Raw genomic sequence first — 72,089 nt, 5'->3', positions numbered from 1 at the left:
GAATTTAGAGTCTTTCATTCAGGATCCCCAAGATGCACCAACGCTGTTTTAAGGAATTGTAATAATGTATGAAATAAATAAATAATGTGGAAAGTAATAACACACTTTAGACATGTTTTAATATATAATTGGACAAGCAAATTATCATTCTCAGTAAAAACTAGTTACACGCTGTGTGTATTCCACCCCTTGTCAGTAGGGGGTGCTGCAGCACCCTCACTAAGCGGCACCCCTGCATGTTAGCATAGCCTCACTTCCTCATCTCTGGTTTATGTTTGTTAATCAGTTAATTAAAAATAATTAAACAGGTAATTTCAATATTTGAATGGGTGTGGGGTTACTTTGTATGAAAGTTGCCATATAAATAAAGTCTGATTGATTGATTGATTGTACACATATGCATAAGTAGTATCAATCTTAGATACTAAGTCATTATGAAACACTTAAGTCATAATGATGGGAAACTATGAGATATTAAGTCATTACTTTGAGATACTAAGTCGTAAGCTGTTTTATTGCAGAGGCGAAACAACTTCTTCTTTCCTTTCACACATGTTTTCTCATTTAGAGTCAAACACACAGACACACACACAGATACACTGTCCATGCAGGTCACAAGGGTGTTCTTGGTGTTCTCTGGTTACAGGGTCGCGTGGGTGATCTCCAAACATCATAATAACAAAAAAAAAAACATGGACGTGCTCTCCTGTGCCTGATGGAAACAGCAGGGAGTCGCCCACTGGTGTTTCTCTCCTCATGTTCCATCTCCTGGCAGCAAACGGCAGCATTTGAATGATAAAAACATCCAGGTTTATGTGGTTAAATTAAAATCTGCACAAGTTTCCTCGGCCGTGTGGAAAACAAAAAACTGTCAAGCATTAAATTAAAAAAGGGAAAGTTTGATGGACTTTTTCACATTGGGAGTGCTTTTAGGGTCAGAGAGTTTGAAGTTTTTATTTGTTTGCGAACTCTGTTAGCACTTTTATGTCTTTCCATGGTAATTTTAGCAAACTTAATGCAATATTTATTAAGAATTTTGCCCGATGAAGGCTAAATACCAAAGGGGTTGCACTAAATCTCTCTTAAAATGGATGCATAAAACAAATATGCATCAAATAATCTTCAGTTTTCAAGTCTCAATTGGAGACAATTAGGAGCAAATAGAAAAGGTAGATGTGATGAAACAAGTCCAGCTTGAATTAAAGGATACAATTTAAACAGGTTTTTTTCCATCCACGGGTCACTGATGGATCTGATAAGTCGGCAGCTCAACACTGTGGACGTGAGGTGGCCGGTTTGTGACAGCTGCTTCCTTCCACCTCTGCACAAACACCACTGAAGACAAACCTCCTTTTTTTAAACATCCACAGGGAGACGCCATAATGAGGAACATCCTCTCCTGAACCTCCACACCAATATCCTGATGGACTACTGTTTCCACTCACAGTGTTGATCCTTAGAATATGAGGAGGCCTCTGGAATGTCAATTAACACCCTTTTAGTCAAAGAAAAAACCCCCAAATAAAACCAAATAAATTAATAAAATGATGCTATTTGTATGTTAATGTACAGTAGAAGCACCATATTCATGTGTTCTCATTTCTTGAATGTGTGATATTGGCCGCATGATTGTCATGAAATAAGTTGGAGGTTGATGTGATGAGATATGAGACAAAACCAATAATCGTACGTTACGATACATATAAAAAAAATGTGATCCAAATGTGATACGATACAATATGATACCGTGCCATACGTTATGATAAACGTTTTATGCAAATGTGATACAACACTTCGCAAACACGGCATAAGATGTGATACGGTTTGTGATACGTTACATTACGTTACGTTAGAATACGATGCGATAACGTACATTGCGCTACGTTATGATACATGTGATACAAATGTGATGCGATAGGTTTTAATATGATACAATTGGACACAATACAATATGTGATATGTTAAGTTACGTTACCGTACATTCCACTAAAAATATGATACAAATGTGATAGAATGTTCCAATACGATACGGAGAGATACGAAATTTTACAATACGATACAATATGATACCAAACCATACATTATGATAAAAAATTTGATAAAATACGATTTGTGATACGTTACAATATGATGCGATAACATACGTTGCAGTATGTTCCCATACATTATGGTAAAAATGTGATACGATACGTTATGCGACAATATGATACGAGGAGATACCATATGTTACAATATGATACGATACCATACCATACATTACGATAAAGATTTTATACAAATGTGATACAGTACGATACAAATAGGACATACAATGTGATATGTTGCATTACGTTACATTACAGTGCGATACGGTAACATATGTTGCAGTATGTTACGATGCATTACTAAAAATATGTGATACAAATGTAATACGATGGGATACAATACAATTATGTGATGTGTTACGTTACAATACAACATGATACGTTACAGTACCTTATGCTAAAAATGTAATACAAATGTGATGCGATGTTGCAATGATACATACATGATACATGTGATACGTTACATTGCAATATGATACAATATGATACCTTACGGTACTAAGTTCCAATACGTCATGATACAATACAATATGATGTGACATGTTATGCTACGTTATGATATGATAGCTCAGAACAGAATAAAAACAGGTCAAAAAAAGGAAAGTTAAGGCAAAACAAAAAAAAAATAGGTCATACAAGTAATAAAAAAAACAAAAAAAACAGACAACTAAATTAAGTATATACATACTATATAGTACATATACAGTACATATGGTATGACACTGTAGTCCAAATATATAACATATTGGTAATGATATTGTTGGGCTGGGCACACTTAAATAAACAAACTAATCAGTCAATCAACAATATATTATAATAATGATTTTATCATATATTGATAATAAAATTGATGCTGCTGAAGCAGTTTTCACAGTTTATCTTCGATGTGGACATAGACAATTAAGACAAAAGGAACTTAACGGGGTGGAGTGGCTCAGTGGTTAAGACCGGTACCCTGTGCACCCTGTGTGCAAAAGACTTCATGGTCGCAAATTCAACTCCACCCCTGGCAGGTTGTACTGAATTCCCTTGTAAGTCGCTTTGGATAAAAGCGTCTGCTAAATGACATGTAATGTAATGTAATGTAAAAGTCTGACGACCTTGATCATCGATAGAAAGTTTTGAAATGTTTTATTTCCACACAGGGTCGTCTCGTGTCTCCCGCAGAACACAGTTGCCCTTCTGTTGGCCTCAGACGTTTCAAGGCCTCCTCCCACATACTGCCGCTGAATCCTTTTCATTCCACAGAAACGAGTGGCTACGATAGTGAGGAAGATTAAAGAGAGTTCTGCTCAAAGCGGGGTCAGCGTTCCTGACTCTAAACTGATTAAAAACAACAAAATTATTCTGCTGATTCCCTGTGACTTAATCATGAATCTTTCAGAATAAGGTCCAACAAGGTCGAGAGCAAAGCTGAACTGTGGATTAGTTCAAAATGTCATTTTTAAATGGAGTTTGGTGTGTTTGTACTTTGGGAAACCAATACAGTCACTGGACAAAAGAATCACAGCATTTTTCTTTAATAGATTGACCAAAAACAGTCATTTAAATGCACTGTGCACAGCTGTGACTATGTCATGCAAAGGAAAGAGGTGATTTTCCAACAGCGATGACGGGACTTTTCACAAATGATTCACCATCTTTCTTCCGCAATGATATTTAGAGCAATTTAACTGTGGGAAAAAAAAGGGTGAGAACAATGGATCTTAGATTGGATGACACACAATTCTCCCATGAACTTTACAACAAAAAAGGCTACAAACCCGTGGGGTGTGATGCCATGGCAACGCAGACAACAGTATAGAGTAGAGGTCGGGATGTTATCGGCGATGAACTAAGGTCAAAATTAGTGCACTCTGTTGCAGTGTCACATTTAAAGTGTAAACACGGTAGTTTGTGACATTTTTATCCTCCGTTTTTAATCTAATGTGTTACAGTCACTGTGGTATTTACAGGATAAACAAGCACGCATAGGTATTTCCCTGTGCAAACCTGTAAAAGTAAATTTGCAAAGTCATCCAGAGGCAGTCGAGTGCTGGCAGGAGCGCCACGGCCTCATTAGATATTTAACTCTGCTGCTGCTGCTGCAGTGACACACGGTGCAGGAGGCATTTTTACTAAACTTGAAATGAATCCAAGCACCACTTGGATTTAATGGCCCAGTAACACAGTGGAACGTGGAGGCCAGAAACCGTGTCAGAGAGAGTCGTAAATGCCTTTGAGACAAAAAACAAACCAGAGATATTACAGCACATGTGGAAAATGCCAGGACCTCATAATAAAAAAATATATAAATATTTAGAAAATATATTAAAGTTTGATGAGCAGAAAAAAAACTGTTGAGCTGTTGTCCTGCATGTCCTCCAACTTTCTATTATCACTTTATTAACAAGTCCAGTAAGAACAGAGATTAGGCTTCTGTCTTATGCAGTGTTTCTAATTTTATTTTTTACATCATATTCCAATTGACTTATATTATTATACACTTTTTGTTGACTTTTGTCTGTCTGGTATAATGACATGACATAACAGCAAGTTAAATACTTAATTAAAAAAATAAATATTATAGTGTAAAAAATAACGTAATGTAACATCGCTTAAAGTACCGTTGAGGCATAACATAGCAAAGCATAACATAACGTAGCATAACATAATGTAATGGAACATAGCAAAGCGTAACATAACGAAATGTAAAGCAACGTAGCATAACATAGCAAAGCATAATGTAGCATAACAGCAAAGCATAACGTAGCTAAATATTATGTAGCATAACATAATGTAAAGCAACGTAGCATAACATATCAAAGCATAACGTAGAATAACAGCAAAGCATAACGTAGCAAAATATAATGTAGCATAACATAATGTAAAGCAACGTAGCATAACATATCAAAGCATAACGTAGCATAACAAAGTAACGTAGCAAGCGTTACTTTGCAAACGTCAAACAAAAAAAACACTGAAACTGGTGAAATGTGATCCTGGAAAAATCCTGGATTTAAAAAGTAAATGTAAAAAATAGGAAAATTCTGATATAATGTGACTTTTATGTGACATTATGTACTGTATAAAAAACACCTTAAAACCTCTGCGTCTATCTCACATAGTACTGAGCGCATGATTGGACCGTTTCCAGCCGCCGTGTCTCACTAATGCCCTCTGCTCAGTTTCCTTCCAGGGTGGAGCATCATCAAAGCAAACCGACATTATGTCGAATATAAGAAGAAAGGAAGAAAAATCAGCCTCACTAATGGCTGATTGTGTGTGAGATAAGGGGAGTGGAAGATAAAGGTCAAGTCAGCAGTGGTGGAGAGAAATCATGAGCATCATGTTTTTTTAATCTTCTCACTGGCAACAGTGTTAACAGGAAATACACAAACTTTACTATGGGGGCTTTCCACTGTTCAGAGGACACTAATGACCACAGCATAGGTGTGTGTGTGTGTGTCTGTGTGTGTGTGTCTGTGTGTGTGTCACCATGGCCAGGACTCAAAGTGCTGACTGACCAGAGAGTCTGGGAAAACAGTTTATTTTATGAGTTTGCACACATTTGTGTCTGTGTGTGTTCTTGTATGTGTATCTTTGTGAGGACCAAAAAAACCTAAAATGGTTCTCTCATCCTTAGGGTTAAGACATTAAGGTTTAAGGGTGAGGGTTACAGGTAAGGGGCCATGTGTGTCCTCATGGAGACCAAAACCTGGTCCTTGTGAGGCAGAACCTCATTTCTGAGGAACTAGTCAACTTCAGGTTAGACTAGTTAAGTAGTTGTGGTTACGGTTAATGATAATGCTTTGTTCAGGCTGTCCAAAATAATGGAAGGCCTAAGAAGAATAGCTGTGTGTGTACTTATACATCCTTGTGAGGACCAAAAAACTTGTGAGGACATTTTGATTGGTTCTTTCATACTTGAATGGGGTTTTTGAGGGTTAAAACTTGGTTTAAGGGTAAGGGGTTGGGGTAAGGGGCTATAAGTGTCCTCACTACAAACATATGTGTGTTGTTTTTTTTACCTCTTTAGGACCTTTTGCTGGCATCCACACTGACCTTGTCAGGACCAGTAGTCCTCATGGAGACCAACACCTGGTCCTTCTGAGAAACTGAGCAACTTCAGGTTAGGTTAGACATTAACTAGTTATGGTTAGTTAAGGTTAAGGATAATACTTTGTTTTGGCTGTCCAAATTAATGGAAGGCCTAAGAACAATAGTTGTGGTTGTGAACTTGTACATACATCCTTGTGAGGACCAAAAAAACCTGTTTTGTCACACTTCAAAATGGCTGATTATGGGTTAAGACCTGGTTTTAGGGTTTGGATTAGGCGGCATTTAGTAATGATTGTTAAGGTTAGGGGGGAGAGGCTAGGAAGTGCATTGTGTCTATGAGTGTCCTCACTAAGAGTGCTGTACAAGAATGTGTGTGTGTACTTGTATTTATGTCTTTGTGAGGTCCAAAATCATACAAACCCATTTTAGGGTAATATGGGTAATTGGGTTTAGGTTAGGGTTAAGGGCTAGGCACTTAGTTATGATAGTTAAGGTTAGGATAAGTGGCAAGGGAGTGTATTATGTCTGTGATGTGTCCTTACTAAGATATAAAAACAAGTTTGTGTGTGTGTGTGTATATATTTCTCATGTTGTGGGGACCTAAATCACATTTTGGGGACGTTATTAGGTCATTAGTCATTAGTCATTATTAGGTTAATGTTGTGGTTAGGCCAGTAGTAATTATGGTTAAGGTTAGAAAAGTCTCCAGGAAAGGAATGTAGGACAAGGTAATGTCCTCTGAGGTCATGTGTGTGTGTGTGTACGTACAGTGGACTTGCATGTGTAGCTCTTTCTTCTCCGCCCAGCTGAAATCATCACTGTGTGTAAAAGTGAAGCAACAATTTTGGCGTCCGCCCCCTGAGAAAAATTATTACCATTATTATTACCATTATTCTGATGATTATTGTCCTCTCAGTCCTGGTCCATCGTGTGAAGCGTTAACGCGTTTCCCGGGACGACGACCAGCGAACCATTGAGACGTCATTTTGTCTCTTCAGTTCTGGGACCACAGAGGAACAGATCTGATCAAACGAACGTCATGAGAACATGCTGAAGCTGTATGTAGAGGTAGAATCTGCCAAAAACAAACGACTATTATTTTTTATTCTTTGTGTCTTTAACATGAAGACAAAGAATAGAAAGAGAGCAGATATGACAACTGAACAATGACACGGACATGAAGGAATGTCTTCGGCCGTTAACTGAGTGATCAAATATGATGCTAACGTGGTTTTGTTTGAAAAACAGCAGGGAGCTGGAGACATTTAAATTTGATGTAACGGAGCTATAAAGTAAAAGTCACGCATTCAAAAGGAGGAGGAGGGGACAGGGGTTTGGACCTTACAGTCAGTATGTTGCAGCAAGCCACCAGGGGGCGATACAGATGGTGTAGAGAGGCGTCACTTGCGTACATGTACATTTTTGGAATATTTCTAGTATCTTGATATTTTTAACTCTTTAATAGTTCAAATACTTGCACATTCCTATTATATTTTGCATACTTTTTATTCTAGGACCTTTTTGTACTCTGACCTAATCTTCTGCTGTAAAAAAAAAAAGGAGAGATTTCACCCAATTTGCGATCAATAAAGTCAAATCTAATCTAATCTATCTTCAGCTGTGCTACCAGGGGTTTGTAAAGATGGCAGAAAAGCAGGAAAAACTAAATTCTCAGACCCAACCACAAACCCCTGGCTCACTCGAGGCGGGATTAACACAAGGACGACAGAGAAGGGCAGCTCATGGCTGAGTAGTCACCGGTTCAAATCCCAGGACAGTTTCAGGACTGGGATGCCCCTGAGCAAAGGTGCAGTTAAGTGCTGCTTCCTACTACTACTGCTCGGACATGATAGATAGATGTCCAATTACATTTTGATCCATGTCCATTGGTGGAAGTGGACCCTTTCCAGACTCACACTCCATCTCAAATGAGAGTAAGATGTAGTCTGCAGTCAGCCAAGCAAAACGTGTAGGAATCACAGTGCTGGTGGTCTGTTCCACAGATCATGCAACATCCAAACGTATAATCCTCCAAACCACCAATGGATCCCTGAAATGATCAGGACTCGTCCACCGGGGACCATGAATGACTGTGTGCACAAGTCAGATTTTAGTCATTAAGGCAAATGTATTGCCTTAATCAGCTGTCTTAATGTCATGTAAACAAATCAAGCTAGCCTTAGTCAGACTAACATGCCTTGATGATGTGATACATAGTCCGATTACTCTAGCATTTATACATACATTTGTACACTGGAGTTGGACGTCAGATAAATCGCTTTTCTCCACCGCATGTCTCTGGCACCGATCGTCTGTCAGTCAGACTAAGGCCGTAGCACGATCAAACTGTAACAATATAAAGCTATAGGGGGAGGAAAGTGCTAATTCAGGCTCTTGAGACACGACATGACGCAGCAGCAGCAGCAGCAGCAGCAGCAGCAGCTCTTTATTGAAGTCCGTGCCTGTGAATCCAATTATTAATCCAGGCTCTGGCGTCCTGCTGAGTCAGCACTTTGAACGTGTTTTAGTAGCCGTGCAAAGGGGACATCAACTCCTCAGCACTTTTAATGTCAGCGCACACGTGCCGAGCATGAACATCACGTGCTGGAAAAATTCTGCTGAGTGTGAAGCGCGGGGATAAAAAAAAATAAACGTCTTTTTATTTACGGGATTACGGGAGTAAACCGAGACACGCTCGGGATTTACTGAGAACCTCCGCAGTCACAGCAAGACCTCACAACATGCTTTCCCCCTCTTTGAATGATCTGTTTGAAGTGTAAAACATTGTCACTTTATAGATTCTTCTGTCTGTTTCAGAAGCTGTCAGGAACTGGGTGGGGGCTGGATCTATTTTCTGTTTAATCTGTAACCCAGAGACGCGGATTATTTATAAAAATGAGTCAGATTGGCGCATAGATGCACCTGGAATTTGGTCTAAAATAACCCCTCTTCAGATTGGACATGCACATTCTCACTCACTCTCTCTCTCTCTCTGTCTCTCTGCGTGTTGCTCGCCAACAATAGGCCATTTGAAAAGAATCAATCTCTCAGGCTGCGACGGCGAACAAGGCCAATTCAAGCGGGCAGTTTAAATGGAAGCAGACAAAGAGCTCGGGTGGCAGAGAGGGAGTTCATTCCTGGGTGGCGTTCGATGCTCCTGCGAACACTTAGCGCTGCGTTTGGCTGGCACCGACACGGCGCACTAAAACACTTCCAGATAGAGCTGAAGTGAAAACAGAAACTCATCATCATGTGCAAACATACCGGGGGAAAGAACAAGAAACTCAAGAGGTCACAACACGATGGAACTGAATACAACGAGCACACATGCAAGCTAACACATGTTCACACTGACAACGATGCCAAAATCAAGTGTAAAACCCCAATAAAACGAATTAATAATGTATAGGAATCGTCTTGAATGATATAACCCATATTCAGCTGATGAATACTTCATCTTTATCTTTAATTTGAACATAAACAATGAAGATTTATTCATTCTAAATATGAGAATGAACCAGTTATTAGGTTTTATCGCAATTCTGGCACAATCCAGTGCAATATTTCAGGAAAGAAAACCACACAAAAATGAGTATGTGTTTGAAAATGGGGTTAAGTGTTAAGTGTTAAGTCTCTTGTTGTGTCTTATTTAAATGCCTTTCGTTATGTCTATTTAAATGTCAAGTCCTTCGTTCGTTATTTTTGCTATTTTATTGTGTACCTCAAGCCGGGAGTCTCTGCAAAAATTTCATTATGTCCTCATAATGACAATAAAACTTCTTGATTCTTGATTCTTGATTTGGCGTTGGTTTGGAGTAAAAGGAGTCACATGACATGGAAGCCATTGAAAAAAGATATAAGATGCTTTAAATCTAGTACCTGCACTTCTTGGGTAGTAATATGGAGTCAGTGAATTCATTTATATTAAAAAAAAAATCACTAAAATTGAACAACAAGTGGGGACACGTAGAATAAATTCACTATATAGTCATTACTTATATATAAAACATACAGCATTTGTAACCCTGTAATTTCCATTTATTTATGTATTTATTCGATTTATTTTGCACATAGGGGTTTTAATTGTCCCCAAAAGTATAAAGGGTTCTATGAGATGTAGCAGTGCCAGTGTTGCACCAGTAGAGGGGGCCATATTCAAAGAGAACAGTACATGAACAGTATTTCTTTAAAGGAGATGAAGTACTGAAGACAGAATTGGCTTGGCTTTGTAAATAAAGTAAGTCCAATAAACGGTGCGAATGTGATTAAAAACAAAGAAAACTTTACTGTGTAAATACCGCCTTCAACACGAACTATCTGAGTCAAACATTTACTTTATTCTCAAGGGTGATTAACGACAAAACGACGCGTTCAGTTTGCAACAGCAATATCGGCAGATTCCCCACCTCCTGCACGTGTGCTCGTAAGATTCCCACGTTTAAAAAAAAAAACTAAAAGAAGAAAGGGATAAAAGGAGGATATGTGGATGGGAAGCACTTGTACTGATGAGTCAGAATCATTATCTGAGGGAAGGGGAGGAAGACAGGGGGAGAGGAAATTGGGACGATGAGTCATAGAGGAAGAATAAGCCAAGAGTTTAGACCTAAGCACGGGAAACATGTCACAGACTCACAGACTGATGCAGGTAACAGGTGACGGACTGATTTCCTGTCATTACATTTTAGAACTTGATCCTGAATCTGACTTCTTTCCTCCAGAGAGACTGGACACGAGAGAGAGAGGGGGAGAGAGAGGGAGAGAGAGTTTCAAGGCAAACATCTGTGCTGCAGCAGATGTTTGCGCTTAAATAAGACAACCGACTCCCATTGAGAGCGCACTTAAGACTTAAGCTGGCAGGCAAAATGTGACTGTAAACCTGCTGAACTGAGAACATGCCGTAAAAAAAAAAAAAAGTTGTTCATGTGTCTAAATGTGACACTGCACCTCCCTCTGCTGGCTGTAAACCCCTGTCCCTGCACTGTGCAGTCAAACTGTACACACTAACAACACTCTATATGTGTGTGTGTGTGTGTGTAAGGATAAAGTTTTACAGCTGTGTGCGACCACTGCGGCCAAAACTCCACATGGATGAAGGTGAAAATGGAGGAGCTCGGGCTAATTTTAGCTTAAAGTCCATATAAAGTGATAAAAATATCTCTTCTCTATAGAAAATATGAATCTGAATGATGAGGTTTATTATCAGCAGTCCCTGCTCTAAAACACTGGGGGGGGGGCGTGTCCATGGGAGGAGCCTAAAGGCCATTTTATACTCTATACGCAAACAACGGCGATGGAGACAGAAAAACCTTTCGTCCATAATTTGTGTTTATTTCGCCGCACATTGCAGGAGAGCTTACGATGGACGGGTACGGAACAGAGCAATACCACAGGAAACTGTGGGGGCAGTATAGAGTCAATAGTGACAATCAGTGAAGAAATTATTATTTTATATTTAAAACATGCTGCCAGAACTTGCTGGCTTATTCCTGCAGTCAGAAAACTGGCCCCATATGGGAAGCGGCACGGTCAATTCGAGGAACTTTCTGGCGAATGCCCGTTGTCAAAAGTTTCAGCATATATTCAGTAAATATCGTAAACGTCAATCTCCAAAACCAACGGTTTAATTTTTTTTAACAACAGTCTATTTTGGTACAATAAAATAAAATAATATAAAACAACCTCTTCAATTGTTGACGCCTGCCACTTGGTACGCGGCACTGCCCTCCAGAGGAAGTATTGCGTAACAGTATAAAAACACACATGTACAGGTTTATATACTTTAGTGGGGTCTGCTCTTCTACGCCAACTCATTTCCTCAAATTTAAGAACGGTAATAAATGGTTTATGTGTTTTCAGGACAAAGACATCCGAGGTAAACTGCTACGGCTCCCGTGTGTCATCGAGTTTGTATTAGGACACGCCTTTAAAACAGTATCCTGAAAACAGAAGTCAAAACTGCTTTCACAGTCTTTACTTCACAGTTTCACATGTTCTCAGACACTATTTTTCGAAACATAAACAACGTGTGAAGAGGAGGAGCATCTCACCACTAAACTGAAGATAAGGTCAGATAAGAGAAGAGAAGATAAGGTGCACAAACAGCTGAAAGATACTTTGTGAATTTAATCCAAACCCGAACAACACATTCCAAAAGAATCATAAATGCTCATTAAAAAAGCGCTTTTCAAACCCCCTTGAGTTCACCCATGCAACTACATGTGCAAGGCATTTATCTACAGCTAAAGGACAATAAGCGTTCCTTCAAGGGCAAGAGTGGAGGACAGCTGGATTCTAAAGATGAATGAAGGTGGAGGACATGTAGGTGGAAGAGGAGGACAACAGTGGAGGACGTCGTCCTTGACAAAGCCGTCTTTTTATCCCTGCTGAGGAGATCAGGACATCAGGTTTCTCCAAAGTCTCTAACAAATCTAACCAATCAATCATCTCCTCTTGGTTAACCATGACCTGTTAACGACAGAGAATCATCACAAACTCCAAACCAGAACAAAAGGATCTCTGAGAATTAGCTTCTACAGATTTAAACAAATGTCTTTCTGGTTGGTTTTGTCTCTTTTTAGATGGTCTTTTCATCCTTCTGTTGCGTCTTTGTTGTCATTTGATTGACTTTGTGAACAGAAACGCCCCGAATTTTTCGTTCCGTGCCACGTTTCACAAAGAGTCAAAAAGTGAACGCCTGCAAACATACGTGTCAAAAAGATGGTGGTCCTTAACAAAAGGGGACTCGCACAGCAACTGAGCCAATAGTGGTTGCTACGAGCAACAGGCAAAACAGACGAGTGTAGGCTCTACTTAATGTGAGACTGCGTAACTCATAAAATAAAAACTTTAATTTTTCATATATTATGTAAAAAATATGCACCAAAGTTTTGTGACTTCAGCTTCACCTACTCAGATTTTTTAATTCAAATTACATTATATTCTAGTTTTAACCAGTTTTATACTGTGGATGTTCATCTGCCCTTTTTTTATCATGTTTATATTGTCTTTACTAGACCATTTTTTAACTGATCTGCTCTTAATTTTCATATTCTCATTCACCCCGGCTGCCATTAGCCTCATAGACGTCTCTCTGAAATCCTAAATTGCTATTTGTTGTTGTATTTATTTTGTGTTTTTTTTTACAATTTTACTGCTGCTTGTGAACCAAATACTAATACAATACAAATATTGAACCTTCATCATGGGTAGTAACACTGTTATATATTGAATAACGTGCGGTGCACAATCAGGTTTGTTGGTTTTTATATCTATAATTGAAAATGTAACAATAATACATTTAAATTAGCATAATATTGATTTAACCAAACATTTTTTGCCATGAATAAAGAATAATGTGTAAGGCATAGCGTAATGGGCCATGTACAGAGTGCAATTCCAACTCCGTCCATGTGGTGGTGCTACAAATCTGTGCAATCACAGGCGAATGAGAGAGAGAATGTGTGAAAACTGATGCATCTAAATGAGTTCTATTCTGACAAACGTTCAAATATGTTATCTTAAAATGAATTGCAATTGCTTTTAGATATTTGCACACAAATGACATCACCTTATATTTAACAAGCGCTTATACCTCGTTAATAAGAAGGAGCTTAGTGACTGCTCTAAGTCTGTGTGTGTGTGTGTGTGTGTGTGTTGTAACACTGCCCTGTAAGGCATTAACCGGGTAACCTGGTGTTGTACTAAGAGGGCACCACAGTTCACCCCCCCCCCCCCCCCAACCCCACCCCAATCTCTTTGCTGCGCCGCCATTGGTCGAGCCGTGTGTTTGTGCCCTTGTATGATTAGCCATTTTATGCTCATGCTTATAGCCTCTGTGTGTCTTAGTGCAGTGGGCATAAGGTGGACCCAGATTAGAGCTAAGCAGTTTGAGAAGGCGGACTTCTCGACTGGAGGTAAACATCTGTGAGAGGCAGAGGCTGCTTCTGCTGCGGTCTCGGCAAATAATTAATCTCATTGGTCGAGTTAAACGTTGGGGGGGGGGGGGACGCCCGGTGAGCGCAGCAAGGGTTATTGGGGTGTACGCAAAAAGAGTTAAGTAGTTAAATATGCTGGCTTGTATTTTTATGTAACTTGTTTAGCTATTTTATAGTTTGTAAAAAATAACTATACTTAATTAGTTATTTGCACTATTCAGTTGGAAATATTCAACCCAATCATGTCATTTGAATTATGGTGTTACATTACTAGCACTACTCGGCTCACTAATGGGAAAGCAAAAAACAAGTTGTCATGAGTCATGCTACAACTGTATAATGGAAAAGTGCCATTAGTGTGTAAAGCAAATACTGTGCTAACTGTGAGTTAGCTTCCTGGGATAAACTCATTAAAACGTACATTAAAATGTACATACAGTTGTAAATGATTGTTTGAGAAAGCTATCGGTGTAAAGTTGTTTTCTCAAAAAAAAGTTGTAAGTGTAAACGTTAGCTGCTAAATTTAGCACGCTAACTCATGTAAAGACAACATGCTAAAGTTAGAAGCTAATGTTGCCGGTCTACGACTCCTTCTACATCTACTTATAAGCTAAAGTGACAGATTCTTATTTTTGGTCAATTCAACGTACTTCCTAAACTTACAAAGACATTTCACAATAAAATGTTGGCAAATTTCAATTAATTCACAGAAGAAGACAAAATCCTCCATATCTGAGTTGCTCTTCCTCCACCTCTTTTCTTCCCAACCCTGAGAGGGAATAAAATGTAAAATCAAAATGTAATGTGCCTCCTGTTGACAGAGAGTGCTGTGTTTTGATTCAATTGTGCGCAGAAAATGAAGAAAGGCATTCATGGGTGAATATATTGCCGATTAGCAGACGTTTCTTTTCCTCTGTGGGCCTCAAGCGTCAGAAAGCGGCTCTATAAAACCTATGCCTTTATCCGCCACTGCCATGCAGCAACGCAGTCGTTGATCCTCAACATTTGTATTTTGAGCCAACGTTGTCTCCTCAAAAAACTACATTCCAAAACGTCCCACACAGCTCTTTGGTTAGATCAGGAAGAAAAAAATGACGTAACTTGAATTTACACGTCTACAGACGACGTGCATAACATCGGCATGATCTAGTATTTTAACCACTTGTGGTGTTGCATTTGGCAGGGAAGGGGGAAATGAGAGCGATGATAACGATTTCCTGGCCATGAACGTGGTCACGTTTAAAAGTTAAAAAACAGCTGGTGAGGGTTAGGAAAGAGACTTTGGTTTCCCGCTCGATAAAACTGCAAAGTCCTTGTAACACCGCAAACAATCCGCGACAACATTTGGTTTGCTGTTTGACAGACGTGTCATTTTTGTTACACGCCAACAAACAAAAAACCCTTCCTCCTGTCGGGGAGACATTTCAAAACCAAACAGCCAACAAAAAAACCTGGGGGAAATCATTCTACTGTGTGTACCTGAGGAAATGCATCTTGTGTGAGAACACAGGGTTTGTTGCCATAACAGCTTCAACACTTCTTGGAGGACTTTCCTCAAGATTTTGAGGTGTTTTTAAATGGGAATTTGATGTTGGAGAAGGCCCAGCTTGCAATCTCTGTTCAGGTTCATCCCAAAGGTCCAAAGTCTTCCACACCAAACTCAAAGTCAAACCATGTCTTTATAGTCCTTGCTTTGTGCACTGGGACACAGTCATGTTGGAATAAAAAAAGGGCCGTCGCTGGAAGTGTTAAAGGTGACATCGAATGCTTGTATCACACATATATGTTAGTTATGGAGGTCTACTTACATATATTAACTTGTTTTCATGGTCAAAAACCTCCCAGTCGCTGGAAATGAGTCGATCAAAATATCTCCTCACTGACGCTCTCGTCAGCCGCGCTGTTTCAGACCAAAATCACACCCCCAGAACGTGGACTGTGTTGTGATTGGCCAGCCAACGAGAGCTTTCCCACTTGGCCAGGTACCTGGAAGTGACGTAATTGGTAGGCCAGCTCTCAGATACACAGCTCCCCCTCTGGCACGGTGGATGCTCTGCATCTCAGCAGCTACAACAAGAGTAGTTATTCTTCTTCTGCGGTTGAATGTACGCAACCGGATGTGCCCGGACTAGTGCCCGCACCAGGAGGCGCTACGGTGGTGAGGATTTCTGATGACGACATCAAATTACGGAAGTGCCGATCCGCTTCGCAGAGCCCAGGAAAACAATAAAACCCTATTTTCTCAGCAGTGGCTGAACTGTTTGTTCTGAAACTTTAGGGTTTCATAAACGAGGTAATGACGCTGATACACACACACACAAACGCAGCGTTAATTGGAGCTTCCGGTCTATGTCGCCTTTAAGATTGTCCTACATTGGGGATAAGGGTGCTAACAGGTGTGTTTAATATGCTGCGTTCCATTTATATATAGGAACTCTGAACCGGGAATTACGTCAACCCTGAGTTCGCCTCGTTCCAGTTGAAAAGGGGCAAGGAAAACATGGATGCAAATGTGCCTTGGACTCGCCATTACCATTCAATTACAATGCTCTACATCCGGTCCATTCAAATGGCGGCCCATAGCCAACTTCATGGTGGCCCAGCCTGAGATTCCACCAGAAATTACTGAAGAAATAACTGCAGCACAGAAACACTTATCCCTCAAAGATTCAATTCAACACAATTTTATTTGTATAGCGCCAAATCATAACATACATTATCTCAAGGCACTGTACATAGACAACATCAAGGAGAGCAGAGAACCCCAACAGTTCACACAATGAGCAAGCACTAGGCATCAATGGAGAGAAAAAAAAACTCCCTCTTAACAGGAAGAAATCTCTGACAGAACCAGGCTCAGAGGTGTGCAGTCATCTGCCTCGACCGGTATGGGTGAAAGGAAAATGGGGGACAGAGGAGAGGTGAGGGACAGAAAGGGGGGAGAGAAAGGACAAGAGGGAGATGAGGTAGAGACAGAAGAGAGAGTGAGACCAGGAGCAGATACACAACAACTGTATCAAGTTACAAGTTTATACAGTCAATGATATCGACTTTTAATTATAGCTCAATAATAATGGTGATGATATGTATGATATGGGTAGCCTTGAAAACTGGATCTTGATTCCTACATCAATTCCCATAGTAGTCTGAGGCACTTTGAGATGTTTTGTGGGTCGTATATGACGTATAATTCATATTATTTTGAAGAGAAACAAATGCTGTTGCCAAGATTGTAACTCTGTACCGTTAGCGTGCTAAATTTAGCTGCTAAAGTTTACACAACTTGTTACCAATAGTGCAATAGTGTGTCCTAGCTAACACATAAGCTATTATGTGGAAAACCTCGCACCCAGTATGTTTACAGAGTATTTATTTAGAGAGTCAGGTGGTAACAAGCTGTGTAAACTATAGCAGCTAAATTTAGCACGCTAACTCAGAATGCTAAAGTTGGAAGCTAACATTGTCTACGACTGTCTCCATCCGCTTACAAACAAATGTATATGTTTGTATTTTTTGGTAAAGTATACTGTCTCTGCCAAAAACAACAAGCTATTCCTTACAGAACAGTTTGTTCTATCGGTGTTATTTTACGTGATGATTTCCTCATTTGAAATGATGATTTTTGAAAATCAGTAGCGAGGGACTGACTGATTTTTGTGCAGTGCAGGAAATGCTGTATTGCAACATCGCGTCACACCGACTGCGAGGCTCAAACTATTGAGACGTTGAACAAAGATGGGGCTCTGATGGAGACTCGACTGGAGAGGCTCTACAGCAGTGAATAGGAAGTTGGATGAATAGGATTTGAAAGGTGGTGGTAGTGGGGGGGGGGGCAAATTGAACGGGGGATTAGGGGTGTGTGTTTGTGTGTGTGTGGGTACGTGCTACACCAGCTGGCTGAGTCCTCATTCTTAAGTGAGGAGGCGTGTGTGTGAGTGTGTGTTTGTACTTGTGTACTTGTGAGGCATCCATTGGTACCGAGACACAACGATGAACTGTATTTAAGCCCACTTTGTATGATCTTCTCAAAACACACAGAGTCTGTGTGTATATGTGTGTGTTCCTGGATTTAGGACCTTTTCTGGCATAAACACTGGCCTTGTCATGGACCAGTAGTTTTCAAGGAGACCAAAACCTGGTCCTAATGGCGCAGAACGTTATGTCTGAAGAACTGGTTAAGTTTAGGGCTTAAGATTTAAATTGGGGTTAGGTTCAGGTTAGGGTTAGGCATTAACTGTTTATGGATAAGGATAACACTTTGATTGGGCTGCCCAAATGAATGGATGTCAACATATTTTATGATTGCTTCATTGGTATATTGTAATTGTACTGCAGTGTTTGTATCAGGACCACAACTTATACGTACTTTATTCATCATTTTGTCAGCAGTCTATATTTATAGAGCACTTTTCTTGTCTTTGATGACCTCTTATTAAATGCATTTGTCGTCTGGTCCATAAAATGTCAGAAAAACAAAGATTCAACTCTAAAATAAGTAAAATGGGAGCTCCATTTGGACTCTTCTGTTGTGTGAGACTCAGAGGTTGAGTTGGGAATAATAACATTCTAATATAACAACAAAAAGTCACCATAACTTGTGAATTCTGAGCTTTTTTGGGAAATTCCTTGAAAGATGGACACGCAAAACATGACCCCATTTAAAGTCAGCTCACCATTATCTTCACCAACTGATTTAGCTGCTAAGCGTTTTACGCATTCAACTCCATATGTTCATTGTAATCTATCAGGGATTGTCCAACTGGCAAACATAATACTAAGTTACTCTAAGCCATTATAAGTTATTCATACGCTCCGACCACCCGCTTTGAGTCAGAATATGCAGGAACAGTCAACTGCAAGCATCAATTTAAAATGCAGAGAATGTAAATGGTTATGTATTCTCGGGGCTGCAGTCAAACTAATGCAAACGAATCAACAAGCCAATTATAATTATCCTCAGGCGGCATGTAAAGACTCAGCTTGTCATTGATTGGCCATTGACAGGCAGGATTCGCCCTTGTGGGAAATTGCTTTAGAAAAATTCCTCTTCTGCCTCCTTGCATTGATTTTCCGGGGACAATGGTAAAGTCGATTGCAAATCTAAGGTTTTACCACCACTGATTTCAAAACCAAGGCTGCGGCTCATAATGAGGCGTCTCATTCTAACCTTGCAGAGGCGAGATGAAAACTCACAAGGACAGTTTTTGTTGTGGAATATTGGTCGAAAAAACCATTGGCTGAGGATCAACTGAGGCTTTTATCCCCACCCTCCGAAAAAATTGCAAGGGAAAAACGTGTAATGACTCAAATAAATATGCTTTTGCCTATAAAAGCGGTCAGATAGAGACGTAATTAATGTGGTTACTGTAGCAGAATTTATCAAATCGTCACACACTGTTTTCGTGATGCAGCGGCGAACATGAGTGAGTCACTCATTTGCAGCAGTTTATGATTAATGATAAAAGTGGCTATTTTATGAATGGGATTTGGTTGAGTGGGGGTGAATGGAAGTCTACGCAGACACCACGAACAAACACACACATCTATATACCAATGGTAAGTCTTTATCCATATTATGTTAAGTGAGTGAGCACGGCTGACTGAGCCAACCACCAGGGGGCAGGGATATCAGCTACCCATGATGCAACATTACCACACGCACACTCCTAATGCGTACACACACACAACCCCCCACCCCATCAACACTTTGAATTCCCCGTGCGATGGGCTTAAGAGGACGTCTGTTGCCGACTAATGAAGAGGAGGGAGGCAGCGAGGCAGGTGCTGCTGCCGGGGGAACAGTGGGCCACTTGTGGCTCCTTTGACTGTCTCTGCACCTCCACCACCCTCACCCCCATCCCCTCCTCCACATTAACCTCATCTCACACGTATTATTCACAATTAAGTCAAGCTACGGTTCAACGATGACACTATTTAACTGGACAACTTCCCAGTAGACAAGGACTAGTGGTCAACCAACCAGCCTCTGCGACGCTAGTGCTATGCCCTATTTCGGCTTGTTAGCATTAGGTTTCCATTTTTGTGTCTTTCTGTCTATTAACGTCAAAATATTTGATTCGGAGTTTCCTTTGACAACACGTGTACAATAGAGACAAGACACCCAGTCAAGCGCACCCGTGCCTATGTGTATATTTACATAAAACACAAATGTGGTTGCTTCTTAAATCAGACTTTGTACAGATATTGGTGGAAAATACTCAAGAAAACAAAGTATACACAGTCATTGTACCTTCGTAGCATACCTGCATCAATACTATCATCATAGCCGCTTGTATTTTAGCCGACTCCCCACAGCTATCACCTGTTAGCTTGCACAATAGTGTGTCCTAGCTAACAAACACATAAGCTAGTGTGTACAATTTGCAGCCACTATGTTTAGAGAGTATTTGCAGTGGTAACAAGTTGTGTAAACGTTAGCGGCTAAATTTATCCCGCTAACTAGTGTTACGACAGAATGCTATATAACAATAAGTTAGAAGGTAACATTGGCGTTTTATGACTCCCTCCATCTGCTTATAAGCAAAAGCTAGCTTTAGCTAGGTTGCACTATAGTGTGTCCTAGCTAACAAACAAATAAGCAGTCATGTGGTAACGAGTCCCCTTTTTTTTTAAATTATATAACATAAAATGAATCATTACATTAGAAGACGAAAAAATGCATTTTGTAAAGACTGAAGATGTGATCTATAAACACACACTCCCAGGATGTTTATATAATGAGGTGTGTATTATTCCTACACCAATTTACCAAGGGTCTGTCTGTGTGTCTTTCTTTGTATTTTGATTTAATTGTGTGCAGAAAATGAGGCAGGGCATTGAAGGGTAAATATATTGCCAATAAGCCACTTTTTTTTTCCCTCTGGTTTCCTCATGCGTCCACCAGAAAGTGGCTTTATAAAAACTACGACTTGATCATGGATTTGCTTGATACGCTATGCTGCCAGAAATGTGTGGACCTGTACATTTGTGTTTAGGTTACATTCCAAGACTTGACGTAACTTGTTCATTTTTAAGTGTTTTCAACTGAGGCGTTGTTCGTTTGGATTCATGTGTCTGGATGTCGTGCTCATGACTCCCAACACTGTGACCAACCTCGCCAGAGCAGGTACCAGTTACCAGGTACAACCACTAATGAGAAAAATGGTCTAAAAACATTTAGACCATTAGTTGGCTCATTTTCCTGTGCTTTGTCTCACTATGGATGATCAGCTCCAAAAAAAAAACCCAGCACAAACCTCAGAATCCAACTAGGAAATAAGTTGGCCCATAAATAAATAAATGTATGAATAAATACCAAACACATTGCCTATTTAGTGTTTAATTTTTTGACCTTGAAGTTGAAACAGCACATCTGCTGCGCTGGAGGTAATGAATACACTGGGAATGACTCACATGTACACTATGTACGACGCCGTCCCGCCAACACGTACGCAGCTCGTTACCGAGTATCACCCCGAGGCTCATGAAAGAGACAAGACATGGGCCGTTAAAAATGTTATGGATCCTTTTTTTTTCTTCTTTTTGGTCTCGTCTCTGTGCCCGAGGGCCACAACAACAGTGGCTACACTGTGACGATTCCCTCCCAGTCTCATTCACACCAACACGCGCCTCCTACAGGAACAGAGAGGATGAATAGAAGTAAACAAGAGCGGATATGAGTCATCTAATCACAGTCATATTCCACCTGGTGTTAAAATAAGAGCTGTTATTGTGGTAGGTATGCAGAATTCCATAGTGGATATATACGACCTTCATATACCTCTGTACAAACACACCTGAATGATTGAATGTAACGGGGGTTACAGACAAGACTGCTTAAGAAAATACAGAAACGAGATGAATTTAACAGAGAATCATAAAATTAAAGTTGATTGTGTAACAGATTTGGCTTACAGATCTGCTTCTGTGCAAATAATTCTATGGATAAGAAACAACGGCAAAGACAATGCAAGTAAGCCTCTTTTCAAACCTTCTCAATTTCGACGCTGCTGCGCTCTGTAATGTTTTTAATTTCGGCGCCCATGCTCACAGATTAAATGCCTATTTTTGAGTTTTTACCACCATTTGTTGTTATTGATATTCACAACAAATCACTCATTTCACTACAGTGACAAGTGTCAGCTTAGCTGAATACAAAAAAAATAATACATACACACATATATACACACACATACATATATATGTATATATATACATATACATATATATACATATATACATACACACACACACACATATATATACACATATATAGATACACACACACATAGATACACACACACACATATATATATATATATATATATACACACACACACACACACACACACACACACACATATATATATATAGATAGATATATACATACACACACACACACACACACGGAGCTTTAACAACACAAGTGGCAGCTCTGTGTACCACAACAAAAAACAAAAAGGAACTTACTAAAAACCCCTAACTAATCACCAAAAAACCCCAATAGTGCTGAACTGGAAAAAACAGGAAAAATATTACCAAATCTGTTAATACAGCACATATCAATGGAACCACTCCTAAACTCCATACTTGTGCTGGTGAGTTAATGCAACAAAACTAACATATGCACAATTTTAAGTTAAAAAATTAAAATTAACTTTTTATAAGTTTTGTACGGTTTTATATATATATATATATATATATCGTGTAGAAGTCAGTTTAAGTGTGCGATTGTTTTTAAAAGTCCTAATTTCTGAAAAAAAACATGTTTTCTACAGGTGTAAATGTGTCCGATAAAACTAAAACATACAAAAAAAAGCGGATTAGATAAACTCACTTTGTGACGTGTGTGTATATTATTTCAGTGGCTGTTGATGTTTAACCAGCTGCTGTGTTGTGGAGCGTTTTCCTTGTGTCGGCTGCAGCTGTGACGTGGCCAGGTTTTGGAAAAATGGAGGCGCGACAGGAAGCAGCGGTGCTAAATACAGGAAGTGATAATGAGGCCGTACCAAGTGGCCGCCAAATGGAGGCGAGGTTTGGATTGGATTTAGATTTTTTGGGTTAATTCCATTTAAAGACAAACTCATCTTAAAAGCTTTGTTTTCTTTTGGTTTTTAATAAATATTGTTGTTTTAATTTGTGTTTAATTGGTTCAATCTGGCGGTTTGATTTGTGTGACACTTAACGGCCAAAACACCGCCCACTTAAAGGTCCAGTGTGTTAAATTTAGGATGGTTTATTGACACAAATTGAAGATATCAGCCATAAGTATTTTTTTTATTAGTGTATAATCGATTAAAAATGTAAAATTAAAGTCTGGTTTTCTTAGAATGTGCCATTTATATGTTCTTTAGGGCAGGGGAGGGCCTTGCTTTACAGAGGCTGCCATTTTGTTTCTACAGATTCTTCATCCACTTTTGAATAAGATAGAAAAAGAAAAGAACGACATCTTTACGGCCACTCTAGATCGCCGTCGTTAATTATGACTCACGTCGTATACGACATCAGCACTTTATGATTGACGCCGCTGCACTAATTAAAGTTTCATCAGTCGCCCAGGATTTAAGAGTTCAATTCCACCTCGCGGTGAGCGGCGTCGGCTGTATTCTCTCACACACGCGGCCGACACTTCAGATGACGCACACCGAGGGCGTAACGTGAAGGTCGTTCACCACTGAAGGTAAAAATGGCGGCAGCCACTCACACACACTCACACCAATCCAGTAAAGAAAACGCAACCGCAATCTATTCCTCATTCTCTCCTCATTGTTGACACGCTGTCATTGCAGCGGCCTCGCTGCCTAGCAACAAAAACCCCGACCAGGCGTCAAGGCAGAAAGCTCCCCCCCCCCCCGCATAACCCCCCCTCTCTCTCCGTCCCTGGAGGGATGATTGAAAGGTCATTTTACTCCTCGATATGTCTGACAGTGTACATATTGTCCTTTCTGGAAAACTCTGAAGTGTGTGTTTTAGTGAGGGGAGTGGGTCACACACACACACACACACACACACACTTTCACAGTGGGTATAAAACTCTCAGTGATGAGTGGGTCGAGCAGCAGGAGGTGAAATAGGGTTCTTTATTTTTTTGCTGCTACACTATCTCCATCACAGGCTGAGTGTGACCCCCATCGCACGGCGCCATTGTTGTTCCTCCGTGAGGTGAAGGGCCCCGCAGAGTGAAATTAAAGGATCAGTGTGCTTCTTTCTCCTCTCTTTCATTTGTTACAAGCTCTATTCTACAACCCCACTGACCCCCCCAGTCGTCATGTTTCACATCACTTAAGGGGGAGACATGTTACTCGTCCACCTCGTATGAAGAAGCTGCTCTGGGAAACACGGTTGCATGCTGTTGTCGGTCTTTTGAGATAGAGCGGAAAGCTCCCAGTGGAATAAATCTTGATCATTTTAGTACAGTTTGGAGTGTAATTCCATGCAGAGGGGGCAGAGAACCTGAAAGCTTTTATTTCTCCCCATTTTTAGTTCAAACGCAGGGACAAAATGTCATTCCAATGTTAATTCAAAGTCAATATCAGTATAATTTCTAACAACAATTTCTGCTGCTGCTTACACACATATATATATACACATACATATATATATACACATACATATATACACATACATATATACATATATACACACATACATACATATATACATACATACATACATACACACATATATACACATACATACATACATATATATACATATATAGACATATATACATACATACACACATATATACACATACATACATACATATATATACATATATAGACATATATACATACATACATACACATACATATACATATATACATACATACATATATACATACATACATATATATACACATACATACATACATACATACACACATACATACATATATATATATACACACACACACACACACATATATATATAAATACATACACACATATATATATAAATACATACACACATACATACATATATATATATATATACACACACACACACACACATATACATACACACACGTATATATACATATATAATATATAATGTAACATATATATATATATATATATATATATATATATATATATATATATATATATATATATATATATATGTTACATTGTAGTTCTATAAACATCAGAACTGTCCTGTCCCTCTTGTCCTTGCTGTCCCCCACCCGTCTCCCCATGTTTTCCTTCCACCCCAACCTGTCTAGGCAGACGGCCACACATCTCACAAGTCCAGGCGGACATTTTGAGGCTTAGGTGTTAAAGGGTTAAACATGCACTTCCTCCCACTTCTTTTTGACCATGCAAGTTGATGTATTTTGTGTTAAATCGACCTGTTTTTATGCAGTAACAAGTGGAAACACATTTCAAAGTATCGCACAAAGTATATCATGATAAACAACTAAGACAATGTGATGTGGTTTTGTGGAGCGAAAAAAAACAGAGACAGACACAGAGACGGGGGAGGAAAGGTCCTTTGTGGACGAGTTCTGGACAAAATGTGGTCCAGAAATGACGAACTCAGGAGGAGGAAGATTAGGAAGAAACAGACGGCAAGGAAGCGGAACGTTCCGGCGACGTGTGGAGAGAAGTACAGGCTTTATAAGCAGTGGGGGATGATGATGATGATGATGTGTTGCAGGTGTGCAACCAAGAGATCTCCATACTCAGCAGGAGACAACGCAGCAGGAAAGCAAACAAAAATACACGTACAGGACAGAATTATCCCTGTAAACTTCCACTAAAGAGACTAAAAATAACGGTAGTTTAAAGCTGGACAAAAATAAGGATTCAAAAAAGTCGCAAAGTGTTAAAAATGTGGTTTTAAATCGTGAAATCTCGGGCGCGGCTTCTCTTACTTTATTAACGCAAACAGTCCAGTATCAAATCACTTCATTCGTCATTTTAATCGCAATTTAACGACGTAAACGCGGAGCTGGTTTAGCTACGGTCCTGCTCTCTGCCTCCCCCTTCCTCCATCAGTGGTACTGCAGCCTCAGAGCTACTTTTTTGGTCCTTTATTCTTCTCTACTCCATTTTAAAGGATTTTTAAATCAAGAGTCAAAAGCTTTTCTGTGTGTTCTTACGTCGACTCATGAGTGAAACCGCTATATTTCTAATTTATGAACCGCGTGAAGAGCAGAAAAAAACTCTTTAAATAAATTGAAAAAAGGGTTATGGTTATGGGGAGGGTTTTTTTTTTAATGTCACACGCATGTGGAAATTAAGAGGCTGGGAAATAGAAAAACTAAATGGGACGCATGAAATCATGCATGATTTGCTCTGCTCATTAACTGAACCACGTCCTCTGTCCGTCCGTCACTGTCGTCAGGGGCAACAGATTCAGAGGAGCGGTGGACAAATGAACCTCAAACACACTTAAAAACCAAAAAATGTCATATCCGTGCAGGAAATGATGTGTATTTTCCTTGCCTGGTTTTGTTTTATGACCTTTTATTATGTGTAAATTACTATTATTATTATTGTTGTTGTTATTATTATGAGTGTCGACTGTCATCCTTCTGCTTTAATTATTAAAAGAGAGCAGAAGAAAACAAAGCCTGTGAAGTCAGTCGCTGCCTCTTCTCCCTGACTAAGTGATTTTTATTTTTCCACACAGCAGCAGCAGCAGCAGAGAAGTTATGAGTCACCTTACGTCAGATTATTGTTATCGCAGCAGTCGCCACGTCTGGTGCTGGATTCTGATACGGCTGGATGTAAAAAAAAAAAAGTAAGTGGAGCCTTTCGGACACAAAATGGAGGACGTGAAGCCTTAACTTAGACAGTATGATGAACAAAATGAAACCATTTGTGATTGTTTTGTTTCTTCAAAGCTATTTTTTGTTTATTCTGTTCACTAAAAATTGCAATTATTGGCATCATCAAGAAAGACGAGACAAACATGTTCAATCTTTTCCAGTTTTAAGGCATAAAGGTCTCGATTAGGTCAGTATATTTTCTTCCCTGTGTGCAACTTTGTTTGACAATAAATAATCTTATGGAGGACTTTTATTTTGAAAAAGAAATCAGTAAATATTCCTTTACTATGCGCATCTTGTTTTACTTACAGTTACGTTAAAGTTAATCCCATCAAAATAATTTTAGAACCATTAAGATGAAGATGCCCAATATTTAAAAAAAGGGCTTAAAATTTCTCATTTGCCTCAAATTTTTGACGTAAAACGTAAACGTATTGTTATTAATAATAATAATAATAAAGTTTAAAAAACACACCAATAAAATAGCAATAAAACAAACATCAGGCTGAGGTGAATATAGACAGGATATTAAACTATAAATATTAACATTCAATGACATGTTGGCCACATCATTTTCAGATTTATTTCTCTGTTTTTGATATGAATAGATTTATGTTTTTGATAATTTTACATTGTTCCATATCAAAACAACTGCGCTTTTACTTTGAAATGTTGACACCGCTGACCTCGACTGTGGAGTGCTCTGCCCGTTTCTCCTCGCCGTCTACGCACTGTCGTCACTTTTAAAAAGCAGTTAAAAACGTTTCTTTTTACTCAGGCTTTTAGTTCTTATAGTTTTATTGTGTTATTTCCTGGTTTTTTCATGTATTTTACTTGTATCGTGTGATTCCACGTCTGTGAAAGTTGCTACAAAATAAACTTGAGCGTCCTCTCCTCCCTCCCTCCCTCCGTCTCTCTCCGTCTCTCATTAGAATTCTCCACAGTCTCCGTCAGCAGTAACATTTGCATCGCGGCGAGTGTCAGCACATCAGCGACGACACGGATTCCTCTGTTCTCACGTTCAACTGTTTTAACGCGTCATAAAGCTTCGGCGGCGTCTTGTCGTTTCCCACGTTCACTCGCCGTCAAATGCTGAAGTCTGAGGACGTGACAGCAGCTACTGCTACTGACAAAACCATGACTCTGCTGACAAGTTCTTCGTGAGGCCCACGTACTGTTTCTTTGGGGGACATTTTGTCCGGGTCCCCACAACTTTTAAGGGCTCTTTGGCCCTTAACTCGTCCCGCAACTTTGAGAAAAAAAACACACACACACACATCCTATATCAAAAAGTGTGGTTTGGGCGGGAATGGTATGCTATGACTTTTCTGAGCGATTCGAGTAACCATAGCGACAAAAATTGCAAAAAACTTGAATGGGACACAGTCGAAAAAATGATCACAACCCAGCCCACTTTGGAGCCTCACGGTGTCGTCATACTTTAACGTAGAGACGTGGTTGTAATTTTAAACGAGTCACAAGACTTCGGATTTTTAAATCAAAAATGTGATACATATTAGGGTTTTTAAACAGTCACAGTTTAAGTTTTGTACGTTTTTGGGACGTTTTCAGATTTTAGTGGCACACTAGCTGAGGTCCATTAAAATGATGACAAAAATCTCGACACAAACTCTTCTCCTGCCCACAATTTACAACCTACACAGATCATTTTTACATAAAAACGTTGCTAGGGTTGTCGTCTAAACTTGAGTGATGTTTTCATTTTTATGACGTGTACTTTTTTTTAAAAAATCACCTAAAAGTACAAACAGTTCTGGTCAAATCTCCCATTGTTAAAACTCAGCTTTGGAGTTTTTAAATAAAAAAAAAAAGGTAATTTTAAAACTGTCATTTCTCAGTCAATTCACACCCGTTTTTCACAAATGTAAACGTGGGAGCTCCTGAAAGCCTCCTGACACTCACAAACCAAACATTTCATTTGTATCATCAACCGTTATTGAAATACGACAACTTTAAAACACGCTGCTTTCTCCGTTTTTTGAGTCCACGGCTCTCACTAGATTGCTGTCGTCATGGATTAGTGTTCTCGCGGGGCTCCTTTTCAGTTCAGGGCCCCACCTGCTTTATCACCGCCCCTGACACTTTCATGTCCCCCGCGTTTCCATCCCTGACGACGAGGAAACTGCACAGTCACAAAACATTCCAGGCCGCGGTCGTAAAGAAAAAAAAAAGTTTGACAGTTTGACATTTAGGGGGCTCGGCGCCTTCGTTAGAGTGAGACGAGGAGATTAATATTCATTTAATCTCCGTGTTTCCAGAGCACGGAGAGCTTTAAGGACTGACGACAGCCAAAGGGGGGAGATGAAAAGATGCTTCACAGCTTAATGCAGTGAAGCTGATTTAAAAAAAAGACGCTGTAATTGTTTCCTTATCCGACTCCAGATGAGATGAATACATTTACAATAATGTAAACGCAGATCCTTAGACGGTTGTGGGAGGAGGTGGAGCCTAATCCAAGCAGACAGGTGCCAAAATTACAGCTAATCTAGAGTCTTCAATTGTGCCACTGTATTAGGTACACTCCGCCAAAGATAAATCAGTTTAAAGAACAAATAAAGCACTTAGAACTTGACTTATACCTCCATTGACGCTCAGATTTGACTTCAAAAATAATGACCTTATTTGGTTCTTGTCTGTTTTAATGAGATATGAAAAATAATAAAGTCTGACCTTTTCAAAATAGCTTTATTTATGTTTTTAATCATGCTAAATCTACAGTAGTAGTAGGTGAGCATTATAAATCTAGTTGGATAATTATGGACTAAAACGCTTAAAGCAAGTAAAAACTGCCCGATAAGAAGAAATACCTCATCAGACAAAACTGTAAATTGCCTTGATTTTCTTTTTTTTTCCTGCAGTGACTCAGACTCGAGGTTTAGTATCTGGAACATGAATATTTATATTCTAAAATGATAAAAGACAAAGTTTATACAGCTAAAACTAAATAAAACTAAAACTTTTACTGTTAATTTCACTTTCTGTCACGTTTGTTTCACAGTAAATCAGTCAAACTGTAAAATACCTTAGATTTGCCAACGACGTCTACTCCGGGATACTTTTGCGTCCGCGGTTTCTTTTCATCCGACTTCTTCTTAAACACACTATTCTTCTTGTGTTTGGAGTTTGAACACATGCTCCACTTCTTCTTCTTCTTCTTTTTCTCAGTTTCGTTGTATTCCCGTGGCAGCCTCACAGCGCCACATACAGGCCTGGCGTATAATAAACAGTATTTTTATTTTAGGGAAAACCTTTTAAGAAAAAAAAAGGACAAAGATTGCACAGGGAAATGACATATTTGCAATAAGCAGCCACAGAACAGGTATACCTAATAAAGTGAATGTACACACATCTATCCATCTATATATATATTTTTTTTACATATGTATATACATATATATATATATATATATATGTGTATATACATATATACATTAAACCACAAATCCTACAGGACTTCAGCCACTTCAGTGTCACAAGTCCACAGAGAAATGCAGGGTCCCCACGTCTTTGGTTGACACCAAATTCAAGGACTTTCAAGGACTAAATCCCTCGAATTCAAGGACAGAATGTGCTGACACAGGTTAAGATGTGTGGCGTCCACTTATGCTTCCCAACCTCAGTTGAAAATGTCTTCATTCTTTTCTTTGTTACGTGTCCACCAGCGACACTTCCTGGGTCCTGTTAGTATAACTGTTAGCAAAGATGGCGGACACTACATTCTGGGAATGAGGTCCCGTTTAAAAAGTGCAGAATTAGCGTTGCAGTTTCGAGGTTGGAACCAAGGGTCACTGATGGCACGAAACCAAAACAAAGAATCAAGACATTTCTCGACTCAGGGAAAACTGAAGTCCACGTTTGTCCCGCGTAGCCCTCGTCTACGCGGGCATGAAACAGTAGGTGGCGTCGTAACAAACCATGGAAACATTTGCCTAAATATCAACATCACTTCTTTCTTGCACAGAATTCAAGCACTTTCGATGTCTATTAAGGGCAATTTTCACAAACTTTCAAGGATTACGAGGACCGAAATGACTTCGATGACAAAGTAAATCCAGATTCCGCTCTCCGTCTTTCCCCCCCCCCCGCTGACTTGTTAATAAGCGTGCGTGACAATTCCTGTGGAGTGGAGTCACTTTACACAGAACCAGACACTCAGTCACCACTCGCACCTGTTGTCCCAGACGCACACACACACACACAGAGAAAAGTGTGAGCAGTGTGAACAGGCCCGAACCCTTTCGTCCAATCACGGCGCTGTTCCCGCGACATCCGATCCAGTGGTTTCCAACAGCTGCACTGCTGTTTTTTCCAGCAGACGCACACACACACACACACACGCACACACACACTGAGTGAAGACACACAGTTTGGGAGGAGACAATATTTGCGTGAACGCAGCCTGAGAAGAAGAAGAAGATGAGACGTGCGCTTCGTTCAATCAGGATGAAAATCCTTCTTCTTCTTCTTCTTGTGCAGCAGACGCCGGTGATTTCTCACCCAAGAGAAACTGATGAGAAAAACTGTTTTATTTCACCAAAAAAAAAACAAAAAAAACAAAAGAACGGCTCACTGTAGTAATGAGAAGGCGAGTAACGGCGGGGGCCACACCTCCCACACCTCCCCCTGTGGCAGATTATTATGAGGTGGGCTGCTGAGTGATGTCTCCTCTGCAACATAAATAATCAGAAAAAACTATAGAGTAATTTGGCCACTGATGAGAAAGTGATGTGTGTGCGACAGAGCTGCTGCTGCTGCTGCTGCTGTTGTTTTAGGGGAGTATGTGTTGTTTTCTTTCTCTGGAAATAAAAGCTGTGGTGAGGTGTGTGAGCTGCAGAGTGGAGACGTTACTGTGTTTCCTTGTAAATGAGCTTTAGAGTTTGACAGGTTTGAACAGGGGAAAGCACAGGTGTTAACAATGGCTCCGTATGGCTAAACCGCACTTTTTCTTTCTTGTTTTTTCCGCATAACTCGATTGTTGCGGCACCGAAGGAACAACAAAAGGAAGCAGGTTGAACTCGATTTATGCCTCGATTCGGAAAAACGGACGCTCAAACTTCACTTAAAAACGATGACCTCGATTTGGTTCTCGTCTATAATCTGTATAATAATCTATTAATCCAGGTGATCATACTTTTGTTGGCTAATTATGGACTAAAACGCTTAAAGTTAAATATTAAAAAAAAAAAATATTGCGTTGATTGAGGACATTTCATCTTAGATTTCAGAGGTTTAGTATCTTGTATATGACACTGTTTGGGAATATTTACATTCTAAAATCATAAAGACAATAATTTACAGCAGATTCACCCAGCGTGTTGAACTGGAAGGTTGTAGGTTCAATTCCTGGTTCTGCTGTAGTCTGTGTCCTTGAGCAAGACACTTAACCCCACGCTGAAGTGTGTGAAAGCAGCTCATCAAGACGAGAAAAGCTCTATATAAAATACAGACTATTAGCAACTCTTCTTCTGATTTCATCTGGCAGTACCGGGTAACAAAGAGAGTTAGAGGAAATGTAGCGGAGTAAACTTTGCTAGAAATAGAAATTAAGTACAAACACGTGAATTTCGCACGGCCCTCATATGGTGGATAAAGCGGTAAAACAAAAACATTAAGTCAGACTCCGTTAGTTTGTTCTGCATTCAAAAATAAGGTCTATATACATCTATAGATTTGAACAGCGTGGCGTTAAAACTGGTAATTTGACTTTTTAACACACAAACACACACACATGAAGACACCAGAGTCCACAACAGTTCACATTTAATGCCCTGGGCTTTATTTGTCTTATTTTTAGTGAGAGTTCTGTCACATTATTATTATTATTTTTTTTTTAGTCTTTTCAGCCTCCAGGTGGGACAAGTAAACCTCAAGGATACATCCTGCCATTGGACTGGGCATTCAGATTCAAAGACAAAGACGAGAAGCACTACTAAGTAATGCTGCCTTTGTGCCTAACTCTTCACAGAAGAGAGAACAGTAAATTCCCCAAAGGAAGGCACCCAATACTTGTGGTTTTTGGCCTTGCAGCCGTCTGGAGATTCTTTTTTCAAAGAAAAGAAAAACAAAAACAAAACAAAAAAAAAAAACAGAAAAAAGGGAGGGGGGGATATGAGAGAGAAGAGTTGTTTTCCTCACAACCGCTCTGTCCCCTATTTAGCATTTTTTTGTCATTTTAAAAAAGTGGAATGATGAAACACGTACAGCGACAGCCGCCCATTCACCTCCCTTATATCACCTATGCATGACCAAGTAACAAATCGACAAACGAATGAAGTCTTTCAATAAACGGGAGTAAAAAAAAAAAATAAGAAGCATACAATCGAGTTTTACCACAAGAAAAAAAATGAAAATAAAATTACAAAAATAATTTTTGTTTTACAAAAATGTCCGTGGGGGATAAAACAAATAGAAAAAAAAAGGGGGAGGGGGGTCGGCTTGCATGAAAATTAAGGACGAACCCCCACCTTTTTAAAAACAAAATACAAAAGCAGCATTGGAGATATTTATTTAAAAAAACAAACAAATGAACAAAAACACGACAAAAAACAAAAATAAAATAGTGCTTTAAATTAGAAGCAGCAAAGGCTTCTGGGAAGAGACTTCATCCCTGTTTTGTTACTTGTGTTTGGGACTGTACTGATGATGAAAGCTCCCAGGAAGAAGAGGAGGCTCCTTTCTCTTCAAAAAGGAACCTCATTCACGCCATCTTCATCCTCCTCCTCCTCCTGGTCTGTATGTATGTCACTATTGATTTCAACATGATTGACAGAAGAAGAAGAAGCAGCACACGGACCCAAAAATAAACGTATGTGTGTGTGTGTGTGTGTGGAGGGAGGGAGGGACCTGCTTTGTGTTCACAATATACAAAAATACCCAGGAGTCTGTAGCTACCTAACATTTACTACAGCACATGAACCAACAAAAGGTACAGTGTACAAATAAAAAAAATAAACAAAACGGAAAAAAACAAACCAAAAAGAAAAAATGAAACAAAAAAAAAACTGTAAACACAGCACAATAAATAGATTAAAAACAGCAGGCTCCGCACCATGCACATGATGTGATAAAACTCTTCTCTATACAACTCCCACGTCTCTCTCTCTCTCTCTCTCTCACACTCGCCACAAGTTACTTGGCTTACTCTTTTTCTTTTTTTTTCCTCCTTTCCTTTAAGTTTGACTCCCAAGTGCAAAACATCACAAATGGACAGTTTCTGTATTCAAGTAATATATATACAGGGGGGGATATTACAAATATGTAGTTACTGTACAGATACTAATTTTTGCCATATTCATAATTTACACATGTCATTCTTTTTCCGTTTTTTTTCTTCCTTTTCTTTTTTTTTTTTACTTTGATAACAGTAACAAAAAAAAAACGTTTTGTTTCTTTTTAAAAAGGATGAGAGATGAGAATTGCAAGCGAGCGGTCGGTCGGTCGGTCGGTCGGGGCCGCTTGTCATTCTGCGTCAGTCGAGAGTCCTGCCGTCCCTTTTTTTTTTTTGCATTCCCGATGCTACGATGCACAGCACCTAAAGAGCGGACTCTTCGCCGCACCGCTACTACGTCACCTCCATGGCCACTGTGTTGTCTGCTATACTGTTCAGTGCTGGCTTGTCTTCGTCGTGATTATCCCTGCGGAGAGAAAGAGAGAGAGAGAGAGAGAGAAGGTCAGGGGTGTTCCGTCTTTAGCTTCTAATGCCGACGGAAAACAATGGGTGTATGTTCCATACTAGATATAGACCGATTAATCAGGCCAGTTAACCCTTCTGTTACCATGCGTACTTCTCATTACTGTAACTCCTAGACCTTTTGCGATATCTAGAAAAATTCATCGACTATGGACGGGCGATGTTGTCCAGGGTGTAACCCCGCCTTTTGCCCCATGTCAGCGCGCCCCGTGACCCTCATATGGAGGATAAAGTGCAAGAAGATGGGATGGATGGATACCGGAAAGTAGAGAAATAAGATCATTGCGCCAATATACTTGTCATTATTGTAGCCTCTCAGTACTTCTGCGGAAAGACTGTCCAATCACAGACAACTATAATTCAATTAACTAAAACTGCCAGACATTGGAAGTGAGAGTTATCTTGGAAAAAGGGACAGAAGACACTATTTTTTTGACATGAAATCTAAATAAATCCAGACGGCCAGATAGAAACTTGATTAAGAACTTTTTTTTGATGAGTTTACACATTACTTTTTATTGAAAAGACATAAAATGTAGATTGCAGATATCGACTATTAAGGTCTTTGCACACCTTAACGTGACGTGAATACACGGGGCGAAAGTGCTGAGAATTCGGATGCGAATGAAAATGAAATTACGACGCACGCACACGTCAAGGTCTAACAAACGAGTTATGGTAAATGAGAAGTACGTACACCAAATAACAGAAGGTAACAGAAGGGTTAAGCAATTGTGTTGTTTTATTTATTACTCACTATTTTCATTTAAACTGTTATATTTTACCAGATGGAGGAATAAAGAAAATCAGCAAAGTACATAATCTACATCTATTATCGGCCGTCATTTCTAAAAAATCTGCATCGGCCATCTAACTTTTGGCCCTTTATTCCACAACAGTATTCAAAAGGAAATCTTGTCAAATGACATTTTATGTGAAAATGAACCATAACCACCAGAATATTCACCTTTTAGAAGGTGGAAAAATCCAAAAACTTGCTTGAATTATTAAGAAAACACTGAAACAGATGAATGTGGCACATGGCACTTTGTCCCACCACTTTTGTTTTTTAAAATATTTCATGTCATAAAACACACACACGAGATTCTCCACCTTGTTTGTTTTGCTCTGTTGCAGCCCTGCAGAGCACGTGGGTGTGAGCGCGTGCAGAGCTATTTGCAGCTCTGTTCACCTCACTGTGTGGCTGTGTGCGCTCCACCGTGCTCCTGTGCGTGCGTGAGCGCTTTGACAATTAAGTTATCGCCGTGCAGTGCACGCATAGAGACAAGAGAGCCGGGCAGTTTTTAAAGCCGCAGCTGTGTAAAGTAAGTAAATAAATAAATATGAAAATGACTGAGCTTTTCAGGATGAAAGTGTCTGTCTATGTTGCTGATCTAATGAGACTCTGCTAAAATATCAAGTGTAATTACCTTGAGCCCATGTCCATGGGCGACGCTCCGGAGACTTTGGGCATCTGCAGGTTGGTGGCGGCGGACAGCTTTAAGGCAGAGGACGGCACGCTGCCGAGGGTCCGGGGGATGTGGCGTCCGGCCAGGCTGGCGGCCGACGGCACGCTCAGACAGATGTTGTTCCCGATGAGGACCTGAGTGGTGGCGGGGGTGGCGCTGGGGGCGCTGCATCCCAGGAGGCCCAGCGCCGCCGCTGCGTGGGCGCTGGGGGTGGAGTTGAGCGAGGTGGGGGCAGCGTTGGCGGGCGAGGGCGTGGCCGAGTTGGCGGAGGGCTGGAGGAACGTCGCGGAGGTGGTAGTGTGTGTCGACTGGTTGGTCTGGTGAAGGGTCGCTGTCGTTCCGGAGAGATGCAGGCCTTTGTACACACCTGTGGGAACGCAGCAACGTTACGCGCAAAGACAAACATTACCGAAAACTACTAAGCTATTAACTACACACGTTTGTACTGACGCATTTGCCACCGAGTCATAACCAGCTGTCTGACAAACACATTGTAATAAATACTCTGCTCCCATAAAGCAGAAATAAACATGACTGATGTTGCTGCTTTTTAATTACCTTTTTACAACCTGAGCAAAGTGGAGCATTAGTGAAATTTTGTTGGTTTTTATGTGGTCGCATTTTGTGAGAAACGCCTCAATGATCAAATCTAAAGACTGCTACAACAGGTCATGTCTTCCTTAAGCTTATGATTTGCTCATAAACCCAAAAAGACGAGACGTCAAATCTCTTCCTTACACCACTGGTGACGATGTTGTAATTTAGTGCGCTCAGATTTCTGACCGCCTTAGTTTACACTACAAAATTTGGTTTCCTGTTCGACTGCAATCTCAGAAATCCGTTTGAGTTCAAATTATCAATAGCTTTGGATAAGTTGTCCAGCAGAGGGTGCTGTGAGTGCAGCTTGGCCTGCAGTTTGCTTATCAGAAGCAGCGGTGAAAATGGAGGACGTATATGGTCTTAAAACTACATCCTGAGTGGACGATCGCGGAAGTGAAAACAAATAAAAGCTACATGTATACGTATTTCTGACTCTACACCATAGATGGCAAAAAAAAATCTGGAGACTCTGCTTTTAACATAACGTAAATTTGTTTAAGCATACCTTTTGGTTTAAGTGACACCTCTACTTTGCAAGCAGGAAAGCTGTCGGTTGTGGGGCTTTGACATTTTCCCCAAAACGTAACCGTTATTATAGGTAATATTAGTCTTGCCACACCTCCTGTGTTTGCGTACGACTCAACTGTGTAAAATAAATCAATGACATAAATACGCGACGCTCACCTGCACCTGCCAGAACCCCATTGACTCCACTGGCCAGCACCACCTCCTCTTTGGACTTGAAGGTGAGCAGCTGGTCCGTGGTGACGAGGGCTGAAGCAGCAAACTGGGCGCTGGCCTGGTCCAGGGTTTTGGACACAAGTGTCTGGGTGAGAACGAGAACGAGATCATTCATGTGGGTGTGTTTTTTTTTTTGCCAAAGACATGTCGAAAAAAAAAAAAATTGTATGAACCCGCTGAGCTCAGCAGCTTCTGTTGGCAAACAGGAACCATCAGTGGTATTGATGCCGCTCGTGGGAATGAGGATGACTCCCCGTTTCCTGAGGATGGATGAACTGACCTTCAACTCTACACTATTTCCATATCTAGGGGGAACTCGGGCCTGTGTGTGTGTGCGCGCCTCTATCAGAGACTGGAGCAACAGAGAGCGGCTGGTAAGGTCGGGGGAATGTAGGTGGATACAAATCACACTCTTGACCTGAGTTGACGTCTGAGAGATTACCTTCTCGTTCCACTTCCCACACTTTAACTCCCTGACGACCGATACCAGAGGATGAAAGGGAGTATTTTCTTGATTTAAGCTGTATAACGTGTGTTTATTTACAGTTCTTAATTATTTTTTCAGTCATAAGGATTTTGCTTCACCTTTTATATGAGGATGTTGTTTTTGTTTAATCAGTTTCATGTCCTTAGATGTATTTGTATTCTGTATTATAAAATATACATGCCCCTAACCAGAGGCCCCATGGGGGGGAAAAAAAGAAGCAACAATCCTCCAAGAGATGTGGCACTAATATTTTATATTTAACAGTTTAAGTCTAACCTCTCATTGCTGCTCATTCACACAGTTTACGCTGAATGCTTATGAGCAGCAATGCTACGTTTCTTTGCCTTTATTCATATTATAGGGGTTCAAATTTACAATGTTTTATTTTTATATTGTTTTTAACAGTTCATGCTAGTCTGTGAAACATTCATAATATAGTCAAAAATCTGCTCATAGTTACTCATTTAAATAGCTGTTAGGTTGCATCTGAATACGTAAAGTCGAAAATACAATATGTGATATTTAACAGGATTAACTTTTACAGTTTGAGGAAAAAGGTGTATTATGACTATAGGATAATTGGGGAAAGAACTACCAAAAAAAAAACACAACGGCAACAGAGTGTAAGCTCATGCTTTGTTTGTGGTCACTGACCTGTGGGTTGGTTGGTTTTGTTGTTGCAGGTTTGTTGGCTTGTTGCTGCGGCGGCGGCGGCGGCGGCTGCTGCTGCTGCTGCTGATGATGTTGCTGCTGCTGCTGCTGCTGCTGTTGGCTCTGCTCCAGCTGCTGCTTCTGCATGAGGGCCAGCTGCTCCTGGTGCTGCTGGTACTGCTCTGCTGTGAACACTGTGGACAGGAAGGAGACGATACACTGATCAGGGACACACACAGACTTATGTTTACAAAAAGAAACTGTAATACTGAAGCTGCAGCAGCAGTCGGGGGGGAACCAAGTATTCTCAAACAAGGTGACCTATACCCTTTATATATATTTTTGGAAAACTGGGGAGCATTAATCATTTAGAACTTAAAAGTAATTATGGAAATACCATTCACAATCAAAATAGTCCATGAAAGATTCCCAGGAGACATTATTACTGTAGGAATGTTGCTGCAGGGATTACAGTAAAGACAAAGAACATCCAACTAGTGAGTTCAGTTTCAGGTCAAAAGTTACAAAGAGGTTCGTGAATGTATGGAAGGGGATTAGGGCCACATGTCACAAAATAAAAGCCACAATTCTGAGATTCAAGTCAGAAAAGGAGCTCTCATTTTGAGTTTTTCCTTAGAATTCTAACTTCTTTTCTTAGAGCTCCGAGACCTGAGACAGAATTCTAAGTAAAAAATCTCCACACAAACACATTGCAGTTTCATTATTGCTTAAACCTTTGTCAGCAAAAACCACACAAAAAAACAGAAATGATAGTGAAACTTTCTAGTTTTACACAACCAACCAGATATTAATTTAACTGCCAAACAAGATAAAGAAACACGTCCAAAACAGGGCCTAAGAATAAGAGATTTACGGCATGAACTTTTGTAAGTGGTCTAGCTGTTTCAGTAATTGCTGCAGCTCTTCAAACTTGAGTTGCAAACCTTTTGCAGATGATGGTGCAATAGCTCGAAAGAAGTTCCAATCAATGTGTCAATTGTAGAGGATTAAAAAACGCCCATGTTCAGAGAGGTGACACACAAATATGTAGTCCCATTCATTATTCATGGAAAATGTAATAATCGGCTCTTAATCTGAGACGTTTTTACAAACTTTTCACCTTTTCTTCCAAATGAAGAATAAAATACGCCGATCCACACACACTCATTTCAAAACCTGCAACCCTTACAAAAACCACTACTCAAAAATGCTCTTCAAGACTTGTCACAATCTTACAATCACACTGGTTAGAAATCAGTCACACATAACTTTTACTGAAAGTAACCTTTACTGAAATTAACCTTTCAGTAAAAGACCACATTTACAGCAACACAAACAAAAACCAACACATTTTATTCTAATTTTAAAACATGCAAAGCGTAACAAATGAGGTTTGTATTCATTTATAATCCTCAGATATGCAATAAATGACACCTACATAAAATTATATCTACTTGTTTTGTTCTTATCGTACACCAATCCTCTGCTCTCTGCTGCATCCACCAGTCCAGTCTCACCTCAGTGCACCTCACACATATTTATCCAACAGCATTTTCTAATCAACTCTCCCCTCAGTCAGGGAATTTAACCGTGATAATATGGAACACGGATCTGAAAGCAGAGAGTCCACATGGTTTGTAGCAGAAGCATAAAAACCCCCAGACTACTGCATGAGGAATCTACCTTTGAGGCATCGCATCAAAACGTCTTCAAAAGATGAAGCAAACTTCAACCAAACACCACCGACTGAACTGCTGGCTTTAAACCAAACGTCTGCCTTTTCCTTCGTCATCACTTAAGATTCTCACTCTCACAAAACAAACATTAGCTCTACCCATCGTTTTCTGCATGGACAGATTTTTCCATTGCTTCCCTTCCCATGAAATACTAAAAAAATAATAGTATTTCTGTACGGAGAGATGAATAGCTGAAGTCTGGTAACTTATTTTCTTCATGTAAATAAAAGAAATAGTAGAAAAAAAACAGTCTTTCCCAAACCTCGCTTGTACACATGTCAAAATGTCTTTGTTATGTGGAGCAAAGAAACTAGAAGATGATTTAGGAAGCTGAAAAACTGAGACCTTGCTTTGATGAATCTATTAGTAAATAAATCCACTTAATTAATCACTGCAGCCCTAAAAAGAATCTTTCAAGTTCCCTGCCTGCAAACATGTGGCGTCTATATAAACTATAAGACTGCACACCTTTAAAATGTTGTTATATTGTATTAACCTTGTTTAGGGCTGAGCAATATACCAAAAAATTAAGATTCCAGATGCTGCAAAACGTCTTCAAGCTCGTCTACATCTTGAAATATTAATTTTATAATTTCAATTACATTATAATTAACTGCATGAGCAAAAACCAGACAATCCACTCTTTACTCGTACAACTTATATGTACACTGATTCTGTAAAATTCTATTAAATATACCATAATACGGGGCGGCTCTTTCATGGCCAGTATGGACCGCATTACCAGGTCATGGGCAACCAGTGTAACATAATACAAAACACAAGAGGATCTAAATGTTGTAAAAAAAAAAGTGTAAACGGTGTCAATAAAAATAATAAAGCACTCTTGAAGACAAACCTAGAGCAGCCTCTGTCAATAAGAACAATCAATAAAATAACAGACCACACTCCACACTCAGTTCCACGAGGATAGGATGTTGTGTCATCTGCCAACAACAGTTGTTAAATGAACTGAGGGGAAAATTGTAAATCTGACTGTTACTCGTGAGTTCAGCTCTCTCTTTAATTACAGCAGAGAGCACAAAGCATGATTGGGCTTCGCTAAATTTACTCTCGGTAATGTCTGCCAGCATCCCTAACCTTGTAGAATGACAGCTGTATTAAATGAGCTCCTTGTGGTTCCATGAAAAATGCAATAAAGTGAACTGTTCTAGACCAATAAAAATATTTTGTACAATAGAAAACACTGAACAGCATTAAACGGGAAACAGCAAACTCACCGTTGACTGGGACAGGAGCCGAGCCAGTGCGGTTCTGGGAGCTGGATCCTCCAGACAAGGTCCTGGTTAGTCCTGACAATGTCCGGCTACAATCCCTAAATCCTCTGCGAGACAAATCCCCCCCACCCAAGGGGTGATGGGATAGCGTCCGTGGTCTGAAGTGCCTCCAGCGGCAAGCTTTGATTTTCAAAAGAATCTGGCTGAGGTCAATGGGTGCCGGCGAGGATGACGACAGGGGCGATGGCATGGTGGGAAGTTGGGAGGAGCTGGCTGGGTCCGAGGTATTGGTTTCTGAGGTACTGGCGTTTGAGTTGCGGAGTGGAGAGCTTGGAAGTGGTGAGGCGAGTGCTTCTGGTTCCGGGTCAGAGTCCAGGCTCTGACAGATGTTCTCAAGATCTGTATGCGCTCTGTCCAACAAGGCCCTGGAAAACGAAAAACACATTCAGTTCTGATACAACAACACACTGGCTCTTATCAGTGCATTACAACATCAACATCCTTTGGCCATGACTGGACTGTTGCACAAGCGCGGACTTTCCCTAAACACAAGTCATATGTCATCATCCACTGGGTCAGCACCTAATATGGCATGATACGACGAAAACATGCAAATCCATCGTGACTACAGAGCACACTTAAATTCATTATGATTCCTCTAAAAAAACAGAAAAAATTGCATTAGTTTTTGACTCACTTCGAGGGTCAGGGGCTAGTAAAGGTTGTGTGAACGCCTGAGTCACAACTTAAGTGTGACCAGTGACCTTTTTACTGGTACAAATGAGTATTATACAGCTTCATGGTTTTACTACAGGAAAAAAAACAAGCTCACACACAAAGATTTATGTTTTCAGAGACAAAACCACTGACCCAGTCTGTCTCCTTGACGACACCTGGCAGAGGAAAAGACGCTGACCGTCTCCTCTTTGTCCCAATAAAGCTACAAGACAAGCTGTTCAAAATGAGAAGCTTGGGTTTTGTTTTGTCTATGCGGCTTTAATGGCAGGCGGATCCCAAAATCAAATAGCCATGTTGATCATTTTTAGCTGCCAGTCTGATAATTTATCATTGACGATGCCTGCCAAATGATTTCTGGTCACCTGCCAAAGAGCCGGTATGTAAACAACCTCAGTCGCAACTGCCAACACTTGGATCAATTTCTCCTGTTCTGTATTGTTTTTGGCAGCATTCCTAACACACATTTAATTTCATACTCCTTCTTTTTCATTCGTCCCCCCCCTCCCGCCCCCCCACATGAATTATGGGATTTGGCATAACATGACCATTATATATGCAAATAGCACCTCAGCGAGATGTTCAAATCGTACCATTTATACTGTGCACAAATTATTATGGTCTTAGCTTCATTTTAAACATGGTCTTTTGATCAAGCGAAACGTTTATGACCAGGAGAGAGAGAAAAAAAAATCACTTTATTTTCATTTGTGTACATGCAGAAGACATCAAACATCACTCATCAAACCGCAGTATGAAAAAAGTCAGACTTGAACTCACCTGCCCCCTCTGCCTACGCGGCGTCGTGCCAAACCGATACAGCGCCGCGGCGCGTTGAGCGACGTCAGACAGTAACGGAAGCGAGGATCGCCAAGGCCACCTTCTAACGGGCTTACCCAGGGCCAGCTGCCACTCTGGTCTGGACGAGACTGGACAAGCACAGAGAGGACATTCAGAAAGAGAAGAGCAAGGCAAGAGGACGTCGTGTATTAAAGTTCAGATCAAATAATAATGAAAAGACGGAGTCTTCATTATTGAATTGCAATGTCCAGAGTGTTGAAGATTATCAGCGACAGTAGCCAGACTGGACAGCCTGCTGTGGGCACTATAAATAGAAGCACAGGAGTCACAGGAGGGCACTCACAGCATAGTACTGACAGCCAGCCTTCCTCCTGAACGCATAGCAGCCATCTGGGTCATTCTCCTCTTCTGCCTCCGAGGAACCTGAATGAATCTGTACAAGCAAAACAACTTCCATGAATGAGGAGCTTTAGACTGCAGATGTGGCCTAGTGTGACCCTTAATATTGCTGAATTACAGTCAACAGAGGCTGGATGATGATAGCTTTCTTCCATTTGAAAAAAATATATATACACATATATATATATACACACGCACACACACATATACACATATATGTATATATGTAATATATATATATATATATATATATATATATATATATATATATATATATATATATACATATACATACACACATGTATATGTGTATATATATATACACACATGTATATGTGTATATATATATACACATATATATATATATATATACATACATATATACATACATACATACATATATATACGCACACACACACACACATATATACACACACACACATATATATATACATACATTTATATACTGAATCATTGACATTTTAACATAACAGTGTCCTGTTACCTGTGAGAATGGTTCTTCGTCTGAGCTGGGGAAATCGTACTGGTTGAGGTCCTTGGGATTGAACACCGAGGGCCCTGAATGTTGAGGTGCTGACAGAGGAGGGATCTTGGGTTTCTTTTCGTATTTCCTTTTGGTTCGTACTGCCTCCGTCTTCTCCGGCTGTGAAGATGGGAAGGGAATGGTGATGAAAATATATACGACAGCCTAAGCTCTTTTTTTTTTTTTTTTTTACAGATGAAAAGGCAATTCTGTTGGCGGCAGTCTGGTGTTGGTGGGAGCAGAGGATGTGTGTAAAAACAACAGTGAGTAAAAGCGCCATTGATATGCAGATGGCAGCACGTGCCAGATGCCTCTTCCCAGCCAGATGGCTCCTCATTCCCTCCTTCCACAACCCACATCACGCCCGCCGTTGACCCCAACTTCCCCTACGGGACGACCCCTCCCCTGCCTGAACAGACTCCAAACTACCCTGGGATTAGTCCGATTTCTATTGAGTTCTTAGATGTAGGGGACAAAGCAAACAGAGTGGCAGGGACTGCTGTGTCGAATCAATGGGAGAAAATGAGGGTTAGGGTGATGGTGGAGGAGGAGGAGGAGGCAGAGTTAAACCAAAACTGAAAACAAAAGGAAGAAGTCACCCAGCTGGTGGAGGAAAATGTCCGAGGTGGTGGGGGGAGAAGTTGCCTCCTGGCAGAGCAGGGGGAGGTGTCAATGAGCTAATGAAGTTATAATGACAGGAGGTGACACCGAGTTCACTCTAGTGCTGTTTAATGAAGTGTCGAGGCATATAAAAATTCAGCTGTAAATGTTTCGCAATGTGACGGAGGCAGGACATCAGCTTGCAGAAATGAACAAATGTGTTAGTGTATCTTTTTTTTTTTACTTAGGAGGATATTGTGCAGAAAGTTGAACTTTCATGCGAAAAACTTGAGACATTTTAGTGATGCAAACCTTTTTAAAGGCAGAGAGCATGTTTGGGTCAATGTGAAGTTAAGCGAATCGCATTATTCAGCTCTTGCTTTCAGCCACCGTCAGTGTGTGAATGGACTCGGGTGAAGGACGGACACAAGGTCCACAACACCTCTCGTACTTGTTTAGACGTGTTCCAGTGCCCACACTCGTCATGACGTAGAAAGGATGGGTGAGGCCTTACCTTTTTGTAGTCCTTCATGTCCAAATGGTCCTGATGTCTGTACTGGTTGCTGTTGGACAGGGGAATGATGGGAATTGTGTAGACGGGCTTCACGAGAGCCCGCTGCGCCAGTGCCTCTGCCATCACCTCGCTGCCCAAGTCTGGCATGGCATTCCTGACAAGACACAGACCACATTTATCAACGTAAAGAAGCCACAGTATTTGAAACGAGAAATTTACATGCTCCTATGGACGGGAGCGGCCACAGGTGTGTATGATAAATAGGGATTTTAAGAAAAACACGTTTCACGTGGCATTATAATGGAAATGTTTGCCACAACCATGCAAGTCTACTACCATACGATTTTCTAAGCAGCCATGTTTCCTTGTTGAGTGTAAATGCTATTCCAAAACAAAACAAACTCTTGGGAGGGAGTTGATTGTTCGTATTTTGCTCAGAATCAAATGTTTTATGGTCACGATTTATCTTCAAGGCTTAAAACTCACTTTTTTTTTCCTCTAAAACATCAAAACAGAAAATGATTTCCAGGAGCAGAGCTGTTCTAAAAGTGGGTGTTCTGTGTAACACTCCATTGTAATTAAGACTTGAATATTCAGAAACATGATTGCACAGCTGTGAAATGCAAATGTAGTGGCAATATATACGGGCCAAAACACACAACTACGAGACGACACAACCACGCAGTCCACCTGGGGCACTCTACTCTGACATAATATCTTGCAGTGGGCAGGAGAAGCCATCTCCTGAGAACAGAAGGGTCCAATCTGGGAGTGAACACTGGCAGTGATGCGCGGGCAGAAACCGGGTCAGGATAACAAGAGGAAATTGAAATGTCACTACAAATCAAAAGCACTTCAAGGAGAAGGGTCCAATTTATGCTCACACTGACAGCTACTTTCAGAGGAAATTCATTCCAGTCGGATGTCATGTTTAGATGGATCGTTGAGGCACCAGTGAGGAGAGAAAAAAACAATCCAAAGTGGAACTCGATAGAGAGAAAAGAGAAATACACAACACAAGACAAACATAGTCTAGTGTACTGCCTGACAGGGGACAAACTCAAAACAGCCACAGGAGTCAATAAGCCAATTTGCTCCAAGCACTTCTGGATTTAGAGGGTGAATTTTAATTGATAATGTATGCAAAAATATATGTAACCGTGCCCCCAATTAACACGAGCAGCGAAGCCTGACCTCACAGAAGATGTGGGCAAACTCTTTTACACCATCAATCCTTAAGTCTCCTAATGATCCCTACTAGGGATTTCAACTTAATGAGTAAACAAAAACCTTATCAAACACGGAGGTGAACCACACCGTCCATCTAAAACACATCATGTGGTAAAGGTCCGACACTGTGACCATTTCAGCCTGAAGACTACTGGAAAGAAAACGAGGGAACCGCTGCAAAACAAACAAATCTTTCCATGGATGTCATCCAGTCAGACAAATAAGAGCTATGTTGCCCAACAATGTAGTCGATGCAGCGCAGACAACCTCTTACCTCTTCTCCACAATCTCCAGTGTGAGGTGCAGCAGTTCCCTTTTGCTCTTCTCCCGCCTCTTGATCATCTCCAGGATGGTGACAGCTCGGCTCAGGTCCCGACGTAGCTTTAGCATCTTCTCATATGACGCCTCGTCGTTCTTTCGGTTCTGAAAATGAAACGGTGATGATTAAGGAGTGTGAAATATCTAATAAGAGACAACATAAATGTAGCTTATAAGAGCACAACATCTAATGAGCTGTTATCCAAGTCCCAGACGCCTCACCTTCCTGGTCTGCATCTTCTCCGTTCGTCGACGGAAGGCCACATAGGGGTCGCTGGTGCTAGAGCCATCCCTCTTCTCCTGCTTCACATTGGGGATGAGAGAGCCGCCCTTGCACGTTTTCCTTTTGCGGCTCCAGTAGTCAAACACCTCCTTGATGAGCTCGTCGTCCTCTTTCAGCAGTAGTTTGGCTTCCTGCAGACTTACGAGCTGCAGAGAAATGTAGAGAAGGGACCCGGTTAGTGCATTAAATAAATGGGAGGAACAAGGAGTTTTAAAGCTTTTTCAAAACTGCCAACAGCAGCGCGGAAAATCATAAACTCATACCTGATAAGTTTTCTAGCTGAATGAATTTAAGAAGGTTTACTTTATGGTGCAGAATTGTTCCATAAGTATTCAAGAAACCAATTGCAAAAACTGACGACGCACCCCTCAAATGACTGAAATACAGAATCAAGCAGTCCGATACCTTGGGCTTCTTTGTTCTGTCTATAAACCAGTCACGTGTTTGTGGAAATGCCATGCAAACTTCATTAGTCTCCAACACAGGGCGACAAATACCTGCTGTCCACTGCCTTTCTCCAGTCGGTCGATCATCTCTTCAAACTGCAGGGCGGTGATTTCCATTTTCTTCCTCAGCTTATTCACAAACGTGTCATCCTCTGAATCCAAGTCATAGTCTGGCTGCTCTGTGTCCAAACTGAAAGCTGTGAGACGAAGAAGAGCACATTACTTTCGGAAAAAGAAATAGCCATGAACAAAGAATGTCCTGACTGAACTAAATAATAGAGCAGGCGGAAATGTGCAGGAACTTATGATTTAGGACCCTTTAATCAGGACATGGAACCTTATCGTTCATGGACAACCTCGAGACTTTAAAAAAGGTGTTGGACCAAGAAGAAGATTTGTCATTTTAGAGTTATAAATACCATAGTATGGTTTTATAACGCCAAGTCATTTGTATTCAGCAGTAGTACACGTCAAGCAGGGTCAATAAACACAAACCATTATGCTCGCGTTTTTAACTTCAGATGACTGCTGCCAATTGTTGTTAAAAAAAAATATTAAAACCACAATTTATCATAACAAACGGTGCTTGTGTTTGATTCTGTGCTTTTACTGACTCAATAAAGCAGTGCTTAAGGACAAACGCCAGTACCCAGGGCTGGGAACGTTGCCAGCCACTTACTCATAAACATCACATGCAGCTGTTTTTTTCTTTTTCAGAATCTCCAGCAACTCCAGAGGACAGCATATTAGTGTGGTAAACTTAGGACAGAGGTTATCTGTTGTAATCCATCAGGCTTCCGTGACCCCCGGATGAGAATAAAAAGCTAGGTTCACTGCACTGTCAGAGCACAGCTGTAATCAGCAACATTAGCCTGTCAAAAGATGAAGTATTTGGAGGGCATGCAGCATTCCATGCAACTCCTCCACATTTTAACTGTCCGGTAACAAAAATGAAGCCGTTATTCTCTGGCTACAGTGGTGCCATAGGCTTCCTTGACGCTAATGCAAGCATGGCAGCGTCAAAGCCAAACAAACTGATTCTCTTTGTCTGTGACTTTTAATTTCTTTCTTCAGTTTTAGAGACAACAGTTCATCATTAAACCTGAACAAATTCTCCCTATTCAGTTTTAAAACAAACTCAAGGCTGCAACAGCAAATGTTCCCAAAGCTCGAAAATTATGACGTTCTCAAATGCTCCAACATTTATCGATTTCTTTGTTACATGGAGCACAGAAACCAGAATATATTCACATTCGAGAGAGCTTGCAATTATTTAAAAAAGCAACACTCAAACCAATCAAATCAATTGTCAAAATAGCAGACAATTATTTCGGTAATCAATTAATCTTTTCCGTCCTAAAACAGAGCACACTGCAGAGATGACAATCTTCTCTTCCATCAATACCGATCCTCTAATTTGTTTTTGAGCGCGACTGATTTATCGATACAAGCCTTTCACAGAAATATCGGATTCGGTGTTTATGTTTGCCGATATGGAAACGTATTTCACAGAATAAAAAACGCTGAAACACTTTGGTTGTTTAGCAATGGCGCAAATATTTAGTTTTAGAGGTTTACATATAGGCACTTATCAGAGATATCACATCTCAACAACGATGTGACTCAGTCTTAACAGATACACACACACGTGTTCACAAGCAAACCTGCAACAGTGTTGAGTTAAATATGGAAATGTAAGCTTGATTAGGAGCCACCCGAGCCTTATTATTAAACAATCTTCTGTAAACAAAGCCAGCTGTTCCTTTTAAAAGCACAAACTCATAAATCTGGAGCATCCAAAACAGCAACAACTCCACCACGTGCTCGCCAACCACAAACACAGCAAAGAGGATAATCCTGCAGTAGCGAGAGGCCTGCTACTCACGCTGTATGTGAATAAGCTGCTTTGGCATCTTGAACTCCCCGGGGTAGAGGGCCTCGTAGCGCGTGATGTTGCACTCTGCCTCGGGGACGGGGATAACCATGTTGTCCCGCTTCTCGCCGTACACCTGCTGTGCCGAGATGGCCCGCTGGAGATGGTGCTCCTGGAAGACGGAAAGAAAACAGACATTCAATACAGAAATCCTCTTAATATGATTATATACAATCCCCAAAAATAGTGAATATTAGGAGATATAAACATATACATAACTTCATCACGCACTGACAAGTAAGTACACTGGTGAGTAATGAGGGGAAAAAACCCAAGAGTAATTTCATTGTTGGAAAAAAGCTGCTGTTTCACCACAGGTTTAATCGATTGTCAAGTTTCCAGACAAGCAAGAACAACAGTCTCTTTCAGACTCGACTAAGAATCAAAAACCAAACGGATATTAAAAATAAAAGGGCATAAAAGTCAAAATAGGTTAATTACTGAATACTGACGTCAGTACACTTGAGCCATAACACAATTATAGGAAAACAACATCTCACTTAACAAGAAATCGCCAAAGCAGGACTCTTTGTCTCACAGGACTTTCGGTATCACTTGTTTGCATGACATGCTGCAAACACTATGTGCTGGAAATGGTTATGAAAGATTTAAAAACATTAAAAACCGAAATAGTGAGCAGATGGAAACATTTTCCCCCCGTTTCTTTTTAATCTCTGTGAAAGTCCTAAACCATGTAAGGGGAATTAATAACGCAGTGATTAAAATGAGTCCAAAAACAAAGCATTGCAGAAGAGCACAGTTCTACCAGTGTCTTGCCAGACGCATCATACCATAATGTTACACATATACATGTATGTGCATGTTTTTCTATATAAATATACACACACACACACACTACCAGAGTTCGCCATGCTGTAATCTTAAGAGAAATTACACTTCACTCTCACACCTATGACTCATTGTTTTCAGTTGCAGCAGCAGCTCTGCTCGAGTTAGTCAGAAAGACAATCCGTCACCCAGGGATGTTGAAAATAATCGCTTTTAAGACGCGCTGCGACGCAGACACGGGCGATTCTGCATCGACGGCACATAATCGATGCGGCCCCACCCCCCCTTGGATGGTGCGAGCAGTCGGTCAGATATGTGTGATGAAGCGTGGCTGTGCTGCGAGAAAATCATTTCACATATACATATGCATATACACATATGCATATACTGTACATACATACATACATATGCATATATACACATACATACATATATACACATACATATGCATATATACATACACATCAGGGGTCGCGTTAACCGAATATTTTCCGTCATTGACCGTTTTTTTAAAAACAGTGACGGAAAAATCTGAGAGCCATCCGTCATTTTGACAGATTGCAATTCACACCCCTAAAAACTATGTTGATAAAAGAGGTGAAAAAAGAGGGATAGATGAAGGATAAACTCAGCCCTTGGCCTCAGCGGAGCGAGGAAGCGGCAGTAAGGAGGTTAGGCGAGTTCAGTGGGAGCGGGAGTTCTCCTGGCTGAGGAGGGCGAATAGAAAAATGTTGTGCGACAAAATAAAGATTCCCATCGGAGAATCTGAGCATAATTTCTGACCTGGACACCGTACTCAATGCATCTCGCTATCCTTGTAGTGCTGACAGCGTGTTAAAGAGCTATGGACAGGAGGCTTTGGAGTGCGTCTGTGACCGGTGCAGCTGATCCACTGGTGCAGAAGGAGCGCATGTTGCGGGATTTCCTACCACGCGCAAAGCAGACGCGCAAGCAGGCACGCGATTTAAGTCCATGTGGACCAGGAGGAAGGTGTGAGACTGTGCGTTTAGGCCACAGGTTAACTGTTCATATTCCACTGCAATATGAACAATGCAATTGAATATGTCATTATTATCATTTAAAGTGACCTGTAAAAATTGATTATGACGGGATTTTTATGACCCTGTCAGTCAAAATGACAGACAACGAAGAAGTCTAGCGCAACCTCTGATACACATACATACATATATATGTATATATATATATATATATATACATACATATATACACATATACATAGATACACACATATATACACATATACATACATATATACACATACATACATATATACACATATACATATATACACACACATATATATACACACACACACATATATATATACACACACACACACACACACAGCTCCTCAACAAATTCAAGGTAGCACTATGGTGAAATGGATATATGCAACCAGCTACAAGAGCTAACATGGCAGACTTGCTACCGACACAGAGAGAATGGCTAATTATTGAGCTAACATCAGCTAGTTTCAAACACCAGAGAGGTGTGTAAGTGTGTGGACTCCTGTGTTTACTTTAGATACTCTCACATCATTGTGTGTGTGTGTGTTAGTTAAGTAAACAGATGACTCGTCACTTTCCCCGTGTGTGATTGTATGTGAACGGTTGACATCATCTCTCCCGCTCTCTCTTTCGTTAAGTGTATGCATGCATTTAGAGCTGAAACAATTACTCGATCAATGATCGATTACTAAATTAATCTTCAATTATTTTGACAATTGATTTGAGGCTTTTTTCATGCTTAAATCAAGATTTCTGATAGTTTTAGCTTCTTAAATGTGAACATTTTCTTCCTTTATTTATTTGGTAAATTTAACATTACATAATGTAATGAATTGTATATGAAATACTACTACTGCTACCGTAATGACACTTCAGTGCAATATTATAAACCCGTAATTTTTTGCCGAAGGACATCGCACAATGTCCACACATCACACTGCTTGTTGAGTTTTTCAGCTGCTAGAGGCTGCAGCACAATTGCAGTATAAGTTTTGTTTTAACGCACGGAACAATTGACCTGATCATCGTGAACGAACTGACGCCATCGTTGATGAAATACCTGCAAGTTTCTCCAGCAACAGAGTTCAACTTTCACAATCTTGGCTGTCAAGAAGTTTGACTCTTGAACTCTAAAAAACAGTGTGTAATGGGCAACAGGTCTTATCCGTCTTCTATGATGCATACTGCTTATGTATGCGTGAAAAGTGAATACGGATGGGCCCAAACAAAAGAGCGTTAGTGTTAAATAGCTAAAAATTATTCATATGTTCACTCTGCAATACAGTCTTAAGAGAACTATTATAAATGTTTGATGCAACAGATGGCCAAGTCAGTCAAATTGACTGAGACCAATCTCTAACAAGTATTTTAACAGGGCTCCTACTCACTTTGCACGTTTTTATCACAACAACTTTCTTGGGTGGATATGGGTCACTGTTTAATGGCCTACCATTAGTGGCTGGCAGTTATGACTGTATCTGTTTACAGCTAATTTCCGTCTACCCTGAAAAAAGATTCCGTTTTGGGCACATCAGCATTTGTGTGGGAGTTTTAAGTGGTTGGGGCTTTAAGTATAATCCAAAGACATGAGGAGCACTGCATGGAGTAACAAGAGAACTAATTCAGAGCTGTGAGCTGGCATGAAAGGACGCAGCGTGTGTCCAAAGCTGAACCATCTGCCCCTAGTAAGCATATCAACAAGCCCAGTGTCGTTCTTTCTGTATAACCACTACACAAACAGAGCAGCTTATTGTTTCAACAGAGGCTATTGTGAATTTAACCTTGAGGATCCCAAGTGAAAGTGCTCATCTGAGAGCATTCAGGCAACATCCATCACGCACTGAAGCCCAGCCTGCCTGTTTGCAGCTCTTAATGAGTGTGGGACGTAAATATACACACACCACAAACAGCCATCTATTCACAAATTACTGGTAATTTGTCAGGAACTTAAGCTTGCATTTCGCTCCAAAAACAAATGTTCACACGTGCAGATCACACATTTGTATGTGTGTGGACTGCCCAGCCAGACTTTTTCACGGCCCACAAATACTTACAATTACATGCCGTGAGCCAGTTTCGTGTGATCATACATTTAACTCGTCCATGCTTTTGTTCCCATTCCCCAAATAATGCCACACAAAAGATTTACTGGAATTTGTGCAGCTCTCTTAGAAGCGTGAATACGGGATAAATCTATTTTATTTTGAGCACACCTTCACCTTTAATCAATGAACACTAGCAGGGAGGAAAATTAAAGCTTTAGAGTAATGATTTTGCCACCAACTAATAAGTTGTTTTGGGCACTAGAGGAGAGTATTTTTAAAAAATCTCCCCTTTCCAATTTGGGTAAAAATATTTTTTTCCTGCACGTGGAGCTGATATGTTGAGGGTCTACTCTGCTATTGTGTGCAAAGAAAATTCTGTCGTCATTAAAACAAAGCTAAGTATTGGGATTATGCAGATTAGGTAGCTATGTGCGTTTGGAAAAAGGCAACATAAACACATATATATAACCTGAAAAAGTTATGCGATGGTATTACGTACTGTGGCTCAACTGTAATCATAAAACTGAAGCCTGGAAAAAAAACATTTTGGGGGAAGTTTTGAATCAATTTAGAATCTTTGAGGAGAGGAATTGGGAATTTTACATAAATCCATTTTTTGACACCTGTAATGCGCATGAGTGCCCCACATAACTGTAAAATTAATCTCCAAGACTAAGAATGAGCAGACGAGCATCGATTCACCCTGACTCAGACATGCAGACGATTTAAAGAAACCACAGCAACTAGATGAAAGTTGCTTGAACTGATACAGCATTCACTATTACTCAGTGACAACCATCCTTCATGCTTGTGTAGACAACGCTCTTAACAAACTGAAGCTGGTCCAAATATGGACAGACTACCTTCCAGACAAAGAGATATTTGCTGATGTGACCTCCTGTAAAACCCATGAGCCAATAGTTAACAGATGTAGTGCAGGGTCTGTAATGCTGATGAATCTGGGCTGGCGGAGCCTATGAACCTGCATAAAGAGAGAGAATGTGTTTGTGTGTGTAAGGAACCAATTAAGCCTGGGCCTGGGCCAGGCCTGCCTTCACACACTTCTGCAGAGGATATAAGCTTGGCAGATTGCAGCAGGCATCCCTGAGCCGCCTCTGACCCACAGATATGCTGATCTTTCGCAGCTGCGATCCTCACAACACCAGTTCACAGCCTGGGATTTCCTCTGCTGAGGAATTGTGGGATAAAGGGCTTTTGTGAATGCATGTGGGAACTGGTGACGTAGGTTATTCTAGGACTTGTTGCTTTAATCAAAATTTAATGTGGACCAGGTAGTGCTATATGTTTCTTTCTGGGAAAAAAAAGCTTGGCTTCTTTTTTTAGTTTGTTCTTGGAGAGAGAAACAAATCTGATTCAAGAAAACACACTCACATATGCACAGATCCATGACTAATCTTGATAAAGTAGGTCCCAAAAACACAACTCAAGCTGATTTTCAAATTCAGAATTAGAAAATGTCCTGAGACTTAGAGAATAGCAGTGGTGCTTTGTCATGGCCACAGATGCAGAAAAATGACGATCTGTTTTTCCCCTGAATCACAAGCTCCTTCCATTAAATGTTCCAAAGGGAAAAAAATTAGTTGACTCAAATAAAAGTTGTCATGGCAACATAGAGTGGCCTTCAGCAGGTGTTTGCAGTGCATGCAACTGAAGGAAGGCAAGGAAGTGTTGAGGATGGCTTTCTGCAGAGTGATTCAAGGCAAGCTTGGTAATTCTTGAGACACTACAATACATATGATCAAGACCAGTCTGAAAAACCCTAAAACATCAATTTCCCTAATTAATCAGTTGACCTATACACACTAAACCTGCTCCTCCTGACCGTGTACATGTTAATTACTCCCTGGTGAGACGGTAGGACAAAATGTTCCGGCTAGTTGCCATCCTAACAGTTAACCGGAAATACTGAGTTTTAAAAACGTGGCATCAACCAGGTGATGCCTGTTGAAGAAAGAGTCACAGAGAAAAACAGCAGAATTGTGCTATGCCGTGCACCAAAGTATGCCAACACAGATAAGTGAATAAAGCAATTAACTTCAAATAATGATGGCACACAAAATTAGCTTTTAGAATTACTTTCCATCAGGGTCGACACAATGAATTTTAATTCCAAAAACACTTAATGAATTCAACCCATTGGCAAATCCTATACCCTGTCACCAGCAACAATACATTTTTTTTTTTTGTTTTTTTTTAAAAGAGTATCTTTATTGTCAAAACACGTCTTGCTCTTTCAATCAATATCATTCTCTAGCCAGCTTGTGGTCATTCAGTGAGACACAGCAGTGCTCCACTGCTGCCGGACAGGATGTGGGTCAGGGAGCTAAGCCATGCACAGCCTTGTAGTAAAACTGTCCTCTTTATCTCTCCTGTCACTCTGTTATGTAATGCTGCTGTGAGCATGTGTACAGTAGGTGGGGGAGGGCCTGGCAGGAGAGAGGGGAGGAGGAGGGGTGGGTGCAGTATTTTCTGCTGACTTTGCGGCCCCCCTGTCTGCGCTTCCCTTGTGTTTGTCTGCCGAGGCAAGTCTGCTGCTGATGAGGTGATGAGGAATTCACCGGCGTGGGCCAGGAAATGTAATAAACACTACATAATAGACAAGGCATCAGTGCATCGTCTAAAACCAGAAACAATAACCTGCGGTCGACGGGCAATGACAACAAAAAATGTCATTAATAATCAAAGAGACATTAAAACAAGTCACGTAAAGCTGCGACAGAGTTAGAAATGTTATTTCATAGTGTGATCTGCAGATTAAGTAATACAGAGGCCATTTATCATATTAAGGCAATGTCTACACTGTAGTACTATTAAAATAACTCAATCTTCCAAAAGACATAAAGAAACCATCTTGCTGAAAATCAAATTAATACAACGCAGTAATCAAAATCACACAGGATGTGACCACTTTATTTTATTCTATACTTTATTCTGCATGTTATACACAATAACCATGTAATATATAAACTAATGATTATGTTCATACTCAATCTGTCGATTGATTGGGTGATTAATTGTTTGGCCCTAATTATGTCAGAGGATGTTAAGTGTTCCTCAAACCTTGAAAAGATGATGTTCTCAAACGTCTTGTTTCGTTCACAGACCCAAATATTCAATTTTAATGATAACTTTGATGAGCAAAGAAAGCAGAATATTCACATGTATATAATACAATAAAACCTATAGACCAATTGTCTAAATAGTTGAAAAATTGAGTAATCGGTTAATCGTTGCTTCTTGACATATACATGTAGGAGATGTAAAATCACAACAGCTGACCTGACCAAAAACCCATAATTAGATAGTATCCTGAATCCAAAGCTTCAGAATTAAACTAAATTGTAACCAATAAGGGGTTAAAATGTCTCTTGGCATCAAAACTAAAATTGTATAGATATTGCTAATGAAATTCAGTAAGATTTCTACTGTTTACAAATCACACACACTGAGTTACGTGTGTATTGATGGGCACATTTAACATAATTATCAATGCATTTTAATGACTATATTAATTTTTCATCAATGATGGCAGTTAACATAATTTTCCATAAGGGAGACGATGCCTAAACGTGAAATAAATCCGCCTCTGAACTCACACGATCCATACCACGCACATCGAAACACACAGTGAACTTCCCATGCATCTCTGTGCAGCCATGCAGACCACTGTTATGATTAAATGGAGGACAGAGTCTGTCAGACATCAAATAGGAACCACGAAGAGCAGCCAGAGCGCGGCACACATGGCAGAGCTGGAGCTGTCAACAAGCAACACCTAACTGTCAAACCGGGCGGGAGGCTCAGTGTCTCCCCCTGGCATTCGCTCGCGGAAAGTACACCACGTCCGCGGCCTATTCCCGCTTGCCTTTACCAGAAAGTCAACAAAATGGTGGAACACAGAAAAGTCACGTGACTCCTTTGTGTTTTCCAGCGCAATTTCGTGTAAAACGAAGCGACACAACAAACCTCGCGAATCAAACACAGATATAGGACACCCTTACAAAGGCACCCGCGGTGAGACGGGCTCCGAATATCTAATATTCACCGAGAGCCGTCGTGTGCGCGAAAGAGCAGACATGGCGGCCATTTTGCACAAGCTTGCGCAGGCAACATAGCGGCGCCCCTCGACATGAAAACACTCCAAAATGATCCAACAGCGGCCGGGCAAAAATAAAAAAACATACCGATTCCTCCTCTTTCTCCATCCCCGTTGGCATCTGCGGCACTCCCCGGTTGATTGAAGCATATTCGTGCAGGTCAGGCAAATCCTCGCAGCGGAAGACGGGTAGTGGCTTGCTAGCATCCAGCGCCCGCGCCCGAAACGACAGTTTACTCATTTTTATATGAAAAGATGCAGCATGTATCTATGCGATCTGCTTGAAATTAAAGCAAATCTGCCTCGAGTTCTCATGGATGAATCGGTGACGGTCTCTGGGAGTCAACCGGTCGATTGAGGGCAGGCTTAGGTCCGTAGCAGCGCGAACAGAGCCGGGCAGGCCCGGGTCTCGGTCGCTCTCGGTCGGTCTCGTTTACCCTAGGCTCCGCTGTTCCTCCCCGGTTCAATACGCCATGGCCAACATGGCGGACATTACAAACTCATGCAGCTCTCAGCTCTCTCCGAGCGGCCCAACCCCCTCGATCACACAAACAGCCATTCCCACGCAGTTTCGCACGCGTGCGCGCTCGCGAGACCCTTGGGGTACGAGGGAGGGAGGGAGGAAGCGAGATGATGCTGGATGCTGATGAAGAGACGTTAACTTCAAAGACTCGGGATGTTCTCGTCCTGTAATACGCCAGGCTGGCGCTGACGTACTGGGACATATTTATTCCCACCCTCTATGTAAACAAACTAAGAAATAAAGATGAGACATTTACCGCTTCACCCTACCAATTAAAAGGAAGTGTATTCCCGGGAACAAAACATCACCACCACTCACAGGCAGAACATGCAAGTTAGTTATATTTTAACCTTAAAGCAAGGTCACACAAAACTTCTTTTTGTGCATTCGGATAAATGTGCAGCAAGAATATGGCACGTATCTAAATGCAAATTGCATTATTTTGCAAATATCGCCACCCTGTGGTGCAAACACCAACGTTACACACACCTATACAACCATAACTTTGTTTACCTGCATGTCAAACACATTAATTATAGAGAAATCTTCAAAGATTACAGCCACTAATTCATTTCTTTTCATCCACATACAATGAGAATACAGAGAATGATAGTATACATAAACACAATCAGTACAGTTGAAGGTTAATGCAGTTAGAACTGAAGTAAAAGCCTTATTTAGTATAGAAATTTGATGAAATATTGTTTGTTTACACCCAATGCAGTAATATTCTTAAAGTAAGTGAGAGAAAAAGATAACAATAATAATATAAATCCAGCTGGAGTGACAATTCTGACACTTTACATTTAACAAGAAAAGGGGCAAGTTGTTTATTTTTGTTAATTTCCTTTTTGAGAGTTGTAAAATTAACTATGCTATGGAGTTATAATGGTAGTGACCTTAGATAACGTTTTGACCACTACAGTGGTAGTTTAGATCCATTACAGACATAAATCAAGATACACTGTTTCATTCCTTGACATCTTACATTCTTACCAATGTTGCATCATCATCTTCTTCTTGTTCAAGGCTTCTTCTTCCGTAGCCAAAAATTATAATATCACAGATGTACAACACTCTTTTACCACCTGTGACATGATGAGACATGAAAATGTGGCTTTTTTTGTACCCACAATGATGTATCAGGGTGGACTAACACACACTGGTGCTTGCTTTACACTCCTTTCTGACATGCTAAAGGCAAAAGGGGGCAACCAAACTCAACAGATTGCCAACTCCTAATATTTATACTTTATTGATTGTATGAAACCTTGGCTCATACTTAAATTTACTTTAAAAATGCAGTTCAGTAGCCTTGATAACAACACTGGTCCTTCCAGATACTGAGCTGTGTACACCAACAGCAAGTTAGTTTTAATATCACAGCCCCATACTCATTGCTTTGGAAAGAGGTATATAGAATCAAAATTCCAACAAACAAGCTGTTAATTGCATAAATGTCCGGGGTTTGCTTGAAAGGTCTCAAACTAAGCAGCTGACTTACTAAGTATGTGCAGGGCTGCCTTTTTGTTTTCATATTAAATGCAAATAACTTCTGGCTGTCACACAAAAAAACCAACATACACAAAGAAACAGGCACGTATTGAACGGGTACTGCACTAGTGTTTCGAATTTCAGTAAAAAGGAACAAATAAGCCCACGTGAAAGCATCAGCATCAGGAAAATCTCTTCATGATTCACAGTGAATAAGTGGGTGAAAGTTGTACCTCCTGCATGCTTGGTCCAAGCGTCATCCCTTGTCTAAAAGTTTACGAAAATGTTCCTACTTTTTTGAACAGGTCTGTGACCAAAACAACTTCCTGTCTTCTTCGTTTGAGAAAAGCAAACTCCAAAAAATGTACCTTCAAGTCTTAGCCTCTGATACACATACAGTACATACAGGGTTTAATACAATTGTTGGGATTCCCTTACAGCATAATTGTGGGTTAAGTTTGGCCTCATGCATCACAACCCTAACCCTCAGGTACTTGCTCTTTGTATTTATTTAAGCATTTGTAAATAATTCACATTTTATTGAAGTAAACAAGGAAATGCAAATAACCTGTTGGAGCGTGTGAAGATTCCAGTAGGCATGAGTGAATGATCCAAATGTGGTCAGCTGAAATCATCACCCATTTGGGAGCAATAGGCTCAAAGCTGAGGACCATAATGGAGGTCTGTAATGGAGTGGTAACAGAGACAAAATAATACAACCCAACCAAAATAAGTACATGGTTAATATGAATTTGGGCATAACCTATAGAAAACACAAAACACCACAAATTTTGTTGCTACATGGCAAACCATTTAAACATTTTAACAATTGCTTGACAGGACATTCACTCTGATTCAAACTACTCTTGCCACTCATGTGTAGTCACAATTCAAGTTATCTTGAATTATCCTCAACTGAAGATATCTACATTAAAATATATTGGATTAAGTTTCAGATAAATCAGAATGAAGTTGAACTTGTGACTAATAAAAGGCTAATGACATTGTAGATCATCTTTAACCAAATTACAGATGTCTACAATTCAGTGACATGTATCAGCAACTGAATCCTAGACATCTATAATGACAAACCCCATACACATGAATGGTAAAAAGTAGTTTGAATATTATTAGTAAACTGAATAACATGTTTATCTGTAACTGTAATTTTGACTAGTAATTATGACGTCACATATGTCTACAATTGCAATTCATACTATTCGCAACGAATTTAGTCAAAATGACGTCACAGCTCATCTGTCATGGTAATTCCAGACCAAGTCAAACTTGACGATTTAATATTAGAAACGGCTCGCCATACGCGATATATGGCAGCATGTACACACAGGTTTTACACAAATGTGGGACGATAAGCAAGCGTAGCCGAGAAACCGATTACGGAGCAGCTTTTTCAGGCGGGGGTTATGATTCGGCTTCGAGCCCCAAAGATCACACAGCTGTTTGCTCGAGTTATCGCCGACGCTAGCTGACAGACGGCTAACGCTGGGCTAGCTTTCACACTGACCCTGCGCCATTTGACACTTTTCATTTGGACTCGCAACTAACTTATCCGCAATCAAAATGCACCATTTTCGATTCCAAACACATCACACGGAGGTGGGGGACTAAGCTTGAGCCGGAGTTGGAACTTACCTTCTGCTGGCAAAGCCACGGGGCTGGATGATGATGATGATGGTGGTAGTTCTTCTGCTGGTTGTCATGCTAGCGCTATGCTACTGCTAGTTAGCTTCCCCCTTAGGACGCCTCAGATAAAAAAAAACGACTTTATTTATTTATGTATGTATTAATATTATTATTATTTGTTCAAGGAGCGGTTGACACACACAACGAGAGGTCGCTGGAGACGCAAGCGGCTGCAGGTAAAGTGATATCCAGTCGTTGAAGGAAAAGTTAGTTAGTTCGCTTCGACCAAAAAAGAAAAAAAAGAAAAACACAGACTTAAAGTGACCAGCACCGAGACACTTTGCAGGTGGCTTGTGATTGGACGACGGCTTCCACCAATCACGTGTTGAGATCCCGAGGACGACAAGCTCATTGGTTTGTCCCGCCCACCACACCAACAGTGTTACAACTACCACAACTTACAACAACAATAATAATACTGAAATGATCAATATAATGTATACTATAATGTGTTCTACATAATATGATGTATAAAGAAAACTACAATCTGTTTAAAAAAAAAAAACTTAAACACTGTTTAAGTTGTTGATGTAATTTCTATTTAATTTTATTTGTGTTTATTTGATCTGTTTTTGTTTTTTTTACTGTTTGTTGCTGTTATGCACGATTTAGTATGACTTTTAATTTATTCCAGTTGTTTTTAGATGGATGTTTTTTCTTTATTCTGTACTTCACCTTGGTCCACTGTGGTTGTTTTAAAGTGTTTTACAAATAAAGTTGGATTGGATTAGTTTGGATCTAATCAAAGACATGTGTTCTTATTCAAATCTCCCTTACCCCGCCCTCACAAATACTTCATTATCAATAGGGTGAAGGAAGTGTTCTTTAAAATGAATCACACATATCTAAATCCTGACAAACATCCTGAAAGTGTGCAGTATTGCAGTACAGTATTGTTCACTTAATTATAAATCTATTGATTTTATTGGCAACATGTTTTACATATAAATGCAAATAACCTAAATTTCTTTGAAATTGAACACTATATACAAACCATATCCAGATCTAACAATCAAAAGGCATTTAAAGACAGTTCTTCTCTTATTTTATGATTTTAAGAGTTTGTACACACTATATGTTCCACACTACCTTTGGTCTCTATATGTTATACATACATATTCAATTAAAATAAAGATGTGTTCTTATAACATTAAAGATCGGTTTGGAGACACTGGGTCACATGACATGTTAGCTAATGAAAGAAAAACTGCAAAGTTTTGATATAAATATTAAAATTTATTTGGGTGTGTTTTTATTTAATTATGTACTGTATGAAAATGAATTGATCCAAAATTAGCAATCAGAAAACGTGCAGTACACAAGAGCATTAACAAAAAAATCTAATGACAGTTTTTCTCCAAATGTACTAAAAGTGAACCTTTATTAAATATTTATATTAAGGAAAGTGGTTTAAAAATGGTTTTGGCTCCTTCTGATTGTTTACTGTTCAACAATATCTTTAAATATCAAGTCTCTGTCATCATTTAGCTCATCTTTGTCAAAAGACAATTGTTTTAAGTGATAATGTCGCTATTGTGTTTCCTTTTTATAAATAAATCTTTCGTCTGTGTCTATAAAGGATGTAACTGTTGTTCTCCACATTACAGGTCTTTTGTCTGTTTTTTTTACAATCATTTTAGGTTATTTATCATTATTATCGTTATTATTATTTATTCTATCAGCAGTAGTAGTTGAGTAGTATTTAAAGTCAAATCAGGTCAAGTCAATTGTATTTAAATAGCCCAACATCACAAACACAGACAGCCATTCATAGATGATTTTTTTTTTAAGCCACACGCTGATCAACAAGTGCTACAGAGATTTTCTTTTTCTCCAAAATGACGGCAGTGTTGCATTATGTAACCGACCGAGTCCCCCCCTCCCCTCCCCAGACACTGCTCCTCACTTATCTAACACCTCGCATGAGTCGTGTCACAGCACAGCACAGCACAGCCTCCACTCTGACACTGTGATCCCCTCCCCTCCCTCCATCCCTCCCTCCCCCCTGCATCCCACATCTCTCTGCACAGGTGGAAAAGCGCACGCACTCATTTTCTCTGATGTTTCCAACACCAACAGAAACCACCAGCGCCGCCAAGCATCCACTGCCTGCCTCAGTCACTCTGGGAGCACACAGACGATTAATATCGCTTTGCTTCTCTCCCAGCAAGGTCATCAGCAGCCATCTGTAGGCAGTGGGGGGAAAAAAAACGAAAAAACCCTAATCTCCATTTCCTTTTTCTTTCTCCATTCTTACACGATTCAGCCCAGTGCACTGGCAAAGTGTCTGGCACATACATGAGTTGTTTTCCCCTTTTTGCACAATATCAAGCCCGCACGGCTCAGTCTGACTCACGTGTGTGTCTGAGTATAACGTACGTAAGCGTCAGGAGTCTGGGTTCCATGGAGTGGCGTCAAAAATAGCAACTTCCATGACTGTTGTGAATTGCAAAAAGGAATGTGAAGTTGCCTCAACACTTTCCACCGCTCTCCTCTAGAGGGCAGTGGAGATCCACGTAAAGGCCCCCGTCACGGGGCTCACCTGACAGTCGCTCGCCTTCTGAGACACCAGGACGACTCTGAACACTGCAGAACAGAACACTGTCAGCATCTAACTACTACAGAACTACACTAACATGTCATCGGCGTTCATGTGCTGGTTTAGTGATGTGGGAGCGAACATGGGCAGCTCATGTGAGGCGTGTGTGGTGCTTCAAGGGAACAAACCCACCCCCCCCCCAAACAAGTTGGACCAGCTGCTGAAGATGAAGGATGTCGTTCCATCGCGCTGCACTACATGGATCACAAGTCAAACATAAAGCTGCCGTGACAGCTGTTTGAATTCTGGGTTGACCGTCGCTGTTGTGGCGGCGACACCGGCAACAGAGTGGAAAACAGGGCCCGTTATTCTGCACACATTCGACGGCCAGTTTATCTGGTACACCCTGTCCGTCACATGGCAGCAACTGAGTACACGTCAGGTATGGGTCGAGACGACCTGCTGTCATTGTTCTGTCTTCGTGAACGGGAGCGATATTTGTATCCTTTGTCTCTTTCACCGTCTTTTTGTCGCGTCAGCGTTTGATCTGCAGCAAAATGCAGGTTTTTGGGTTTTTTGAGTGAGAAAATCTCATCATGTAGACAACGATAATGTCATAATCTCACCTCTCTCCTGCTCTGACATTCACTGTTGCTTGTCTTCGCGGTCGCTTTTGTCTTCCTCTTTTTGTGTTTGGAGGTTGTTTCGCTCTATTATTTGCTTTATGATAACGTCAACGCTCTTTCTTCAGTTGGCCTGGCCTTTCTTCGTGTTGCCTCTGTTTCTGGGATTGATACTTACTCCACTGAAGCTTCGTCTGGAGAAAAGGTTGCACACACGCACATGCGCAACGTGTTCTTCTCTGAGCTTTTGTGTCATTTCCACAGGAGCGCTACAGCACCTCTTACAGGCCTGGCATATGTACTACAGCGTTTTAGAGGCATTTCCTGAAAACGATGCCGTGTTTGTGGAAAGGTTTCTCCAAAAAAGAGAATTTACACTTTGTGCCATTCTACATAAATAAAGTCTGACTGATTGATTAACTTGACAAGTGTGAAGCCATCAGTGATCCAGCATTTATAATCTAGGCATAAATAGAATGTCTCACACCATAATTTGGCTTTCACTGTCTTTTTTACCTGCTGCCTCTGCGCCGTGTTTAGAGTGCACTCTTGTTTTACCCGGTGAGTTGTCAGCATGCCTCTGCTCCTCCGTCACTGAGACAAACTCCTACATTTTGACTGTACAGCCTCTGACTGACAGCCACTGAGGGAAGGATTTGTTTGAACAGGACGCTGCCCGCGGTCATGGATGCTGGTGAGTATCGTTTCCATAGCAGCGAGAGAGCCACACCCATCACCACACTGCCGAGCACTGCAGTGATCAGGATCACGTTGGGACCCGATGGGCGCTCTTGGGAGACGGCGGAAGTCGTAGCTCTTCATCAGCAGCACACTGCCAAGATTGATTCCAAAATGTGTTGTTGGTGCATGTGGCGCCATGTGGATCACAATACACAGACCACTTAAAGTTATATTAGAGCGCGGCGCATGATGAACTGCGTTGTCAATTCGTGTGGGTGCAGAGGGGCTCGTATGCAAAGCGGAGAACGTTCCAAGAGGTTTTTAAACATCGTCGACACGTCTCTGAAAGCCGCCTCTCATTTTAATGCAGGATTATCGTACGATGAAGATCAATTTTTAACACCTTGAGCTGCTTCAACTGCAATGAGTCACTCAATTATTGTTGTTTTATAGTTGTTGATGTGTTGAAGAAGCAAACTCAGCCCTGCCTTGTTCAAAAAGGAAAAACCACAGGAACATGGATGGAGTCTTGTTTTTGTCCAGTCCTCAGCAGGAAGTGTCTCCACACACCTGTGAAGGACTAAGGAGGAGGTTTTCGTTGCTAAGACACCAGCCCCGGCCTGACAGAGTGAGGCTCTCGGTTGGGCACGCCTCATTTCCTTTGGATTCAAGCCCAGTGAGAAGAAAACAATCATCAGTGGAAACAGGCTAGAAACCCTCAGTATGTATACATGCACAGTTTAATCGAGCTCAGGCCGTTGTCCGACTAAGACAGGCAATCGGACAACTCGCGTGCAGGAGAAAATCCATTTATTGGCCGTGTGTGTCTGACTCCGCCTCCATAGGTGGCGCTGTATGTCTCTATGAGAGAAAAACAAACAGCGAACAGTGAGACGGATCGTGCTGTGGTTCTAAAGCATAAATCTCGTCTCTTTGTCAGTCCAATGGTGGATCATCTCCATAGCTATCGTGTTATTTGTTCTTTTCCAGCAACAGTAGTTCCGGCAATAGTCCGACTTAGTGAATACATGCAGGAGTAGTCAGACTATGAATCACATTATCCAGGTATGTTAGTCCGACGAAGACTAACTCGATTTTAGTCGGACTAATGTGTTTACATGACATTAACTAAACCGAATAACTACAATCGAACTTTTAATATTATTTTGGGCGAACACTGGACTCCTGTCATAAAACTATGGAATTATTCATCAAATCTGATTAAAAATACCCAAAATAATGGTGTAACTAAGGTTTTGTAACGTCAACCTCTTCTATTATTCTACCGAATGGTTTGGCTCCTCCCACCACAGCACTTGTATGCAAGTCTGTCTCTAAAGTGTCTCAAAGCTCGACTGCAACAACATGATTGCTAGATGTACTTCCCAGTTTGGCTGCTATAAAGCAGATGATTGACTTTGGGGGGTGAATATGTGTCATACTCTGCCATCTTTGGTGTTACAGACTTTTCTATTCAAAACAACATAAGTGGTCTAAAACCTTCTCTGCAATTTCTCCGATAGAAGCGAGCGTCTTCGTGTATCTCTCTTTTTGAGTTCACAGTAAAATGTCAGGGTTTTTGAAGCAAAACTGTGACAGAGCTCCCTTTTTTTTTCGAATTTTCACCCAATTTGCCCGAACTAGAAAAGTTCATTGTGCCTGCGTGCAGGGGACAGAACCCCGGGGCATGCGGGACAAAGCTCACAAGTTGGGCCCTGGATGTGGTTGTCATGGTGACAGTCCCTCTCTCTCTCTCTCTCTGCCTTCACACATCTGAGCATTGGTCGCCGTAGACCCGCCACACAGACACAGCCGCTGTGCCCCGGTGTTGGTGAAATCTGACAAAGAGAAATGAGATGTGATGGCCTGGTGGACATGACACCTTCCTCCGGCGAATCTGAGCCGTTCTTTTACGTATTTTTGTCACATCTTGTGCCACAAGTTCTCACGCCGTCTTTTATTGATCACATTCACAGTGGAGAAACAAACATCATCGCTTGAATGCACCCCCTGACAGATTTGTAATTAGTCTTGATGCCATCAGGCCATACCTATACCTCCAGAGTGTGGTTGCCATGGCTACGTTAAGGACTGTGTGGGACCAAGTCCTTTTTGACACGAGCACTCACACAACAGGGGCTCAGCGGGGGCTCCAGCCTCTTCAACCACCTTGGCCTTGGGGTTTAATAACGACACGGACGGGATTGTCTTTGCGAGGCAGCCGCGCTCAGGGAGGGCTGCTGTGCTCACATTTTACGGCTCACCTGGAGGTGAGGTGGTGACAATTCCCCGGGCACGAATAATGATGCTCAGCTAACGAGGTAATCATAATTAACATTACGAAAACGGGCCACACGCTAAGAGCAGCCGCTTAGGCAACGTACCGCACACAGACACAGACGCTGGGTTATGCAACCCTTCACAGCTCCTTCCTCCCTCGCCGATGCCGATGTATAGGAGATGCAATCGCCCCCCCACTGTGGCAGCTTTCTCCTCTCCATGGCAACCCCTCTAGAGGTCAGTGCTCGCAGTCAACGGAGCAGTTAACCTCTCAACACATACAGAACACGGCAGCGACCTGCACTCACGAGGCTAATGACCTTTGCAGGACGGTCGTTTCTGCTGTGTATGTGTCAAGCATCGTCTGCAGGGTGTTGTGGGAACTGTTGTCGCGTCGCAGCGGCAACAATATCCCATAATAACGAGTGTGTGCCACCATTCGGTTGCGCGTCTGGCATAGAGGAGTTAAAGCCACTCAAAGCACTCCCTCAGATGGATGACAATCACCTGTGTCAAAGTGGAATTCTGTGTAAATGTAGATTTTGCTTAGCAGCAGCGCCCTCTGCTGCCAGAGTTTATTATTGATTCTACTTGGCTTAAAGGGGACATATTATACCCTATTTCCCCCATTAAAATAGTTCCCTGGTGTCCTAATGAACATGTCAGTGACATGCCTTGGTCAAAATACCATAAGGATGAAGCACAATAGCAGTTCAATAACCCTGCTAAGCCCGCCCCTTTCAGAACGCTCGGTTTTCGTGCATGGTCCCTTTACATGCAAATGAGACACAGGCAAACACACACCCACTTCTTCCAGGGGGTTTCTGATTTGTCCTCGTTACAGCGCTTTACAGCTCTATTCTCCCCCTCCCTCCACTAGTTCTCTGACAATATCAACACGGCAGCGTGAGCAGAAAACAGCCAGAGTGCCGTCACAGGAAGAGACGTTCTACATAAGGATCGCGCCGAACAGTGCCGAACTGTTAATCAGTTAAAAACACTTAGGAACAGCACCACTGATCGCCAGCGGCGCGCGGCGAGCTGCATAAGCTGGCGCTGTTTGTTACTGTATCAGACCGGTGACTATGCTCCGGAGACCTCGTCACCGCGGCACCGCTGATCGCCAGCGGCGAGCGGCGAGCTGCCTAAACGCATACAGCGGCCGTTTAGGCGGCTCGCCGCTGGCGATCAGCGGTGCCGCGGTGGCGAGGTCTCCGGAGCATAGTCACCGGTCTGCACCGGAGCTGGCGATCAGTCGCATACAGCGGCCGTTTAGGCGGCTCGCCGCTGGCAATCAGCGGTGGCGATCAGCTGATATTCACAGAGAGTGCAGCACCTCTGCACAGAGAGTGCAGCACCGCTGATCGCCAGTGGCGAGCGGCATAAACTGCCGCTCGCTGTATATGTGATTGTATCAGACTGAGTCTGTGCTCCGGTCATGGAGGACGTACTGAACAAATATTTTTAATTAGGACGTGTCAGAATGGTTAGTTATGAGCTCTATGTGACCTTTTCTTAACAACGTGTGTGTGTTTGTACGTCGGTGAAATACGTCCCCTGACTAAATACGGCGACCGCTGTCTAGTGCGAACACACGAACACACGTTTGCTGACTTTATCCGGCACATTAGCTTCATATATCAAATCCTCTGTGGAAGTTTGTGTAAAACACTGTGCTCCACTGTGCAGCCACGAACAGCACACTTGTCCCTCCGCGTTGACATTATACCGCTCTTCCTCCCTCGCCTGCACTCTCGCAGGGACAAGGTGGAGCTAAGGTGGAGCTCTCGAAGTAAACTTACTGGTGGGGCGGTAACATTCGCGGTGAAATGCGCATTATGACGTCATAAACGCAGGGAATTCAACATCGAGTGTTTTATCGCCTGTACTTACACTTAGGGGAACCACGAAAACATGACGGAGTATTCTTTTTCCACACTTTGGTGACTGGTAGGGCCCCCAGAGTCCCAAATATAAGTATTAAAATGGTTAAAAAGTTGATTTTGCGTAATATGTCCCCTTTAAAGTCCACGTGGTTAAGATGTTTCAGCGTCGAGAACAAAAGCCTATAAAGCTTTGACTCGGGCCCCAACAGCATTGTTCCAATCAACTCAACTGAAACCCTGTCGAAAAAATCGCTTTAGAATCCTTGATATTTTCAAAGTTCCCTTGCAATGATTTCAATGATCAATGATTTCCATGTCCTCTCACCTCTAACCCTAACCCCTGAACTTGGTGGGCGTGGTTTGGTCAGTTTAAGCAGCCTGACCACCTAGTGAGACACATTTCACTGTTCAACCTATAATAAGTCAGCAAAGAAGAAAAAAATGATGCTGTTTTTACAGGTTACGTAATGTAGCTTTAAATTAGGAGCGGGGGGGAAAAAGAACCCCATCATTTAAATACTACCACTTTTATTGACCTATTGTAGGACACACACACACTATATCGGCAACAAAAAAAGGTGTTTCTGGACCTCCACTGTGTTTTAAACAACAACATTTGGTATAAAAGGCCAATCCTAAACACACCGCTCTGCTGCGATTACTCATCAGTGCACCACAAAGCAGATGATGCACCGTTTACTCCGGCGTCAGTAGCATTTACCGAGTAATGCAGTGCCCAGCAGTTTGTTTGTGTGTGAGTTATTCATCCCGTATATCAATGCACGAGTGTATTATATCGTTAGTTTTGGTCTTTTCAAGGTTCCTTCGAGAGTCATAAAAGGACGGAATATCACCGGCTTTGACCTTGGGTTTCACAGCACACGAGCTTGTGTATTTAACACAGTTCCTCAGGAAATGCTTGAAAAAAAGAAACCTCATATGTGATATACGTTTTTATGCAACAAGGTACATATTCATAAAACATATTCTGCATCAGAAAAAGATGATGTGAAGGCGTCTTGTGCATTCGGGGCAGATCCAGAATGCAATGAATAACACTCAAGCTAGAAAATACGTGTAATCAGTAGTTAAGCACGCGCTCCCTCTTCCCTCTATTGCTCCCCTCCCTCTTTCCCTCCCATCTAACAATTCTTCCCATCGCTCACTCACTTCATGCACTCTCCCCGACAGACTTTCCATTTCCTCCCAAACGGCTAAATAAAGTGCCGTTCGCAGAGGAGCGACGCCGGCATATTGCGCGTCCATTTTCAGCCTGCGTGAGGCAATTTATTCAGACAAAAGCGTATTAATATGGAGCGTCTGTATTCACTCCACCTGTCAACTGACCAGACCGCGGTGAGGTCAACACGCAGTACTCTCATGTGGGATGAGGACGTATGTACACACACACACACACACACGCGGATTTTCACACACGGCCTCCACTGTGAGATTAAGAGATGAAAGCTTCAGTTTCGGATTACTCCTCAAACACTCCAGCTGTTTCCCACCAGGGTGTGCCTGTCAGCATCTTCTTCATTCCGGCGAGCTGTGCTGTTGAATCTGACCTTTAAATCACTGTCTTTGACTCCCGTCTGCGGCGGCGCGCACCTCTATTTCACTGCTAGGATTGCAGATGGGAATCAATTTGGCACGCGCCACAATATCTGGTGCACAGGACAAACACTGGACGTTCCCCGTGGGACCGCACGGCGATCCATAGCGGATCAGAAAACAAAAACAGAACATTCAAAAAACAACGGCCTGTTTAGTTTTTTTTTTGAATATAAGCGTGAAATGTCAGTGTTTTTTTTCTTCTTCCCGCAGGAGAGATGAACTTAAAAACATACAGACAGACAACAAGGCTGGAAACCTTTGCTGTTAAAAACCTCTTCCTAATGAATAGGAGTCTGACATTTACTCGGTTTTGCTCGGGCTTGGTCTGAGGGAAATCTATTTTAACCTTCTGGATGTTCAACTTCCTTTTTTTGTGCTTAGGGAAAGCAAAGCTAACCAAATACAAATGTGCCATTCAAACCAACCAAACAAACACATTTTGAAGACAGAATGCAAAAAGTTTTTCACCAGCCAAATACGTTTAGTTCTGCTCACAATTATTTCATCAGATTTACAAAATTTAGACTATGGCTAAACTGGTTAGGCGAAAATCCTGCAAAACATTCAATCATAGCAACTGAAGCCAGTCCAGTTGCTATGATTCAATGATCTTTGGATCATTTCTAGAGGGTTTTCTGGAAAAACAGCCTCATTGTTATTATTATTATTATTGTACTACCTTAACCCTTCCACCTGCCTACCTACCTACTTATCTACCTACCTACCTAGTTTCCTTTCCTTCTTAATCCATCCTCCCTTCCTACCTTAACCCTACCTACTGAGTTTCCTTTCCTTCTTAATCCATCCTCCCTTCCTACTTTAACCCTACCTACCTACCTACCTACCTAGTTTCATTTCCTTCTTAATCCATCCTCCCTTCCCCTACCTACCTACCTACCTACCTAGTTTCCTTTCCTTCTTAATCCATTCTCCCTTCCTACCTTAACCCTACCTACCTACCTACCTAACTACCTACCTAGTTTCCTATCCTTCTTAATCCATTCTCCCTTCCTACCTTAACCATACCTACCTAACTAGTTTCCTTTCCTTCTTAATCCATTCTCCCTTCCTACCTTAACCCCACCTACCTACCTAACTACCTACCTAGTTTCCTTTCTTTCTTAATCCATTGTCCCTTTCTACCTTAACTCTACCTACCTACCTAGTTTCCTTTCCTTCTTAATCCATTCTCCTTTCCTACTTTAACCCATCCTACCTACCTACCAAGTTTCCTTTCCTTCTTAATCCATTGTCCCTTTCTACCTTAACCCTACCTACCTACCTACCTAGTTTCCTTTCTTTCTTAATCCATTCTCCCTTCCTTCCTTCCTCCCTCCCTCCCTGCCTGCTTACAGAAACAAACAGAGCCCAGCTTTAACTGTGATATTAGACTTATTAGATGTTCAAAAGCACCACACAGTCAATAAAACGCCAATAAGCCGTGAGCAGATCACTCTGAGTGACGCGAGTGCTCCTGATTGACTTTTGGAAACTT

General features: G+C 41.0%; 1 protein-coding gene across 3 annotated transcripts; it reads right to left on the bottom strand.

Moving 5' to 3' along the window:
• Positions 1–32,609: 32,609 nt before the first annotated feature.
• Positions 32,610–61,213, bottom strand: LOC131462370 (enhancer of polycomb homolog 1-like). Of its 3 annotated transcripts, XM_058633530.1 has the most exons (15): positions 60,918–61,213; positions 59,833–59,947; positions 49,221–49,380; positions 47,387–47,532; positions 46,829–47,035; positions 46,563–46,711; positions 45,059–45,212; positions 43,906–44,064; positions 43,345–43,434; positions 42,981–43,129; positions 41,469–41,890; positions 38,498–38,688; positions 37,300–37,441; positions 35,977–36,382; positions 32,610–34,490 (listed from the first exon to the last, which is right to left on the bottom strand). In XM_058633530.1, exons 3-15 carry the CDS (start codon positions 49,318–49,320, stop codon positions 34,418–34,420), a joined length of 2,388 nt encoding a protein of 795 aa, XP_058489513.1. In that variant the 5' UTR covers positions 49,321–49,380; positions 59,833–59,947; positions 60,918–61,213; the 3' UTR covers positions 32,610–34,417. The 3 variants fall into 3 exon arrangements, with proteins under 3 accessions (XP_058489513.1, XP_058489503.1, XP_058489522.1); XM_058633520.1 differs by lacking the exons at positions 59,833–59,947; positions 60,918–61,213 and adding an exon at positions 57,336–57,840; XM_058633539.1 differs by lacking the exons at positions 32,610–34,490; positions 37,300–37,441; positions 59,833–59,947; positions 60,918–61,213 and adding an exon at positions 57,336–57,842 and having other exon boundaries at positions 35,997–36,382.
• Between the last annotated feature and the right edge of the window lie 10,876 nt (positions 61,214–72,089).

The sequence above is a fragment of the Solea solea genome, chromosome 1, assembly GCF_958295425.1.
Source record: "Solea solea chromosome 1, fSolSol10.1, whole genome shotgun sequence".
NCBI lineage: Eukaryota > Metazoa > Chordata > Actinopteri > Pleuronectiformes > Soleidae > Solea > Solea solea.
Note: the sequence above shows the minus strand (reverse complement) of the source record. Positions and strands in the feature narration are given on the sequence as shown.

What these genes read in the sequence shown, in the direction of transcription:
- LOC131462370 (XM_058633520.1), bottom strand. Translation starts at nt 57,488, where the DNA reads ATGAGTAAACTGTCGTTTCGGGCGCGGGCGCTGGATGCTAGCAAGCCA. An exon ending in ACGAAGAACCATTCTCACAG is followed by an intron (nt 43,435 to 43,905) that starts GTAACAGGACAC and finishes TTGCTTGTACAG; the next exon opens with ATTCATTCAGGTTCCTCGGA. An exon ending in TGGGGTTCTGGCAGGTGCAG is followed by an intron (nt 36,383 to 37,299) that starts GTGAGCGTCGCG and finishes GCGTTCCCACAG; the next exon opens with GTGTGTACAAAGGCCTGCAT.